A 72,089-nucleotide genomic window follows, 5' to 3' on the forward strand; every position below is an offset into this window, starting at 1 on the left:
TGTGCAATATGATTCAATAATTCTATACATTACTCCTCATGTGCGCATCATAAGTGTGCTCTTAATCCCCTTTATCCATTTCTTATCCCTCCTTACCCACCTCTCCTCTGGAAACCTGGAGTTCTTTTTTTTTTTTTTTTTTTTTAAGATTTTTATTTATTTATTTGACAGACAGATCACAAGTAGGCAGAGAGGCAGGCAGAGAGAGAGGAGGAAGCAGGCTCCCCACTGAGCAGAGAGCCCGATGCTGGGCTCGATCCCAGGACCCTCGGACCATGACCTGAGCCGAAGGCAGAGGCTTTAACCCACTGAGCCACCCAGGTGCCCCCCCCTGGAGTTCTTTTTAAGGGTGGGGTTTTTTGTTTGTCTTTTCTTTGTTCTGTTTCTCAAATTCCATGTGTAAGAGAGATTATGATATTTATCTTTCTCTAACTTATTTCACTTAATGTTATGTCTTCTAGGTCCATCCATGTTGTTACAAATGGCAAGATCTCATTTTTTATGGCTGAGTAATATCCCATTGAACATGTATATCACTTCTTTCCACATTTGTCTATGGATGAACACTCGGACTACTTCCACATCTTGCCTACTGTAAATAATGTTGCAGTAAACATAGGAATGCACGTATCTTTTCAAATTAGCATTTTCATTGTCTTTGGGTAAATACCCAGTGGAGGAATTACTGGATCATATGGTATTTCTACTTTTAATTTTTTGAGAAACCCCCATACTGATTTCCACGATGGCAGTACCCATTTACATTCCTACCAACAGTGCACAAGTGTTCCTTTGGCTCAACAGCCTTGCCAACAACTGTCATTTCTTTTCTCATTAACACTAGCTGTTCTGGCAGCTGTGGAGTGGTATCTCACTGAAGTTCTGATTTATTTCTCTGATTTTTAGTGATGTTGAGTATCTTTTCACGTATCTGTTAGCCATCGTATGTCTTTGTAAAAATATTTATTTGAGTCCTCTGCCGGAGTTATGTATGTTGCATATTAGCCCCTTATGGATATATCATTTGCAAAAGTTTTCCTCCATTCAGTAGTTGTCTTTTTTGTTGGTGGTTTCCAGCACTATGCAAAACCTTTTCATTTTGGTATAACCCTAATAGTTTAATTTTGCTTTTGTTTCCCTTGCCTGAGAAATATACCTAGAAAAATTGTTTCTATGCCAACGTCAAAGACATTAGTTCCTATGTCCTAAGAGTTTTAGGATTTCAGGTCTCACATTTGGGTCTTTAATACATTTTGAATTTATTTTTATATATGGTGTAAGAAAGTGCTCCAGTTTCATTCTTCTGCACGTAGCTGTCTAGTTGTCCCAGTACCATTTGTTGAAGATATGGTCTTTTCCCCCATTGTATATTCTCATGTTTTTTGTTGTAGATTAATTGGCGATATAAGTATGGGTTTATTTCTGTGCTCTCCATTCTGTTCTGTTGATCTATGAGTCTATTTTTGTGCCACTACTATACTATTCTGACTATTACAGATTTGTAGTATATCTTGAAATCTCAGATTGTGATACCATCAGCTTTGTTCTTTCACAAGTTGCTTTGGCTATCCAGGGGTTTTTCTGTTGTTTTTATTTTTGGGGTTTTTTTGGGGTTTTTGGTTCCATATAAATTTTGATATTGAGTTCTTTAAAACTTTTGGTATTTTGATAGAGATTGCATTGAATCTGTACATTGCTTGGGTAGTATGGACAGCTTAATAATTTTCTTCCAATTTACAAGTTTAGAATAACTTTGCATTTATGTGAGTCACATCCGCTTTCTTTCATCAGTGTTTTATAGTTTTTGGAGTATAGGTCTTTATCTCCTTGGTTAAGTTTATTCCTATGTATTTTCTGTTTTATGCAATTGTAAAGGGGATTTTCTTTTTTTTCTTTTTTAAATTTAAATTTTAGTTAACATATAGTGCAATATTAATATCTGGAATAGAATTCAATGATTCATCACTTATAATACCCAGTGTTCATTACAAGTACACTCTATAATACCTATTGCCCATCTAGCCCATCCCCCATCCACCCTTCTCCATTAACACTCTGCTTGTTCTCTGTTGTTGAGATGGAAACAAACAAGGGTCTCCTTTTTTCTTTTCCCTCTTCTCATGTGTTCGTCTGTTTTCCTAAATTTCACGTGAGTGAGATCATATAGTATTTGCCTTTCTCCAACTTATTTTCACTTAGCATAGTGCACTCTAGTTCCATCCATGTTGCTGCAAATGGCAAGATTTTATTCTTTTTGTTGGCTGAGTATTATTCCATTGTGTGTTTATAGGTGGATATATGTATTTATATCACATCTTCATTCATGCGATTGTTAATTTCTTCTACTTCATTATTTGTGTATAAAAATATAATAGATATCTATATATTTGGTATCCTGCCACTTCACTGAATTCCTATATCAGTTCTAGTTTTTTGGTGGTGTCTTTGGCATTTTCTATATATTGTGTCATGTCATTTGCAATGACACTTATACTTCTTTGCCAATTTCAGTGCTTTTCATTTCTTGTCTGATTGCTGTAGATAGAAATTCTAATGCTATACCTAACAGTGAGAGCAGACATCCTTGTCTTGTTCCTGATCTTAGAAAAGAAACTACTTTCGCCACTGAGTTAACAGCTATGAGTTTTTCTATCTGTGGTCTTTATTATGTGGAAGAATGTTCCTTCTAAGTTCACTTTATTGGGAGCTTTTTTTATGAATCTGTTGTACTTTATAAAATGTTTTTTTCTGCATCTATTCAGACGATTATATGGTTTTATTGTTAATGTGATGTATCACATTGACTTGTGAATATTGAACCAGCCCTGTATCCTGGAATAAATCTTACTTGATTGTGGTGAATGATTTTTTTTAAATATACTGTTGTATTTGGTTTGCTAATATTTTGAGTATTTTTGCAACTAAGTCCATTAGAGATATTAGCCTGTAGTGTTTACCCTTTTTTTGTAGTGCCTTTACATGGCTTTGGTATCAAGGTAATCCTAGCCTCATAGAATGAACTTGGAAGATTTATTCCTCTTTTACTTTTTTAGGAATGGTTTAAGAATAGGTATTAACCTTTTTTAAACATCCTCTGTGAGGACTGTGTACTTGGCAGAATTTCACCTAGGAAGTCATCTAGTCCTAGACTTTAAAAAAAAAGTGGTGTTATTAAAGTATAGTTGGTATACAATGATATATTAGTTTTAGGTGTGCAACCTAGTTGTTCAATAATTCTATACATTACTGTGCTCATCATGAGTATAGCTCCCTACCACCATACAATGTTATTATATTAACTTTTTCCCTATGCTGTACTTTGATCCCCATGACTTATTTCATAACAAAGTTTGTGCTTCTTAATCCCCTTCTATTTTGCTCATCCTCCAGCCCCTCTTTCATTTGGCAACCACCAGTTTGTTCTATGTATTTATGAGTCTGTTTCTGTTTCTTGTTTTTGTTTTGGGGATTCCATGTGTCAGTTAAATTATATATTTGTTTTTCTGACTTATTTCACTTGGCATATTACCCTATAGATCTGTTGCTGCAAATGACAAGAACTCACTCTAAGGCTGAATAATATTCCATTGTGTATTACACTATGTCTTTATTCATTCATCTATTGATGGACACTTATGTTGTTTCCACATCTTGGCTTTGGTAAATAATGCTGCAATAAACATAGGAGTAAATATATAACATTCTAAACACATAACAGTCTGTATTAAGTTGAGGTTGCTTAAGTTCAAGCACATTCTAAAAGCACTACATTTTTACTCTTCTCACCATGATTATGTATATCATGTCCTACTTTATACCTTCTTTATATTATGGGTCCCTTAACTATTAAGATATTTTCCCTATATTGGTCTTTTAACCTTCATACTACCTTTTATAGTGTTTGATCTACTTCCTTTGCTGTGTATTTGCTTTTACCAGTGAAATTTTTTTTCCTTCTATGGTTTTCTTCTAGTTATGGCCTTATCTTTTCTGGCTAAAGAATTCCGTTTAACATTTATTGTAAGGCTGGTTTAGTGGTGATGAACTCCTTTAACTTTTGTTTTTCTGGGAAACTTTACCTTTCAATTCTGAATGCTAACCTTGCTTGGTAAAGTATTCCTGGCTGTAGAGGTTTTGTTTGTTTGTTTGTTTTGTTTTTGGGTTTGTTTTTGTTTTTTGGTTCATTTGTTCGTTTGTTTGTTTCCTTTCAGAACTTTGAATATATCATGGCATGCTCTTGGCTTTCAGTGTTTCTGTAGAAAAATCAGCTGATTTATGTGGATTTTTTTTTAATGTGACTGCTTTTCTCTTCCTGCTTTTAAGATTCTCTATTTTTACTGTTTGACATTTAAAATATTATGTGTCTTGGTGTTGACCTCATTGGGTTCATCTTGTTAGGGACTCTGTACTTCCTGGATCTGATGTCTTTTTCTTTCCTCAGGTTAGGGAAGTTCTTCAAATAAATTATCTGCTTCTTTGTCTTTTCTGTCTTGGATCCCCAAAATATCAATATTAGTACTCTTGATATTGTCCCAAAGGTCCCTTAACCTATCTTGATTTTTCTTTTTGTTGTGAGGACTGTGTGCTTTGGCTGGTTGGCTGGAGCTGTAGTAGGTGTGAGCTGGGGTTTCTGAGGCATTCTGCACTGGGGCCACCCTGGTGGGACAGTTGGAGCTGAAGTTAATGCAAGCTGAGGGGTCCTTGGTTTGTCTGCTTGGGGGTGAGCATGGCAGGATGGCTGGAGCTGAAGTGAACATGAGCTGGGGAGTCCTAGGACATGACAGGATGGCTGGAGCCAAAATGAACATGAGTTGGGAAATCCTAGGGCTCTCCATGCAGTGGGCACCCTGGCCAGATAGCTGGAGCTGCAGTAGGGGCAGGCTGGAGAGTCTTGGTGTTCTTCATGTGGGGAGGAGGAGGTACTTTGGTAAGTGATCTACAGTTGATATGGAAATGTCCTGGGTGCTTTTCACTTGTGTTGCCTTGGAAACATGGCTGAAACTGTCCAGGAATGTTCCAGTGTGTGCCACACTGGGGCCACCTTGATGAAATGGCTAGTGCTTATGTGGGCATAGATGGGGGCACACTGCTTTGACATGCAGTGTGGGCTAGGGTCCCAGGGCTCACTGAGGTGGGTGTTCAGCTTTGATGTTTGGACCCTGCTTCTGCCTAAGCTATCAAGTGCTAAATAATAGCACTAGCTGGCACTTCTGACCCTAAAGAGCATTTCTGCATTTCCTCCACCATTTGGCAAATGCTCTAGGGGCTGGCTCCTTTCATTTCAGTTGCCCATATAAACATAACTTTTTTTTTTCTTTTGTGATCCAGACCAGATGACTCTGCTCCCAGTCCCTCTGTGCTATCCTCCTCCATTGCAGTTTGCAGCAGCATCAGGGTAGGGTTTTCAACCTTGCTGTGTCTCCATCTCTCCTTTTGTTCTCTATATAGTGTATCTGTCCTTTGCTGTGTAGAAGCTATTCCGTCAGCCCTCAGTTCTTCAGGAGGAATTGCTTTATATGTAGGATAGATTCAGTGTCTTTGTGGAGGAGGTCAGTTCAGGGTCTTTCTACATTGCCATCTTGGATTCTTTTACAATGCCAATGACTGATTTATTTTATAATGGAAGTTTGCCCCTTTTGATTCCCTTCACCAATCTCACCCATTTCTCCCCATTTCTGACAACTGACAATCTGTTCTCTGTATATATGAGCCTATTACTTTTGTTTTAGGATTGCACCTATAAATGAGATCCTATAGTATCCGTCTTTGTTTGACTTACTTCACTTAGCATGCCCCTCAGTGTTTCTCCATTTTGTTGCAAATGGCAGCATTTCCTTTTTCATTATTAAATATCCCATTGTACATTTATACTAGATTTTCTTTATCCATTGATGTTCATTGATGGTCACTTAAGTTACATCCATGTTTTGGCTATTGTAAATAAATAACACAGCAATGAACATGGTTGGCCACCTGTATGCCTTCTTTGGAAAAATGTCTACTCTGATCCTCTGCCTATTTTTAATCAAATTGTTGAATCTTTGCTATTGTAGGAGTTCTTTATGTATTTTGGATATTAACTCCTTAGCAGATATGATTTGCAAATATTTCTCCCATTCAGTAGGTTGGGAGGTTCTTTTTTTCCTCAAAGATTTTATTTATTTGACAGAGAGAGAGGGAGTACAAGCTAGGGAGCAGCAAAGAGAAAGGGAGAAGCAGGCTGTGCAAAAATTTTTTTAGTTTAATATAGTCCCTAAAATATAGTTTAGCTTTTGTTGCTTCTGCTTTTGATGTCAAATAAAAAAAAAATCATTGCCAAAGCTGATCCCAAGGAGCTTATTACCTAGGATTTTGTATAGACGTTTTATGGTTTCAAGTATATTATGTTCAAGTCTTTCATCCACTTGAAGTTTTGGGATATGGTGTAAGAAAGTGGTCCAATTTAATTAGTTTGTATGTGGCTCTCCAATCTTCCCAGCACCATTTATTGAAGAGGCTGTCCTTTCCCACTTTTATATATTCTTGGTTCCTTTGTCATTAATTAATTTACCTTGTTGAATGGGCTTATTTCTTGGCTCTCTATTCTGTTTTACTGATCTATGTGTCTTTTTTATAATATAATATATATAATATGTAATATAATTTAATATAGTATTTTTTAAAAAATTATTTTTATTAACATATAATGTATTTGTTTCATAGGTACAGATCTGTGAATCATCAGTCTTACACAATTCACAGCACTCACCATAGCACATAGCCTCTCCAATGTCTATAACCCAGCCACCCTATCCCTCCCACTCCATCCCCTAGCAACCTTCAGTTTGTTTCCTGAGATTAAGAGTCTCCTATGGTTTGCCTCCCTCCCTGGTTCCATCTTGTTTCATTTTTCCCTCCCTTCCACTCACAACCTCCTGCCCTGCCTCTCAAATTCCTCATATCAGAGAGATCATATGATAATTATCTTATTTTGCTTAGCATAATACCCTCTAGTTCCATCCATATTGTTGCAAATGGCAAGATTTCAGGCTTTTGGTGACTACATAGTATTCCATTATATATATATATATATACCACATCTTCTTTATCCATTCATAATATTTTATATACTATAATAATACAGTATTTTATATACTATAATATAGTAACTTTGATTACTATAGCTTTATAACATATTTTGAAATCAGGAAGTGTGATGTCTCCAGTTTTGTCATTCTGAAGATTTCTCTGGCTATTGAGTTTTTCATGATTCCATACAAATCATGGGATTCTTTGCTCTTTTGTCAGAAATGCCATTAGAGTTTTGATAGAGATTTCACTGAATATATAGATTGCTTGGATACTGTGGACATTTTAACAATATTCTTCCAATCCATGAGCGTGGAATATCTTTGCAATTAGTTGTGACTTAATTTTCATTCACTTTTGTTTCATTATTTTCAGAGTATATATCTTTCATCTCCTTGGTTAATTTTATTCCTGGGCATTTTATTCTTTTTTAAATGATTTAAGTTGGATTTTACTAATTTCTTTCTGATAAGTCACTATTAGTGTAGAGAAATACATATTTTTACTTGATTTTTATATCCAGAAATTTTATTTTCCAGAAACTTCAATGACTTCATTTATTAGAGCTCACAGTCTTTTGGTGGAATCTTCAGGGTGTTCTATATATAATGTCATCTCCAAATAGTGACAGTTTTACTTTCTGAATGTCTTTTGTTTCACCTAATTTCTCTGCCTAGGACTTTCCAATACTATATTGTATAAGTGGCATGAGTGGGCATGTTTGACTTTTTATGGATCTTAGAGGAAAAATCTAGTTTTTCACCATTATGTTAGCTGTGGGTTTGCCATATATGGCCTTTACTGCATTGAGGTCAGTTCCCTCTAAACCCACTTTGTTGAAAGTTTTTATTATAAATGAATGTCGAATTTTGTCAAATGTTTTTTCTGAATTTATTGAAATGATCATGGTTTTTATCTTTCATTTCATTGATGTGGTATATCCTATCAAATAATAAGAAAGCCCTTCAAAGATAAACATCAGAAAGCTCAATATCTGCCCTTTTTCATTGTGATTTGATGTGTAATAATGCAAGGCTAAAATTAAGGAAACTGGAAAAGATATCATAACCCTGACACAAAACATTGAACATGTTTCTTAGACAATTCCTTACAAATTCTAATGTGGCTAGTATTTGTGTTTTTGAAATGAAACCTAATACGAAAGGAAAAATAAAAATGTCAAGTATAGCTAAAGAAGAATAAAGATACATTTAAACAGTGAATTGTGAATTCTAACCAAATGGAATGTGTTAGGTCTTGCTAACTAGATTATGGCTGATTCCTCTTCTTTTTTTTTTTTTTGAAACCACTGTTTACCCAGAATTCATCATTTAAATTTAAATTTGGACATGGTCATGCTGTCTTAATTACCTACTCCCTCCCCAGCTTTAGTTACTTCTGCTTACTCCACCATCAACACATAGTTGCCTGTGGCAGTTCCCATACATTCTGATCTCTACTGGGTAATCTGATATGAACAAACATGAATAGCTCCTTTGACTCTTTAGAAATAGGTATACGTTATATGCTAAACACTTGATTTAATGTAGAACTCCTCCCTTCCCATCCTTACCCACTCCAGATAAAGCTATTTTTTAAAAATGTTGACATCTCCCCTTGACATCCAAAGTCACAATGTATTTGACAAGTAAATCCTTTTTCAAGGAGTAGGAAACTGTATGAGTCCGCATAGTACATATATATACATATACTATGCTAACAACCCCCCAAACCTCAGCAGCTTAAAGCAATAAATTTATTCTCATATTACTTCTTCAATGCAGATTTTCAAGGGGCTTTGTTCCACATGGTCTTCACTCTAGGGCTTAAGCTGACAGAGGCTCCTTTTAAATACATGCTTACGTGATTGTGGAAGGAAAAGTAAAAAATCACATGCTGGCTCTGCCAAGAAATATCACCCGTCACTTCCTCTCACAGATCACTGACTAAGTCATATGGCCACAACCAAGCTCAATAGTGGAGAATGCAGAAACTTCCCACAGGTAGGGACATGACATAACTTTGAGCAAGAAGACAGCTTCCATGCTAACAATCTAGTTCAGGAGATAATCTAATAAAGTATGACAGGTGACAACTTATGTCAATATAGCTCCTGATATGTACCATTAGTTGGAGTCTTTGAGCGGTTCCAGTGAATGACATGTGGTTCTCCATATGGGTGTTGAGTTGACTTAGAAAAAGGCAAGATTCAGCAGTTGAAACCAAAATGTCACCATTACTAATGATGGCTAGGTAGAAGACAGAGCTCAGAAAGCCCAGATGGGCTTGCTACTATTTCCTTCTCCTTTAATCGTATCTTAGGACACATGATATGTGTGCTTGAATCTACACATGGATTATACTATACTTAGGCCTCTGCTTCCTATTGTTCCAAAAAGAGCAGAACAAGCATACCTCACATGCTCAGGTTCTATGATATTTTCACTCTATCTAACTGAGTAATGTGGAACAATGACAAATGCTCACTAGCAGAATGCTCACTCTGCTTCTTTGCACAGAATAAACAAGAAGCCCCCTAGGCAGGAATAGTAAGCTCTTTTCTTATGGAAGAAAGAGAAAGAAAGGATTCCTGTCTACAATATATACTAACTTACATTATTAGGATTTTGGTTTTTGTTTTCCCCTTCATTGAATTGTAAACTCATCATAGGATGATCATCTTGCATAGTTTTATTAAAACTATAATAAAAGAAGTCAAATACTTGTTAAATGTCATACTATTGTATAACAAATAATCAGTTCAAGATCATAATCATAGAGATAATAGCTACGTTTACTAACAGAAGATTTTGTACAGACTTCTTAAAAACATTACCTGTCAAATGTGATCATTTACTTTATAATTTAGTAGAACTCCATCTTTAAAAGTAAGAGAATGAAATCTTTGTGATAATATCATACATCATTAAAAAGTTTCCAACAGCTAGATGGCCTTACATAATATAGAATTGAAAGTACGCTAAGGGGAAAAAAATGAGTAAAAAAATTTATCACCAACCCACTGCAAGCAGCAGAAGAAAAACAGGCATGTGTACATGTTTTCCAAGTTAGAAAGGAGACAAAAACATTTTTTATCCAAGATATGAGGGATGACACAGAATGCTATAAAATAGATTTATGGTAAGACACATTAAAATGGCAGCATTTAAATTATCAGACTGAAACTAGCATATTTTAATATTTCACTTTATGAAAAGGAAAATATTTTAGTACAATAAAACCAGGGCTCATGTATTCCAAGTCTGTGCTGGTAACTCACCAGACTGGAGCTCAAATAAAATTTACCTTCATTGTCTTTTCAGCAGAGACATATTTTTGTCATGTCCTAATCCATAACTTTAAACGTCAGTAAATTAGTAATTACTAGTGTTACTAATTACTAAACTACTACTACTACTAATATTAATATCTCACAATAACATTCAAACAACTAACAATATGAAGTGTTGCTGATATATAATTTCTAGAACTCCTGCATTGCCAATGGAATATGAAATGGATAGCTACTTTGGAAAACAATTTGGCAGTGTCTTACCTACTGCACCTTACATGTATACCCTACATACATCATACAACCCAGAAATTTCACTCCAAAGCTTTTATACCAGAGAGATGAAAAAAAAAGTCTGCAAAAATACTTTTATTATAATGTCCATCACAACATTATTCAAAATAGCCAACAACTGGGAATAAAAACCTCTAATGCCCATCGACTGATAAATGTATAAACAGAAGGTGGTATATCTATACCACTGGAATACTACCCCCACTAAAAATGGACAAAATACTAATAAATACAACACAAATAAGCCTCAACATTATGCTAAGTAAAAAATGTCAAATGCAAAAGACTACATTCTTTTTCACTTCATTTATGTGAAATTCCAGAAAAGGCAAACTATAGTGAAGAAAAGATGGCTTGAAAGCAGTGATGAAAATTTACTGTATCTTGATTATGGTAGTAGTTACACAAGTGTATATTATTACAAAAGTTCATCAGCCTGTACAAGTAATATGTGAATCTTCTTTTGTGTAGATTATATGAATAAATCTGGGAGAGCGTAACTTCACTAATCAAATATAAAACAATATAGTCTGCTGTAGAAATAATTAAAATAAATTAAAATTAAAATAATTAAAATAATTTTAAAATAATTTTAAAATTAAAATAATTAAAAATTAAAAAATTAAACTTTGACTTAGAGTATCATATTAAAAATTCAAAAAATTTCAATCATATTTTCAGGCGTATATCATCTGAAAAGCACTTTTTTTTATAGCTTTTTTTTTTTTTAGCATTTATTTATTTGAGAGAGAGAGATAGTGAGAGAGAGCATGAGTGAGGAGAAGGTCAGAGGGAGAAGCAGATTCCTTGTAGAGCTGGGAGCTGGATGCAGGACTCGATCCGGAGACTCCAGGATCATGACCTGAGCTGAAGGCAGTCGCTTAAACAACTGAGCCACCCAGGCGCCCCTGAAAAGCATTTAAGTAAATGATAAGAGTATAATGAATATTAGGGCCAAATAATGAAAATTAAGGCCATTAGAATTTATGGGTCTCTGTATATGGAGTGCTTTGAAAAAAATTGAAGTATTATATAAACATAAACACACCAGAAACCAAAACTACCTGAACTTCTAAAATGCTGTTCTGTAATGCTAAACCTAACACGTCCCTAAACTCTCCACCTTCATCCCCTAAACTACCCAAGGGAAACTTATCTAATGGCAATTAATTTAGTAGCACTATGTAAAAGTGTGGATGTGCAACACACTTGTATTTTGTAAACACAAAATATTTTATAATATAGAATAGAAATATTTTGAAAATCAAATATATAAAACTAAGGTATTATATAATCAGAGTGCCTACTAATAATAAACTGTTCACTGTGGAAACACTAAGCAGTACATCTTGAGTTTATACCCCTACCAGTTTCCTTTAAAAACAAATCTGTAATCCATTTAATCCTTAAATCCCACTATTAAAATCTCAGCATTGTTTTTGAAAAATATTTTTAAATATAACAATCACAAAAAAAATGCAATTCCACACCAAAGGAAATGACAAAAAATGTATAAGGCATCCTTTCTATAAAATTTCCAGACCATACTCTAAAGCCCTATAAAGTGGTTCAAAAGAACCTACATCAGTATCTTAGAATATGCATGAGAATTTTTATTTCTCACCTCTTAAAAAAAATCAGTACTAGTTGTTATCTTTTAAGTTATCAAAACCAAGCTAAACTATGAACATATCAACACAATAGCTGGAAGGATATTGAGCACTGTTGATTTCTAGGACTTCATTATGACTTACTTACTGATGATAGTAATTGACTCTCCAGCAGTCTACAAAATATCTTTTTGGTTCTCCCACAGGTAATTCACATTTACCATGTTTTGTTTTGTTTTTGTTTTTATCTTGCTGATCTTTTTTTTTTTTTAAATTGTGTTATGTTAGTCACCATACAGTACATCATTAGTTTTTGATGTACTGTTCCCATGATTCATTGTTTGAGTATAACACCCAGTGCTTCACGCAATCTAGGCCCTCCTTAATACCCATCACTGGGCTAACACATCCTTCCACCCCCATCCCTTCTAAAACCCTCCATTTGTTTTTCTGAGTCTATAATCTCTCATGGTTTGTCTCCCACTCTGATTTCCCCTCCCCCTTCTTTTTTCCCTTACTTATCCTAATGTCCTCCATGCTATTCCTTACATTCCACAAATAAGTGAAACCATACGATAATTGACTTTCTCTGCTTGACTTATTTCACTTAGCATAATTTCCTCCAGTCCTATCCATGTGTATGCAAAGGTTAGGTATTTATCCTTTCTGATGGCTAAGTAATATTCCACTGTGTATATGGACCACATCTTCTTTACCCATTCATCTGTTGAAGGATATCTCTACTCTTTCCACAATTTGGCTAGTGTGGACATTGCTACTATGAACATTGGGGTTCTTATGACCCTTCTTTTCACTATATCTGTATCTTTGGAGTAAATACCCAGTAGTGCAATTGCTGGATTATGGTAGATCTATTTTTAATTTTTAGAGGCCTCCACAGTGTTTTCCAAAGCAGATGCACCAATTTGCATTTCCACCAACAGTGTGAGAGGGTTCCCCTTTCTCCACAACTTCTCCAACTTGACTTATCAATTTTTGCCATTCTGACTGATATAAGGTGGTATCTCGATGTGGTTTTGATTTTAATTTCTCTGATGGCTAATGATGAAGACTTTTTCATTTGTCTGTTAGCCATTTGTATGTGTTTTTTGGAGAAGTGTCTGCTCATAACATCTGCCCATTTTTGACTGTATTACCTGGGTTTGGGGTGTTGAGTTTGAGAAGCTCTTTATAGATCTTGGATATCAAAGCTTTGTAGTGTCAGTTGCAAAAATCCTCTCCCATGCTGTGGGTTGCCTCTTTGTTTTGTTGACTGTTTCCTTTGCTGTGTTTTTTATCTTGATGAAGTCCCAAAAGTTCATTTTCAATTTTGTTTCCCTTGCCTTTGGAGATGTGTCTTGAAAGAAATTGCTGTGGCCAATGTCAAAGAGGTTACTGCCTATGTTCCCTCTAGGATTTTGATGGATTCCTGTCTCACATTGAGGTCTTTCATCCATTTAGAGTTTATCTTTGTGTATGGTGTGAGAGAATGGCCCAGTTTCATTCTTCTGTATATAGCAGTCCAATTTACCCAGCACCATTTATTGAAGAGACTATCTTTCTTCCATTGGATATTTTTTCCTGCTTTGTCAAAGATTAGTTGACTGTAGTGTTGGGAGCTCTCTATCTGGGAGAGATCTGGGCTCTCTATTCTGTTCCATTGGTCTATGTGTCTGTTTTTGTACCAGTACCATGCTGTCTTGGTGATCAGAGCTTTGTAATATAGCTTGAAATAAGGCAACATGATGGCCCCAGCTTTGTTTTTCTTTTTCAACATTTCAACATTATATCTGCTCTCTTTAATTGATCCAATTATCCACTCAGTTGCCCAAACCAGAAAACTGAGCATCATCCTCAACAACATCTCTCCTTCAGTCCTTCTATCCAAGCAACACTAGTGCAAATTGTACCTCCCATCTATTAAAATTGTATTTTCTTTACTTCCCTGTTCATATCACCATCATTTCTTGCCCAGATTACTATTTTGGCATTCTAAATGATCTTTCTGCCTCTACTCCCTTCTCACCAATCCACTCTTCAGTGTAGCTAGAGTAATTATATAAAGACTTAACTGCAAGCATCTTGCTTCCTCCAGAAAGTCTTCCCTGAATCCCCATGTTTCAGTGAGTTGCCTTCTTTGCATCTATGACATTCTGTAGTTCCTTGATCATGGTACTAATCACACTTTATTTTGTGGACTGCTAATTTGTATCTCCCAGTACATTGAGTTACATAGGGACAAAAACTCTGCCAGTCTTAATAACTTTTGCAGCCCTAGTGATTTGTGAAACTTTTTACTAATAGTAGGTGCACATTAAATAATGGATCAGTGAATGAATAGATGAATAATTTCCAATACAGCCATTGAATAAACATATTAAGAAGCAGTAAAACCTAGAACCTACCCCAAAAGAACCATGATTTTGGATGTGTAACGTGTTCAGGATTAAAATGAAGGCTTTCTTAGGCAGATCAAAGGGAGAATGCTGACCATTAAATGGGCAAGTTTGATACTATAGACTAATTTGGGAGAGACATGCCTGAATATTGAGCAGTAGTAGTGGCTTTGATTAATGGAATATGACCCTAGTAATTCTGGATAACTTGGCCACCAGTAACCCCATCTGGTCTTCAAGTCTGAAGCTATTATCTTTTATCTGGTTCACAAGTGTCAGCACTGGGTCGTCTACCAGTGAGCTCTCACTATACTCCAGATAAGCTTAGGTCTCATTAGGAAGGATTTAATCATCTATGAATTTGGTGTTACTTCCTTGCCTAGAATTTACTTTCTTATTTACTGGGACCCTATTTCTCCCCAACTTTAGAACTGAGGTTTTGACTGTATCTTTGTGTATTATGTGGTAATCCATCTACATTTTCCACCCCATAGTATGTTTCTCCTTACTTAGCAAAGCAATGTAAAGATGTCTTGAAAAATGTAAGTCTAGATGCTAGTGGAAAAAAACTTATCATCAATAACTATACAGACTAGTCCTAGCATATTACGTCTATAAACAGAGCATCCAAAATGAATGTATTAGGCAGTTTTTCCATAGGGTACCTGTGTTTCAGAAAACATGAAAAAAAGGTCACTCTATTCTTCCAAAAAAGTGCAATGTGATGTATGGAAGAAAAAAAGAAAGATACTGAAAAGGGATATTTTGTCTGATTATGAGGGCCTTTCTCATTTCATACTAGTGAATTTAGACTTCATTGAATAGACAAAGTTGAATTAGGGATATTTTTCTAGAAAAATGAAAAGAGATTACCCCAAATCTCAGGAGAATGTTAAGCACTGTGGATGTAAAACTAAGGAGGAAGTCTACCATACAGTAGTTTCCAGAATTATTTAGTTTGGGATTAAAAAACAAACAAAAACCTGTTCTAATGAACTGTCCTTCCTCAAAAAAATTCTTTTTAAGAGGACCTATTTTACCTTATTTTGTTTTTGTTGACTAGAAGAAGCCATTTAAAATGATAGAAATTAGTGAATTCCAATTCCCTAAGCTTGTATTATCAGTTGCTTAGCACTACAAAAGAAGTGGGAATTTAAAAGAATTATCCATATAAGGGCAGCTTTGTCACATACATTATCTCAGCTTATCAGATTTATCAGGATCATATTAAATACATAGTGATACTTAGAATATTTTGGTATTTCTTTCTCTACACTGGATAAGCAATGACACAGAAGTAGTTTGTGATGAGCCAGTTACTTGGTATAGATGGAAGCGTTGAGATGTTAAATCATAGGATTCCAGAGAATCTCTATGGAATACGGAAAGGATTCAAATTTGTAGTAATTCTATTGTCATCTGGTTAAATGGAATGAATTCACAGATATGCTCAAAGGACATGATAGCTTCTTCATAGTGTTCTCTCCTAAATACTGTTTTGTATTTAATTGCAATTTCCTGACAGCTAGGAATTATATAAAATATCACCATTCTAAAATTTTGCTGCAACTTTAAAATTATTAACTGGAGTCTTCCCATGTATACTAAGTTCTTAAATCAGAACTGGATGAGGTTTCATCATCAGTATTGTTGAGAAGTATGTATCTGATTCAGTGCTTTTTCTTCAGCACTTAGAAAAATGCCTGGTATTTAATTGATGCTTAATAAATATTTGTTTAATGAGATGCCTAAAAGTCCGTATGTATCCCAATAAATTAATTACACATATAAATCAAACTTTCCAGAATCTTCCTAACTTTTCTCCAGACTTAAAAGATGACTTTGGCACAACTCCATCTTCCTGAAGTGTCCTAACCCTTGAAGGTAGGCATTCACCACACAATAACCACTGTGATCTAAACCTAGAATAATAAATGTGAACTTTAGGGTCAGGAAAAAGCATTCAAACCCCAACTACAACATACAGATTTGAGATCTCAAACAAATTTTGTGAACTTTTGTGTCTTTATATTTACAATGGATAGAATATTGATCTCACATTATCAAAGAAGATTAATATAACATTCAAAAACTTCTTGGCAAATGTTAAAACACCAGTCACTCACACCACCATCCATCTCTCCCTGCCTTTCCAGTCCCTGTACTGCCTCATGGGCTCACTCACATCCCCACCAGGACCTTGCCCTTCTCTCCTAGGAATGTCAACTGAGGCAATCTATAGGGCTACTTAGTGCTGTAAGAAATATTTTCACCCTCTAAACATTATTGATGTAATTTTAGTGTAAAATATATACTTCAGATATATATTAAAATATATACTTTATATATATTATACTTATATATATTAAAATATATTATGTATTATATATATGTTATATATATAATATATACTTCAGATAGTTAGATCTGACCTAAAGTTACCTAATTTTTCTATGATAGTCTGAAGATGGTGAATAGGCTCATATACCCTAATACATAATTATTTATGAACAAATGTATTATATTGGCTTGGATTATAGAGCAGAACATGCAATGTTCCCTAACTTTTATCATTGTAGTTGAAAATTAAGCCATAATCTGTTCTCTTGTGTTTTCATAAGCAGTCATTATAGAAGTGGTATTTAAGAAGCAAAAATGCTAAAATCTGTGCTTCATCAGAGAAAATAGTTATTATAACAAGATAAAAATCATCTTTTATTTTTAACCAAAACAAATGGAAGAGTTACTGGACATTTCAGTTCAAAGTAATTAATCAGCCAATGATGACTTGAAAATGGTTTTGCTTTTATTGCCCTACCAGGTCGTTCTGACAGCTTGAACTCACCAATAATTACACAACTCCTCATGTCTTTTTGGCTATATGAATATAGCTGCAAATGCATCCAGGATAAATGGGAAGACTTTGTAGGACTCAATAAAGAAAATGAAATCTCCAAAGAAATGGCATTTAGAGTATAACATCCTTCTTCCATCTGACAGGATAATAGGAAGTGTTTTTATTTTTATAATTCATAAGTATAAATATATTAGTAATTCTTTAAACAGACTATCCTCATTATAAACACAACTTTAAAATTACTACACACACTCTTTGCATCTCGTTTATACTTAACACCAATAAAAAGGACCCATTTTAATGCTGTTGGCCAGTAAAAAATCTGTGACCTAAGCAAAATTACAACTCACTCCAAGAACAGGATGGCTCTGCTGTAAGTCTTTTGGCAAAGTCCAGGATTTTAATGACCTTAAACAAGCAGGGCGGGCAATCACATTGCCTGAGAACTCCAGAGCTTTTGCACAGTTTATTCTTGTTGAAGCAAGCTAAGGCAAAAGCTTTGGCAGCATTCTTAACATGGGGGCAAAGGGTTTCAAGTGGTTATTTTTCTGCATGTAACTCCTTATGGCTGGGTTAAAAAAGGAGGGTGTTTATAGAGTGCTTTGCCTGGGGTATTGTCAGATCTCTTTCCCTGGATATAGTACAAAGCAAGGAGTGCTCAGCTGGCATTTTTGTACCTAAGTCCTTATAAGAACATGAATAGCAAGTGCATGCTTGTTGGGGGGTAGATTATAACTTCCAAAAAACTGATTAATCTTTTTTCTTGGAGTCCTTCAGAAGCTAGAAGTGGGGACAGGAAGAGAATCATTGCCTACCTCCAGGGCCCTACTGTGAGAAGGTCCATGTTCAAAAGAGAATAATCACTTAGAACATTGTTGGTTTTCAAACTGTGGATTAAAGAAGCAAGAGTAAGATGGTATATAAATGATCAAATGCAAATAAGCTAGTGACATTAAGAAAGCCATCTGCAACATCAGAAACCATAGTGGGACTTGAGGCAAAGAAATCCCACATTAAGTGCTCCAGTGGTGCCCACTGAAAGTGTTACTGGAAGGAGGGAATAGCAGTATGTGATACTTCCCAACGTTATCTCCCACCCCTGCACGCTAGTACAACACATATAAATGCCAGGATCAGCTCTTTAATCTTGTGGAGGGAATCCTGGTGAAAATTTGTTTATTTAAAGTGCTAAAGAAATAACTATGCCACAACACAACCTAGAATTCATCAAAAATATTGATACTTCCAATAGAAACATAATTAAATTTTTTTTCAATTTCAAAGAGGAAAAAAATATGAAAGAAAACATGCAATAACTTTTTAATGGCTGTTTTTTACATATCAGTGAGCCAAATATTGTAGATAAAACCATTCACAGAAATATAATTGCTGCCTTCTCAGAATCCTAGGGACTATATCACCATGGCTGTCGTAAAAATTCTGCAAAAACTAATGAAAACTATATGTGACTAGTTGTGCAACTCTGATTAATGTCAGCAAACATCCTCATTCATGGTAAAGTTGCTGTCCTCTGGGAACATTCCAGATTATTAGAGATCTATGCCCAAGTAGAAAGGTAACCTGTTAAAAAGAACACATACGGTATATAAAATTACAGATGTATATCAAAATGAGAATGTATCTCCAATGCAAAGATGATTTTTATGACGATTCTTCTTTAACAGAACTTTGGAAAATAAATGGAATTCTGTCAAGGAACAGAATAAAGCATGCAGTGGAAGGCAGAAAAACTTTTAACTCATCAAGGTCAACCCTTATAGATAGAACCCTCAAGAGCAGATCCTTTTCAAATGTGCCCCAGGGCCACTCAGACTTGCTGTGTCCTAGAAATGCTTTTCCCTTCCTAAAATACTCCCTTCTGTTTTTCAACGCATCACTCTCTTCAAACTTTACTCTTAACCACTGGTGGCTCATTCTCTTATTACTGCCTGCTTTACCCTACCTCTTCGTTCATGTCCTAATGTTGATGGTCTTCAGAAGTCCATTCTAAGTTCTTCAGTCTTCTCACCCCACATACTCTCCCAAAGCAGTCTCCTCAATTTCCATGGCTTTCATTTCTTTCCATATAGTGATGACTCCCAGATTTATAACTTCAAAACCAGGTCTCCCCCACTAAACTCCAAACATATATTCCTTATGCTGTATTTTTATTTGGATATTTCAAATTCCTTCAAGCACATGTCCAAATGGGAATTCTTTCTCTGTCAAGGACTGTGCTTCTCTGGTGTTACCCCTCTTAATAAATAACATCTTGCCAAGCCTGAAATCTTGGTGTCATCACTGACTTCGTTTCTTGAATCCCCATTACCCTCAGGAAATACTCAAATGTGAAATTATTTACTTCTCTCCATTTCCACCTGCCCCATTCACACCAAAAGCACCATCGCATTTCACCTGAGCAGTTTTAAGAGCTGGCTTTCCCACTCTAGTTTCATACCTTTTAAGTCTTCCTCTGTCCTGCAGCCAGTAAAATAATAATAAAATCTAAACCTTGTTCATGTCATTCCCTGCTTAAAGCCCTTAAGTGGTTTTTTCCATTACATTTAGTGTTCATTAACACAGCACTTACAGCTTTCTGCAACTGGCCTCTGCCTAGCTCTCATTTCTCACCATTTCCCCCCTTTATGCTCTAAGATCAACCAGGCCAAATTTCCAATGATTATTTGATGACTCTACTTTCTTACTAGTCTATGATGCTTCACTTTGTATATGCTGTTCTCTCTATCCCTCCCCAATTCCCACCACACATCTTCTGGTTAATATCTTTTATTTCTTCAGGTCTCAGCTGAAACACCACTTTTACAAGAACCTCTATTCACAGTGTAATTACAATCCCTGTAATTTAACTTTTTTTTTGGTAATGCGTTTCACAATTTATTGCATTTATTGCAAATGTCAGTCATCCCCAAATACAAGTTTCTTTAAGTCAGGTCATAGGCTACTTTGTCAAAACTATATCCCCAGAATGAAGTGCAGGTTCTGGCACAAAGTAGTAGGAATTCCATGTGTTTATTGTTTAATGAATGAAGGATACTCTAGTTTTATGGTAAGAACATTGAGGGAGATACAGAGCTATGCTAGAAAAGTAGGTTGGAAACAAATTGCAAAGAGCAATTCATGCCATATTAGAAAGGTAGATCTTATCTGGAAATATGGGGACCCATTCACACAAGATTCCAATTTTCATGAGGCAGAAAAATGTGACAGATTTGAAGTGGCCTGCCTATAATAATCTAGAAGAGCTGGTGCAAATTTTAAAGTGATACTCATGAAAGCTCCTTAGAGTGCTATTTATATTTCCCTCAGACTCCAAGTTATAAAGTTAAAACCTGGCTTAAGGACAAAAATTCCCTGTTAAAACTGACTGCTTCTTCTGAAAATAAAATTGATTTTTGAGCAAGTAAAGTGGCCATTTTGACAAGGACCTTTTGTGTATGTATGCTTGTGTGTGAGCATTGTGTATCTTAATTCTTATTCCCCATCTACTATCCTACAAAATATTTGTTTGCCTATCTGTACCAGAAGAACTAAATTACATTTCCTCCCTTTCCAGTCTGTTCAGTGTGTATCCTAACTTCCAGCCACATGATTCTATGGAGTCCCATGAATTCCTACACCTATTCCTTCTGTCAAGAATATCTTCCATGCTTGCTACTATCCTTCACATCATCCTAGACCCTGTTTAAGTCTCCTGTGAAAACTTCTGAACTTCTACTCTTCACAAAATGTATCCCTCTCTCCTTTCTCTTCTCAATGAAATATGTATACCACTATGTTAAAATGGCTTTATATTTGCTCATCATGTACCCAGTGCCCCTATTATATTGAGTTAGTACAGAGTACATTAGTACAAAAGAGATTTTATTCAAAGTGTGGTCCTCCAGAAAGCACACTTGTGAGCCTGTTAAAGATGTAGAAATTCAGACCCCAATACATACCACAAAATCTGTGGTATAATGTATCCCCAGTTTATTTTTAATCTTGGTAAAGTTTGAAGAGTATCTGGTATGGCTAACACTTAAAAATGCTCAATACAGTCTTGCCTGATGGATGGATTAGGCATAGAAAACCTAGGAGGGACATTTGATGCACTCATATCAGTGTACAGATATGGCTTGGGAATTTATCTTGATATACAGTAAATAACCTAGACAACGTATCAAATTTACAGAGCACAAAACATCACTCAAAGCCATAAAATGACGAAAGACATTGATGCATACCTGGAGTTTTTGGCAGAGAATGTTAAAGTATTCTGCAAATTGAAGATCTTTTTTAAAAAAATCACTACAGCTTGACATATTTTGGATTAGAACTATTTCACTGTGTTCAAATAATTGTTTTCTTTCCTGAGTATTTTCTTTTTCTCCTTCCTGCATAAATTTATGTATGGAACTCAGTTAACTCAGACTGTCGGCTGGCAAAACTGTCTTCAGAGAAATATGTGAAAGTATACTGAATTCAAGGACAGGAATTCACAGGATTGGTAGATTATGAGGCACCACACAGTCTGAACAACATCAAGAGCTGTAACTCAAGCAGGGCTTGGAACAAGGTAAGGACTACAGAAAGGTAGAGTAGAAAATCGGTGAACTTTCCAGGTTCTTCCTCTAGAAGAAATAAAATGAAATTACTCCAATTATTTTCAGTTACTGAGGCCAAGAGAGTCTCTAAATTCCAAAATGGTGTTTCACCCCTCGTGAATATCAAAAGGCACTGAGATAGAGGCAACTGAGGACATCTCAAAGGACAAGACATGAACAAGCAAGGGGGGCGGACACAGAGATAAGGAAAGAAATGATGAGTTTGTTTTCTTTCTGTGAAAGTTTTAATTCCCACATTTCCATTACTTAATGTGTCATTATTTTACTTTTCAGCAGTTGGCAAACTCAGAGCATTCCAACATTTATTTTAAAATTGGTAGTCAACACACATCAGATTTTTATATTGCCTCAAAGGACAATTCTCAAAAGAAATCTAAAGCTTTACTATAAATTGACCTTGGAAAGTTGATCTGAAAGTTTTAGACATCAGTATATATACTCCTGACCAAAGGTTTAACTCCACAGGTTATGATGACGCAGACTCTAAATCTAACTACATAATCCAGACACAAATTATGTGTCAACACTGATGGGTAACTCTTTTCATTGCCTATTAAATAAAGGTCAAATACTAAACCTGGCATTGAAGTTCATTATGATAATATGATCCTAGTTTGAATTTGAATTTTCAATCTTTATTTCCTCCCTGCTGCTACACCCTAAACAACATAGAACAAATTGTGTTCTGAGTGCATACGGTCTTTGTGATTTTGCTTAAAGCTCTTTTCACTTGGGATTCCCTTTCTTCCCATATTTCGGAACCCAAAACCTTTATCATGTGCTTATGACCCAGAGCAAATGACACTTCCACTGACTCTCCAAAGATCCCCCAAAGCTGGATATGTACTCTTTCAAACCTCATACTCTGGAAGTTTTATCTTCTATTTATGTCCATGTTGAAAGCAATTGGACCGAAAGTTTCTTAGTAGTGGAAAGTATGTCATTTTGGTGTTCTTGTTTGTAACCGATAGAGTGATTTCTATTACATAGAATCATTCTAAGTATTCAGTCAAATAAGATGACTATAAGCTTTTGTTATTGTTCTCCTTTATACTCCCATTTCCATTTTTACCCTATTTCCTCTAAAATTCCAGAAGTTGTTATCATTGCAACTTCTTCCGATAGAATTCTTAGGGGAAATGGGCTAATTCATAGCATAATTAAATAAATAATAAAACTAGATTGTATTCCTGGCCCAATGCCTATACCTGAAACTTAGTTGGCCTTTATTTAGTACATATTTGTATTAATCAGTCCGTTGTCCTGCCAAAACAATGTCTAGCATGACTGGCATAAAGTTATGAAGCCACTCTGAGATTTTGCTAGCCATTTCTGCCTTGTGGCATATGCATTGTCTCCAGATGATACCAAATGTCCTTTTTATTTCTGTCCAGTTTTGAGATATAACTGACAAATAACAATGTGTAAGTTTAAGCTATACAATGTGGTGACTTGATTACAAAAATAAAATTAGCTAACACACCCATCACTTCGCATAACTATTTTCTCTGAGGAACAGTTAAAACTTACTCTTAGACAACTTCGATACCTAATATACTTTTTAACTACAGTGACCATGCTGTATATTAGGTCCTCTGAAATTTTTCATTTTGTAATTGGAAATCTGTAGCCTTTAACCAAAATCTTCCCATTTCCCTTAGGCCCCAGTGACCACAGGTCTGTTTTCCAGTTTGCACATATAAGTGAGATAATATACTATTGGTCTTTCTCTGTCTGATTTATTTTACAGAGAATAATACTCTCAAGATGCATCTGTGTTGTTGCAAATGGCAGGATTTCCTTTTTATGGCTGAATAATATCATGTGTGTATGCCTGCGTTTTTCCAGTTATTTGTCAATGGACGTTTATGTTTCCCTTTGTTGGCTATTCTAAATAATGCTGTAATGAAATAGGATTGCAGGTATCTTTTGAAGACTGTAATTTTGTTTCTTTTGGATAAATACCCAGACGTGAAATTGCTGGATCATATGGTAGTTCTATTTTTAACTTTTTGAGGGAACACTATACTATTCTCCATAGTGACAATACCCATTTAGATGCCCACTAACAGCGTACAACAGTTCCTGTTTCCCCATTCCTCACCAACATTTGTTCTTATCTTTTTTGATAATTGCCTTTTTAACAAGTGTGGGGTGTTACTATAGTTTTGATTTGCTATTCCTTGATTAGTGATACTGAACATCTTTTCAGATGTCTGTTAGAGACATTCCTCTTTGGAGAAAATACTGAGTTCTTATGTCATTTTTTAAATTGAGTTGTTTGGGGTTTTTTGCTATAGAGTTGTATGAGCTCTTGATATATTTTGGATATTAACCCCTTATTAGATGTGTGACTTACAAATATTTTCTTGAATTTTATAGGTTCTTTTTTTTTTACTTTTACTGTACAGAAGCTTTTTAATATAGTCCAATTTATTAACTTTTCCTTCTGTTGCTTGTGTTTGGTGCCCTATCCATAAAATGATTGCCAAGACATATGCTAAAAGGCTTTTTTCCCCATATTTTCTTCTAGGATATTTATGGTTCAGGCTTTTTGTTTAAACTTTTAATACATTTTGTTTTTGTAAAATTAAGTGTCCAGTTTTATTCTTTTTGTGCCTCCAGCTTTGTTTTTCATTCTGAAGATTGCCTTGGCTATTTAGGATCTTTTGTTTTTCCACAAAAATTTAGTATTCTCTTTATATCTCTGTGGAAAATTCCATTGGATTTTTTATAGGGATTGCATTGAATATAAAATTAGCTCTGGGTAGTATGGGCATTTCTTTTCTGTATACAAATCTTTCCCCTCCTCACTTAAATTTATACCTAAGTAATTTATCATTTTTGATGCTATTGTATATGGGATTGTTTTGTTTCTTTTTCAGATAATTCATTGTTGGTGTATAGAGATGCTACTGACTTTTTCATCTTATTTTGTATCCTATAACTTTACTGAATTCATTTATTCTAATAGTTTTTTGGGGGGGGGAATCTTTAGAGTTTTCCACATATAAGACCATGTCATCTGCAGGTAGAGATAATTTTACTTCTTTCTTCCCAATTTGGATGCATTTTGCTTTTTTCTTTTTAAATTACTGTCCTAATAACTAGGACTTCTCATACTATGTTGAGTCACAGTGATGAGAGTGGGCACCCTGATTTTGGTGAAAGATTTTCATTTTTCACCAAGTATGAGGTTAACTGTGGGATTTGTCATATGTAGTCTTTATTATGTTGAGGTATGTTTTTTCTATACTTAGTTTGTTAAGGGCTTTTATCAGAAAAGGGATTGAGTTTTATCTAAGCTTTTTCCACACCTATTGAGGTGATAGTATGATTTGTATTCATCTTCCTATTAATGTGGTGAATTCCGTTGATTTTCTTATGTTGAACCATCCTTGCATCTCAGGGGTAAATCTCATATGTCTTAGTGTGCGACACTTTAAAATGCTATTGAATTAGGTTAGTATTTTGTTGAATATGTGTATCTATATTCACCAGGGATATCAGCATATTGTTTTCTTGTAGTGTCCTCTGGCTTTGGTATCAGGGTGATGCTGGCCTTGTAAAATGAGTTTGGAAGTATTCCCTACTCTTTTAAATTTTGGAATAATTTAAGAAGTACTAGCATTAATGATTTCTAAATGTTTAGTAGAATTCACCAGATTGATTTCATCAGAAATCATCTGATCCTGGGGTTTTCTATGTTAGAGGGTTTTTTTTTTTAATTAATTTATTTTTTTTTAAATAAACATATAACGTATTTTTATCCCCAGGGGTACAGGTCTGTGAATCGCCAGGTTTACACATTTCACAGCACTCATCATAGCACGTACCCTCCCCAATGTCCATATCCCCACCACCCTCTCCCATCCCCCCTCCCCCCAGCAACCCTCAGTCTGTTTTTTGAGATTGAGTCTTTTATGATTTGTGTTAGAGGGTTTTTGATTATTGTTTTAGTCTCCTTAGTTGATCTATTCTGATTTTCTATTTTTTTTTTCATGATTCATTCTTGGTAGATTGTATGTTCCTAGGAATTTCCATTTCTTCTGTGTGATCCATTTCTGATAGAACATTATTCTCTTATCCTTTGAATTTACGTAGTGTCAGAAGTTTTTTTCTATTTATTATTTGATAGAGACACCGTGAGAGAGGGAACACAAGGAGGGAGAGTGAGAGAGGGAAAAGCAGGCTCCCCGTTGAGTAAGAAGCCTTATGAGGGGCTTGATCCCAACACCCTGGGATCATGACTGAGCTGAAGGCAGATGCTTAACAGCTGAGCCATGCAGGCATCCCTGCAGTGTCAGTTTGTCTTCTCTCTTCTAATTTTGTTTGAGTCCTCTTTTTTTTTCTTGGTTCCTAGCCAGAAGTTTCTCAGTTCGATTTATTCAAAAACCACCTCTGTTCCATTGATATTTTTGTTTTTCCAATCTGTTTATTTCTGCTTAATTTTCATTTTCTTTTTTGTTAACTATGCACTTTAAATTCTTTCCAATTTCTTGAGTTATAAAGTTGTTTATTTGATATCTTTGTTTTCTCTGAATGTAGATATCTGTCACTGCAAACTTGCCTCTTGAAACAGCTCTTTTTCCATTCCATAAGTTTTGGCTGTTAGATTTCCACTTTTTTTTTGTCTCAATACTTTATGAATTCTTCTTATACACACCAATTATTCAGGAGCATATGTTGTGTGTATACACACACAATATGCAGTATATTATATACTTCCCATACACTTGTGACTTTTTCCTTTTACTTATTTCTAGCTTCATACCATTACTGGAAAAGATACATGATTTCAATCCTCTTAAGTTTGTTAAGGTTTAATTTGTGCCGCAATATATCTAATCTGGAGAACTATCCATGTGCCCTTGAGAAAAACATCATCCTATGCTATTGGAGAAAATGTTCTATATTTGTCTTTTAGGTTCATTTGGTTTATAGCATTATTCAAATCCATTGTTTCCTTGTTGTTTTTCTGTCTAGATGGGCTATTCAATGTGAAAGTAAAGAATTAAAATCCCCTACTATTATTGTATTGGTATATATTTCTTCACTCAGTTCCATTAATATTTGCTTTAAATATATATGTGTTCCATCTAGGGTGCATATGTATTTACAATTGTTATATCCTCTCAATGAATGGACCTTTTTATCACTATAGAGTGACTTTCTAAGGCTCTTGTGGCCAATTTTAACTGAAAGTATATTTTTTCTGATTTAAGTATAGTGACTCTTAGTCTCTTTTGGTTTTTGGAATTGATCTTGCTTGTGGTCATTTAAACTTTTGGTACCTAACATATATCCCCTAAATTTGGAAAGTTTTCAGCTATTTAAGTTTTTCTGCTTCTTTCTCTCTTTATGGGATTCTCATGATGTGAATGTTCATTCACTCTGTGCTTTTGTTGTTGTTGTTCTATCTGGCTGTTTTCAAATGTTCTATCTTAGAGTTTGTGGATTATTTCTTCAGCATGATCAAGTCTTTTGTTGAAGTTTTCTATTGAATCTTACAGTTCTGTCATTTTCTTCTTCAGATCCTGGATTTCTTTTTGGTTCTTTTTTATGGCTTTTACTTACTTGAATAATGTGTTAGTTTGTTCATGCATCTTTTTCCAGATTTTTAGTTACTGTGTTCTCTTGCAGTTCATTGAGTTTCTGTAAGGTGATTGTTTTGAATTCTTTGTAAGGCAAGCCATAGATTTCCATTTCTTTTGGATCAGTCACTGGAGCTTTATTAGTTACCTTTGGTAGTGTCATGTTTGCCTGATTCTTCATGAGTCACCTAACCATGCATTGGTCTGTGCATTGGAAAGAGAAGATGCCTCTTCTGGTATTTACAAACTGGTTAGGTTTTGACAGGTAAGGATCAGTTCCCCAGGGTAATGGTATCAGCTCTGGAATTGTAGTCATGCTGAGTTTGAGCCAGTTTTGAAGCTCACTGGATCTGCAGTGGGGTACATAGCTGATAGGCTTGTTACCAGGAGTTTGGTAAGGTATATGTATCCTGTCTGATCTCTGGATGGATGGGATTTCTCCCAGTACCTTGTTAAATTTTGTAGGTGGAGGGACAAATGTCTGCTTCAGGGTCCATACTTAGGTCCTCAGTCACCAGGTCTGTTAACAAATGCATGCACCTCCACCAAGTCCCTGGGAGAGCTCCTGCCTGACCATCAGTCCCTTGGTGGAAAGGACTGGCACTGGAGCAGGGCTGAAAGGGGTTGGAACCTCTGGCTCTAGAGGCACAGGTGGTCATGTCTCCTACCAGCTATGTTGATTTTGAACTGTACCAGGGTTTCAAAATCTTTTACCTGGATCCCAAATCTCCCACAAAAGAACCTTTATCTATGGATGGATGCCAAATTATTGTTGTTCAATGGAAGTATGAGAGCGGGTGTCTTATTTAAACATCTTGCCACTGCCACTCCCCTAAGTGGTCTTACAAAGTAGATAAATGCAGTGTAGATAACATGATGTTGCTTCCTTAAAGAACATGCTGTACATCCACTTATGGCAGAAATATAGGTCTGACTAAGCCACATAAGTCTTGAGTAGAATTTAATCCCAAGATTAAGCACTGAGCAATTATTATAATTATTGATATCACTACTTGAAAATAATAGGACTTAATTTTTGAAGAAGAAAATATATTGAGATTATTTTCCAAGAGCTTAAATTGTTTAATTTTTTGTTTGTGCTTTTTGTCTTTTTGGGTTTTGTTTTGTTTTGTTTTCTGAAAGAGAGCACACATGAGCAGGGTTGGGGCAGAAGGAGAAAATATCCAAGCAGAAAACTCCTGAACAAGGAGACTGACACCAGACTCTATCCCACAAACCTGAGATCATGACCAGAACTGAAACCAAGAGTCAGTCACTTAACCAACTGAGCCACCCAGGTGTCCCAAAAGTCTCCAAATATTTTTGACAGACTATAAGCAAGAAGATAAGTTATAAGCTGTCAAATACTACATATTAGCAACAAGTTTCTCTTGTCTATGGCCCAACTGTGACTTTGTGCACGGGTGGTTGTATCTAAACTTCTGACTTGTTTTCTATCCCTAAATGAATATCTTACTGATAGCACTAGAAATCTAGGTCTTCAAATTCTAGGAATTGCCAGTTGTCATCCATCTTCCTCTCTACTTGAAATTGATGTTCCTTATCAGAACATAAGTCCCAAATATCACTGATTACTGAATTCTTCAATACTACTCCCTTTCTACCTTCTAGGAAACCTAAATTTGCAAAGTAAGCATGTCTTTCAGAAGTACTAGACCGTATAGTAAAGTGTCAGTCAAGGTTATCACATTTTAAAAAATGACTTACACACCTGCCTTCCTCATTAGATTTTTAGATTATTAAAGATAGGAACTGGCTGCTAATTATTTGCTTCCCCCTCTTTAAAGAGGTTTGGCATATTTCATGTGTTCTGATTGTTGAATGAATTAATGAATGGCTGCATTAACCAGCTTTTAAAGGTACAAAACATTCATAAGTTTGCAGAACATCATATCTCCACAATGTCCTTCATCCATTAAGCAGCCAAAGGCTCACACATTTCAATGTGATTTTTTTTTATGATCATGTGTATAGACCTATCAGGACCATTAGTAATAAAAGCCTAGAACTAAGTTGGTATCATCAGTGGGTTCAGCATTACATATGCAAACAGATGCCTAAGAAGATACAATAGGATTAACATACTCTGGACCTAGGAAACACCATGTTCCACAGAGTGTAATTCAGGCAAGTAACATGGCAATGTAGAAACTAATCCTCCTTAGCAACTTGAAGCGGCATTCTGAGGAGAAACCTTGTTAGTGAAATATGGAACTAAAGCAGAATGATAGCAGCAGCGGTAGCATAAACAGCAAAAACAGCTTATATATTTCTGGGATCAAAACATTCAATTTTTCTTACTTGTGCTTGACAAATCAGAATGCCTAAATAATACCGCCAATGATATCTCAGTGAATAACATACATAAGAAGGACCTGCTGTGAAATTTGGGGTATGGTATGCACAGTTGGAAGAGCATAAAGCCAAGGAAGAAAAAAAATACCAAAGGTGAGAATGAAGGTCAGATTGGACAGGTGAAGGGTGAAAAAGGGTGAAATCCAGGCATCCAGAACACTTAGGAGGAATTGGCTATATTGTAGAAGGGACACCATTATGAACATAGAGTGAGACAGGGGTATGATTCCTAAAAAGCTTGGATGCCATAATAAATTTGACCTCAGAGAAAAGAGCCATGAAGATTTCTTCCAGGTCCCATCATAATTATCTCATCCAGTGGGATGAGGACAGGAAAGTACAAGACATTCTAAGCATTTAGATTTTCATACAGAATATTACTAAAAGAATAACACTAAAGTCCTACCAGATGGCTGTCTGTCTAGATGCGTATGTTTTGCTTTATAAATGCACAGTAAATTGAAATTTTGGGAACTGATGATTAAAATGTTTGGATTTTCAGAATCAATATAACTTTTTCTCCTTAAGTTTTCTGTCCCTAAGTAAGGTAATAACAATATAACTTTTTCTTCTTAAGTTTTCTGTCCCCTAAGTAAGGTAACAACAGTCCCTGGCAACTCAGGATTTTAGAAATACACAAGCCAGTGAGAGGTCTACCATAATAGCCTTTCAGAGAGGTACAGAGGCATAGCAGGCCCTTCCTTAAAGTGCAGGGGACACTACAGGAGTGTAAACCCCAATCCCAAACCTGGGGTCTAGTGGTCACTATAACCCATTCTACTGGTGACCTCCTGAGATCAAATATGTTCCTCTTGATTTTACAGAAGTCTTGGAATAAACCTGTGCATCCATGCCATAGTGCAGGAGAAGACAGGTCTGAACCATTAAGTATAGACTGCTATGGAACTGCATGTGGGGGAAATAGCCTCATAGTGGTGCTGTAACACCTAATACATGGCATTCTCATCTTAAGTTTCTCTTATTGAGTGTGCTCAATATACTCCTGTATAGATTAAGGAAGGGTTTTGAGAAGTTATTTCTATCAGCCCAAATTCTTTCCATCAATTCAAAGGGGCCATTCATACCAACAGCTATTGAAGTATCTTAAGCAATTATGGAATTAAGCAATTAGATTATGATATGCTGAATCTTCTGTGTAAGAGAAGGTATAAGAATTTTAGGTATTTTCTTTTAACTTTTAAATATCTCCCCGATTTGTGACAAAAGAATTAAAAACTAGTAATTTTCAAAATAAAACTTTCGGGGGAAAAAAATGGAACTGACTACTTAAATATATAAAACATCATTTTCTCATCCATTCTTCTACCAAAAGTCACTGTAGCTCTAACTAGTAATGTTCTCCCAAAATTTGTTGGAAAACAAAGAGGCAGATGTATATTTGATTTTCCTTCTCTTCCAAAGGTGACTAAACAAACAGAAGGTTGGCTCACCAAGAACCTAAGGCCCATGTTTATTTTGAGAGTACCCTAACTAGAGCAGACCGTGAGTAGTGTACCTTATATGTTCATTGTGCTATCCTCAAATTACTCCAATATGAAAGCCACTTCATAACTAATCACAATTCAGGAAACTCTATTTCTGAAATCCTAGGTCTATGGGAAAAATGGAAAAGTATATTTTGCTTTAGGTACACTTAAATCCTTTTAAGTTGAAAGTTATAAATATATCAGGATGGTCAGTCTAAGGATTAAATGAGGGGGTAAATAAGTAAGAGCTCATTCAGTGGCTGACACGTAGGAGGCACCAAATGGTAAGTCCTTGACACTCTCCATTCTTTTTCTTTGTCAGTTGTTAGTGTAGCACAAAATACAGCAGATTGCTAAGAAGATGCAGATGCTATAATATGCCCTCTGGAGCTCACTGCCAGGAACTTACATCCAAAGTTTTCTCCTTCCATTTCCAGATGGTTTGTTTCTGAAAACTAAGTCGCATGTTTTCTCAAGTTATCTCTCCCTAGAGAATTTGTTATCATAAAAGACTTGTAAGCCGAAGTGCCTTTTTTTCCCTGAGAACTCTGTTTTGCACTTTTGTCCTTTGTCTAAGAGATTTCTTCCTCTTGAGAGAAAGGCTTGTCTGAGTTTCCTTCTTAACCATTTCCTCATGGTTCTTTCCCCTTCCCTGTGCCTGGACAGAAAGATGGAACTTTACAGTTATCCAGACAGTGACAGTAGGTCTGACTTTCCCCCACTTCCACCATCTAGATTTAGGAGCAACCTAATACCTGGAGGAAAAAGAGGAATTTGATTTTCAATAAGTTGACTAAATGTGTCAGATTTTCTCCTAAATATGGGTAGGGAGGAAGGAATTCTTGGGAACTTATCTCAAGTGTTTATTTTGAGCTGTAAAAAACTCTAATTTAAACCAAAAAAAGTAATATATCTAGCATGATCAGATGTGACCAGAACATTTCACCTGTTTATCATTCTGATCAAATCTGAACTGTCGCTTTAAATTCATTATCCTCGTTTATCCTTTACTTTTTCATATTAAAGTATTTCAATGAGAGTTGAAATACTCATATTCAATGCTCAATGCTCCACATTGAGCAACTCTTTTCTGCCTATAATGTAATTTCCTTCCTTCAGCTGGAGAAATCCTAGTACATTTATTCATTCAACAAACATTTATTCAAGGAAATGCCTAGCTGGATGTGTGGGTGTGGGTATCACCAAGACATCAGAAGGTGGTGATGAGTTGCAGATGAAAGTAGTAGACATTGCCCAGGGAGAAACGTTCATTGTGAGAGTGAGGCCAAGGATGTTTACTGAGAAATATCTACATTCAAGTGTCTTGAAAGAGGGATCGATATTTGATATGTCTAGTACTCATAGTTCAAGCACCCTGGTGGCTGACCAATGCCGTTTTGGTGCACCAACCAGACCAGACCTGGTGCACCTCTACCAGACCAGTGCACCATCCTGGGCTTTTGTGAGTGTTGGCTACTGAAAGCTCACAGGTGCCCCCCTTCTCCAAAAACTGCCATCTGTTGACAGGAGACAGTTTGTTCTCAGAAAAGGCCCGGAGCCTGTGAGTGACACTACAGTGGAACACAAGACTGGTTCCCTTGCTATTTCACATTTACTCTCCCATCCTCCTGGACCAATTCCTTTGCGCCACCCTCCCCCCCGCACCTGGGCATCACCTATTATAGAAAACCTTACTGAAAATCTCCCTAGTCAGGCCGAGGGCTCTCCGATATACTTCTTGCCTATCTCTGCTTTCTTCCATGATGTCACTATGTTGCAGTTGTCTGTTTATCCGTTAATTCTAAGGTTGTCACCTTAGAATTCTTACTATCCAAAGCACTTCCTGGCTCATAACATTTGTTGAATAAAAATTTTCTTTGTCAAGAAATGAAGACACATGTGTTGCTGCTAAAGAGCTGTGCTTAATAGTTTACCTCGACCTAAAAGAGTCGTTGTCATCAGATAAGTTCCTTGCCATATCTTTAATTTTTAAAAAATGTTTATGTGATATTTAAATGAAAGAGAATGCTGGAGCAGTAAATTCATTTAATGAGAAAATATGTAATCAAGGCTGATGGCAGGAGAACTTAGTGTTAGTTCAATAAATCAGTAAACTGGAGGGGGTTCCCCTGAAACCTTTCAGATTTTTTTTTCAGACTATCAGGAAATCATGTAGCCCCTTACTATATTGTCAACCAAGATACCACTTTTTTTTTCCCTTCTTTCCCACCAATTCTCTGTTTCCTGGGCCATCAGAGTCTACTCAGTACTTAATTGAGAACATTTTCAGAGAAAACCCATCACCAAAGATCCCATCAGACTTACAAAATATCACCTTCCATTGAATTGTGCCTTCTATTTCTCTAAATATAGCTCTATTAATTACCTTCTTATCCCACCACTGAACTTCTAGAAAGTAAACATCAATTTTCTTAGAGTTAATAATTCTTAATCATCACCAAAGATTCAAAAGAACTTCTAAGCAATTTGGAGCCTGAATTGTGGAGATCCGGACCAATGAGAAGTCTCCCACTAAATGCCCATTTTCTGGTTTGCCAATACCAAAAACACATTAAGATATACCCACAAAAGTAGAAATCACAGGTTTTCCCCTAAGTTCTGCCTTCACTGACTCAAACAGTACACAGCTAGATTGATGAGGAACCCACACACCATCTCAACCTTCTATATCTGCTAGCTTCTGATAAAACATTTTTCAATTTCAACTTTTATCTGAGTCACATGAACATACCTTCATATTTTTAATCTTAGTTAAAGATTGGTATTTTCTCTTCCTCATTTCTCCAGGTAATGTTTTATTGCTGTGGACCACCCAAGCCCTTAAACAGGTGCTTAGTTTCAGCTTTCATACAAAGGTCTTTGTCAAAAGAGTCCCTAAGTTCTCTGGATGCCTTATTCCCTTTGGTTTTATGCTTCCCTCATCTCTCCAAAGCCCCAAGGCCAAATCTTTTGTAATGGATATTTGTTCTAATTTGTTCTGGTCCTTAATTGAAACATGAGTTACTCTCTTTCTCCTGACTGTCAACAATGATAATAAACAGAGCAAGGCAATCAGAAGGCATCATTCCCACTTTCACCAAGAGCCATATAAATCCCATCACTAATGGAAAGGGAGGGAATTATCCTTATCACACTATTGAAACATGAGCCAGCAATCAACCCAAACTTAAAAGTTACATAGCTATTAAGCTTGATAGATCTGAATTTAAAGGCTTTTTAGATCTTCTACATCCCTGATTACAATCTTTGCTAACATGTAAACAGATCATTTAAGAAGTAGAGATTTAACAGTTTTACTAAGTATTCTAACTTTTAAAATGCTTAGGTCATATTTTAATTATATTCAGATGCTATGGTAGATTTCCAATGTTCTCAGGCATTCATAAACCCAACACACAAATATACAGTCACATAGACACCTGCTATGTTAAATAGATAATGGACCCAATATTTCAGTTAATACAGAACAAAGTCACTTTTTTAAAAATTGAACTATAGTTAACATGTGGTGTTATATTAGTCTTAGGTGTACAATATGATTCAACAATTCTATACATCATTCAGTGCTCATCAAGATAAATGTACTCTTAATCCTCTTTACCTATTTCACCCATCCCCCACCCAACTCCCCTCTGGCAACTGCCAGTTTATTCTCTGTATTTAAGAGTCTGGTTTGGGTTGTTTCTTTCTTTGCTCATTTCCTTTGTCTAGTAAATTCTACATGAGTGAAATCATATGGTATTTGTCTTTCTCTGACTTATTTCACTTACCATTACATCCTTTAGGTCTATCTATTTTGCAAATAGCAAGATCTCACTCTTTTTTTTTTTTAAAGATTTATTTATTTATTTGACAGAGAGAGGTCACAAGTAGGCAGAGAGGCAGGCACAGAGAGAGGGGGAAGCAGGCTCCCTGCTGAGCAGAGAGCCCGATGTGGGGCTTGATCCCAGGACCCTGGGATCATGACCCGAGCCGAAGGCAGAGGCTTTAACCCACTGAGCCACCTAGGCGCCCCAAGATCTCACTCTTTTTTATGTCTGAGTAATATTCCATTGTGTATGTGTATATATACCACTTCTTTATCCATTCATGTATGAATGGACACTTAGACTGCTTCCATATCTTTGCTACTGTAAATAATTCTGCAATAAATAAACGGGTGCATGTATCTTTTAGAATAGTGTTATTTTCTTTGGGTAAATGCCCAGGAGCAGAATCACTGATCATGTAGTAATTCTATCCTTAATTTTTTGAGGAACATCTGTACTGTTTTCCAGAAGGACTGTACCATTTGCATTCCCCCCAACAGTGCACAAGAGTTCCTTTTTTTCCTCATCCTTGCCAGTACTTTTTTTTATTATTTTTTTCATTTTAACCATCTGACAGGTGTGAGGTAATATCGTGTTATGATTTAATTTGAATTTCCCTGATAATTAGGGATGTTGAACATCTTTTCATGTGTTGGTCATCCATATGCCTTCTTTGGAAAAATGTCTATTCAGGTGTTCTCCCCCATTTTTTATTAGATTATTTGTTCTTTGTGTTGAGTTGCATAAGCTTTCTATATATTTTGGCTATTAACCCTTTGTTGAATATGTCGTTTGCAAATATCTTCTTCCATTCTGTAGATTGTCTTTTGCTTTGTTGATGGTTCACTGTGCAAACCCTTTTTATTTTAGTGTATTTCTGAATAGTTTAATTTTGCTTTTAGTTCTCTTGCCTGAGGAAACACATCTAGAAAAATGTTTAAATGCCAATGTCAAATTACTCCCTACATTTTCTTTTAAGAGTTTTATAAATTAAGCTCTCACACTCAAGTATTTAATCCATTTTGAGTTTATCTCTGCACATCATCTGAGAAAGTGGTCCAGTTTCATTCTTTTGCATGCTGCTGTCCAGTTTTCCTAACATCATTTGCCAAAGAGTTTTTCCTGATTTTATATTCTTGTCTCTGTTGTAGATTAATTGATCATATAAGCAAGGATTTATTTCCTAGCTCTTTATTCTATTCCATTGATCTATGTGTCTATTTTTGTGCCAGTACCAGTCTGCTTTGATTAATACAGCTTTGTACTATACCCTAAAATCTGGGATTATGATACCTCTAGTTGTGTTCTTTTTCTAGATTGCTTGGGCTATTTGGGATCTTTGGGTTCCATACAAATTTCAGGATTATTCTAGTTTTGTGAAAATTTTGGTTGGTATTGAGATAAGGGATTGCATTAAATCTGTAAATTGTTTTGGATAGGATGGACATTTTAACAGTATTCGTTTTTCCAATTCATGAACATGGAATATATTTTCACTTGTGTCCTCTTCAATTTCTTTCACCAGTGTTTTATGGTTTTTGAAGTACAGGTCTTTCACCATCTTGATTAAACTTACTCCTAGGTATTCTTTCTGGTGCAATTGTGAAAGGGATTGCTAATCTTTTATTCTGCTATGTCATTATTGTATAAAAATGCAACCAATTTCTGTATATTTAGGATCCTGCCACTTAGTTCATTTATCTGTTTTTTGGTAGTCTTTAGGATTTCCTATGCATAGTCCTATGTTATGTGAAAATAATGAAAATTTAACTTCTTCCATACCAGCTTGGATGCCTTCTACTTCTAGGACCTCCAATACTGTGTTGAATAGAAATGGGAAAACGGACATTCTTGTCTTGTTCCTGATCTTAAAAGAGAAACTGTTTTTTTGTCATTAAGTATGATGTTAGTTGTGGGTAGTTTATATATGGCCTTTAGTATGTTGAGTTATGTTCCCTCTAATCCTACTTTGTTGATAGTTTTTATGATGAATAGATATTATACTTTAATGTTTTTTCTGCATCTATCAAGATGATATGGTTTTTATTTCTCTTCTTAATATGATGTATCATGTTGATTGACTTGTGAATATTGAACCTTTCTTGCATCCCTGGAATAAATCCCATGTGACTATGGTGAATGATTTTTTTTTTAATTGTATTATTGGATTTGGTTAGCTAATATTTTGAGGATTTTCAAATCTATGTTCATCAGAGATAGTGGCCTGCAGTCCCCACCTCCCCCCTTTTTTGGTTGTCTTAATCTGGTTGTGGTATCAGGATAATGCTAGCCTCATAGAATGAATTTGAAAATTTTCCTTTGGGTTTTGATTATTTTTTCTTTTCTTTATTTTTTCTTTTGAATACAGAAACATAGGTATTCTTCTTTAAATGTTTGGTAGAATTCACCTGTGCATCTATCTGGTCTTGGATTTCTTTGTTGTTGGGAGGTTCTATTTTATTATTAATATTACTGATTTATTTTCATTGCTAGTAATCAGTATCTCAAATTTTCTGTCTTCCAAATTCAGTTTTGGAAGCTTTTAAATGTCTAGAAATTTATCCATTTCTTCTAGGTTGTCCAATATTTTGGCATATAATTTTTCATACTATTCTTAAAATTGCTTGCATTTCTATGGTGTTATTTCTCCATTTCTGTTGCTGAGTTCTAGCTCCATTTTTTTTTCTTGATGAGTTTAAAGTTCTATCAATTTTGTTGATCTTTTCAAAGAACCAGTTCCTGGTTTCACTGATCTGTTTTATTGATTTTGTTTTGTTTTGCTTTGTTTGTTTAGTCTCTATTTCGTTTGTTTCCTTTCCTCTACTGGTTTTGGGCTTCGTTCTTCTAGTTCCTGTAGCTGTAAAATTAGGTTGTTTGTGATTTTCCTTGGTTGAGGTAGGCCTATATTGCTATACTCTTCCCTCTTATAACAGCTTTTGCTGCATTCCAAAAACTTTGGGGCATTCTGTTTTCATTTTCATTTGTCTCATGTGGCTTTTAAATTTCTTCTTTGTTTAGTAACATGTTATTCAACCTCTTATTTGTATTTGTATTCTTTCCAGATTTTTTTCTTGTGACTGATTTCTAATTTGATACGGTTATAGTCAGAAAAGATGCCTGATATAATTTCAATTTTGAATTTTTTGAGACTTGTTTAGTGGTCTAACATGTGATCTATTCTGGAGAATGTTCCATGTGTACTTGAAAAGAATGTGTATTCTCTTGTTTTGGGATGGATTGTGCTGAATATTTGGTTGATTTGGTCCAATGTGTTCTTTAAACCAACTGTTTCCTTGTTGATTTTTCTGCTTGGATGTCCTATCCATTGATGTAAGTGGATGTTAAACTCCCTTAATATTATTGTATTACTGTAAATTTCTTCCTTAATGTATGTTAATAATTTCTTTTTCCTGTATTCAGGTGCTCCCATGTTGGGTATATAAATATTTATAATTGTTATATCCTCCTATTGGATTGATCCCTTTATTATTATGTACTGTCTTCTTTGTTTCTTGCTACAGTCTTTATTTAGTGTCTATTTTATCCAATATAAGTATTGCTACCCCAGCTTTGTTTTTCTTCTATTTGCATGATAAATGTTTTTCCATGTCTTTTCTTTCAATCTGCATGTTTCTTTAGGTCTGAAGTGAGTATTTCATAAGTGGCATATAGTTGGATAATGCTTTTTTTTTATTGCTTTTTTTAATCCATTCAGTCACCCTGTGTTTTGATTAGAGCATTTAGTCCGTTTACATTTAATTATTGATAGGTATATACTTATTGACCTTTTGTTAGTTGTTTTGTGGTTGTCTTTGTAGTTCTGTTCCTTCCTTCTTTCATTCTTTATGGTTTAATGGTTTTCTTTAGTGATATGCTTAGATTCCTTTCTCTATTTGTTGTATACTTATGATAGGTTTTTAATTTCTAGTTAGCATTAGGTTTATATATAAAATCTTATGTGTATAGCAGTCTATATTTAAGTTGATAGTCCTTTAAGTTTGAACCCATTCTAAAAGCACTAAATTTTTACCCCCACACACACCTCCTTTTTATGTACATGATGTCATCTTCTTTGATTCATGAATCCTTTGACTTACTTTTTGTAGATCTAATTGACATTACTGCTTTTGCGCTTTAATGTCAATATTGGTCTTACAAATGATCTATTTTTTTAAAGATTTTATTTATTTATTTGACAGAGAGATCACAAGTAGGCAGACAGGCAGGCAGAGAGAGAGGGGGAAGCAGGCTCCCTGCTGAGCAGAGAGCCCTATGTGGGGCTCGATCCCAGGACCCTGGGACCATGACCTGAGCTGAAGGCAGAGGCTTAACCCACTGAGCCACCCAGTCACCCTACAAATGATCTATTTTTATTATATTTGCATTTACATGTGAAATGTGTTCCTTTTTTAATTTTCTTATTCCTAATTATGACCTTTTTTTTTTTCCCTACTCAAAGAATTCCCTTTAACACTTCTTATAAAGCTGGTTTAGTGGTAATAAATTCATTCAACTTTTGTTTGGGGTACTTGCTCTCCTATTGTGAGGGATAGCCTTACTGGGCATAGTATTCTTGGTTGTAAGTATTTTCCTTTCAGTACTTTGAATATATCATGACACTCTTTCCTGGCCTGAAAAGTTTCTGCTCAAAAAAAAAAACAAAAACAAAAACAAAAACTGGATCTTTTGGGTTTTCCTTGTATGTAACAATTTTCTTCTCCCTTCACACTTTAAAAATTTTTTTTATCACTAGTTTTTGCCATTTTAATTATTATTGTATGTCGTGAGAGCCTGCTTCTCCCTCTGCCTGCCACTCCCCTGCTTGTGCATGCATGTGCTCTCTCTCTGATAAATAAATAAAATTTAAAAAAAAAAAGAATTACAAATATCCATCCATCACCTGGGTGGCTTAGTTGGTTGAGCACTTGCCTCCAGCTCAGGTCATGATCCTGGAGTCCAGGGATAGAGTCCTGCATCAGGTTCCCTTCTCAGCAGGGAGTCTGCTTCTCCCTCTGCCTCTGCTCTTACCTTGTTCCCTCGTGCTCACTCTCTCAAATAAATAAATAAAAATCTTAATTATTATGTCTTGGTGTGGACCCCTTTTGGTTAATTTTGTTAAAGGTCTCTGCTTCCTGGATCTGGATATCTATTTCCCCACATTATGAAAATCTTTATCTTTGAATAAATTCTCTGCCCCCCATCCATCTTCTGGGATCCCTATAATGTGAATGTTATTATGCCTGCTATTGCTGAATTCCCTTAACCTATTCTTTTTTTTTTTTCTTTTTGCAATTCAACTTGGTTGGGTCTCTGAGATCCTCCATTCTTAAGTCAAGTGAGTATCTTTATGACCAGTACTTTGAATTTTTTATCATACATATTACTTATCTCCACTCTGCTCTTTGGCTGTAGTTTTGTCCTATTCTTTCATTTGAAACTTATTCCTCTGTCTTATTTGTATTTGTTTCTATGTATTGGAAAAGGCTGTTTTATTTCCTGATCTTGAATAGTGACCTCAGGAAGAAGAGGCCCTGTAGTGTAATTTCCCATGTTTATCAGAACCAGGTGCTTCAAGGGTTTATTCCATTTGTGTTGCATGTGCCCCACTTCTGGCTGCACCACTTTTGCTTTTAGTCAAGTCAGCTATAATGGTCCATTTTTGTCTCATGGGTAGGGTTTTGTCCCTGTATTGTTAATGGGCCAGCCTAGGGCTGTCATGAACTTGTATTTGGGTTGTGTCAGCAGTCAGATCAGGGCACTCGTCCTACATTGTTCTCTAAGAGGCTTTCAATAGTGGGTGGGACCTCAGACATAATGCCTGTCCCCCATCCATCTGCCAGGTCTGCAGTCACACTGAACTGCAGAGTAATCTCCCTGTGCTGGCCCCTGAAGGGGTTTTGTTGGTGAGCAGGGTGGTAGTCAGAGCAGTTGTTTGTCTCTAGCCCATCTGCTGGGGCTGTAGTCAGACTACATTGCAGACACTCTGCATCACAAGCTATAAGGTTTGGCTGCTGGAACTGTAGGCACACTGGTGTGTGTGGTACCTCCCCACACCTGCAAGAGTCACTTTGGAATGGTGTCTGTCCCTGCTGGGGGAGCTTACAGGGTATGTTGTGTCAGGAGCTACTTTGGAGAGATACCTCCTCTGGTTCCTGCAAGTGTCTGGGTATCTAGGCTGTGTGGGGGTGGAGGGGAAAGTGACACTTGCCAGCTCTTTTGTTCTTACAGAAGTCTCCTAAAGATCCCTGCCCCTCCAGAACACATTCTGAGATTAGTAAATTCATCTCCTTCCCATATACCCTAGGCACTTTTCAAACCATTGTTTCTATGCTATATCTCAGTGGGGTTATTTGTTTTGCTGGATCTTTAAGGGCAAGGACTCAGTTTCCTCTTGCTCTCCAGCTCTCCTGGAGCTATGTCTGCTGACTTTTAAAGTACTTGGAATTAAGCCTCACTGATGGTAAAAACTCAAGAAGTTAAGCCCAGCTGGTTTTCAGAGACAAATGTAATGGGGACTTGTCTTCCCAGTGCAAGTTTCCAGTATTTGGGAGTTGGAGTGCCTGGTGTGGGGTGTGATCATCTCACTTCTTTGCTTGTGGTGTCCCTCCCATTTGTGGTTAGTCTTGCCAGGATTTTGTTCTCAACTGCATCTCTGCCCCTCCTACCCTTTTCAGTGTAGCCTCTTCTCTGATTAGCTGGAAAGTCTGTTCTTCCAATCTTCAGGTCCTTTTCTGAGTTAGTTGCACTGATGTGGTTGTTACTTCAGTGTATTTATGGGACAAGGTGAGTTACGATCCTTCTATTCAACCATTTTGCCAGAAATTTGAGAACAAATTCACTTTTGCTTCTCCTTGTCATTACCTATCACATGTACAAGTGAAATTTTTTTTAATTTATGTTATGAATTGCCTAGGTGATAACTTTAGTTCTGCTTTTACAAAAATCTAGATCAAAAATTAAAAAAGTATTAAAGTTTTCAAATAGGCATTAAATACTGTTTTCCACCACAGACTTTTTAAAGATTTTATTTATTTATTTGACAGACAGAGATCACAAGTAGGCAGAGAAGCAGGCAGAGAGAGAGGAGGAAGCAGTCTCCCTGCTTAGCAGAGAGCCCAATGCGGGGCTTGATCCCAGGACCCTGAGATTATGACCTAAGCCAAACACAGAGGCTTTAACCTACTGAGCCACCCAGGCACCCCACTGACTCTTTTTTTTTTTTCCAGAGAGCTTCCATAATATCCAAATTATTCATATAATAATTCAGCTTGGAATTTTTATGAACCCCTATTTTCAGTCATTCAACAACATTGATCAGCTATTGGTCAGGTGCTTGTTAAATGCTAGTTCTAGAGATAGAATGATGAGCAAAAGAAGAAATTTCTTTGTTTTCATGAAGCTTACATTAGATAATTGGAGATAGTAACAAATGATCACACCAGTGAATCAATACTTAACCACTGTAAGGTTCCCTAAAGGAAAGGCATACAATTTCTTGAAAATATAGAACAGGAATCTGATTAGGCTGGGGAGTTTTCTAAGATGGCATTTGCTCTGAACTCTTAAAGGTGAATGTGCATCAAGGAGACTGAGTGGAGTGAAAGGCAAAATAGAATCAAGATGGCTCCAGAGCAATGATTAAGAAGGAGATTGGAATATTCAAAGGCTAGAGAGTTAAGTAGAAGCTAAAACAGAGGTCTTAAAGCCACATCAAAGATTTTTGTTCTTTTTTCCTAAGAAAAATTATAAGATGTTAAAGATTTTAAGCAGGCTGTGTCAAAAACCAGTAGGCATGGGGCGCCTGGGTGGCTCAGTTGGTTAAGCGACTGCCTGCAGCTCAGGTCATGATCCCAGGATCCTGGGATCGAGCCCCACATCGGGCTCCCTGCTCGGTGGGAAGCCTGCTTCTCCCTCTCCCTCTGCTGCTCTACCTGCTTGTGTTCTCTTGCTCTGCCTGTCAAGTAAATAAATAAAATCTTTAAAAAACAAAACAAAAAAGCCAGTAGCATTTGTAAAAGATCAGTCTGGAGAATTAATTGGGGTGTAGGGCAGTATGCAGAATAAGGTGTCCAGGTGTGAAATGATGGTGACTTTGACCTTATAAGCAGGACCTGAAATTATTGAATGACTCAAAATATGGAAGGAGATGCATCCAAATGATAAGTCCTTTTCTATCACTGCTAGACAATGGTAGTATTAGTAATATATAAAAGGTAGAACACCTTGTTGCTTAAAGCCCTGAGGTTTAAATTTATATCATGGACCTTTGTAACAGATCTGACTCAAGCAAGACTCAAAATATTTAAGTGTCAGGAATATATAATGCAAATGTAATCAAAATGCAAAGGTGCCATGATGCTTGCCAAAGAAGCATTAAGAGAAAATACCTTATAAATATGAATCTAAAAATATAGATATCAACAGGTCAACCATTTGCATTTATAAGTATTTTTTAGTGAATGTGTAAATAGTAGTGTTTATTCAATATATGTCAAATACACAAATTCTTAGAAAATCCCTCACCCTTGCAAAAGGTCAGGTAGAAAATAGTTGAGAATCTGAACTTTAAAAAGTAAGTGAAGAGCCAGTTGTGTATTTAATAGTATGAGAACCTGACTAGAAGCAAATGCTTCATTTCAATAAAAGGTTTGGGTTCCCCAAAAATTCTCCAGCATATTTACACTGAGCCAATCTAATCATACCACACAAGCTACCCAAAAGAAAGATCAAGAACACACTTGAAGTGAAAGCAATCCCCTTTGGAACTGTGGGCAAAGTGACATAAGCCCAGAAATTTGGCTGTGGCAACAATGGTGTTGAAGAGAATGATATGCTTTCAATTTGAGGAGAATCAGTTGGCCATTGGGTGGTACCCTAGAAACTATACAACATATTTGTATTTAATTGTTCCCAGAACAAAATGGAAAATCAGTTGGACCAAAATGTCCATAATTTGCATCTTTATCAAAGTTCAAATATATATTAATTCTTTTCAAAACCTTGCCAATTACTCAGAAGTTGGCTCTTTTTGGTAGTTCTGTAAATAGTTTTTGGAAAAATACTACAGTTGGGATGCCAAATATAATGGGGAGTATAACCAGAGCAAGTGATGTTTGGCTCCAGTAACTTGGAGATGGGCAAAAGGAATTACCTTTCTAAATTTATGATTAAAAATTTTGCCAACTAATTCTGATAACTTAAGCAATCTTAACCAATATTTCTTTAACTGGACTGATATATGTTCATACAGATTACCAAGCAGTTCATTTAGCAGTTGAGATAAAGTCCTAATATATAGATTCTATTCTGAGACTCAGGAGAAATGAGTTCATTTCTTTTTCACATTATTTGTGATATTGAATAAATCCCTAAACTTCCCAAGTCTTTGACTACTTGATGTGTTTAGAATAGGTTGACCACAGTCTTAGATAAGTCTTATGTTGATACCTACCTTCATGAAGGATGTGGAGTTTTAAAAGTCTTCAAGGATGAGGAAGATTCTGATAGACAGAAATGTAGAGGAAAGCTATTGTTTAAAGGGATAAACTCTAAAACGTGTCAGACTGTGAAAACAGAACCAGTAGTCTTGGTTCTGTTAAACCTGAAAATAAGGCTTTGCAAGGCCAAAATTAAGAAGGGAGACTGGAAAAATAGGTAACACTATACTGGAATAGGCTCTGAAATCACCAGAAATTACTAAAGAATTTGAGCCTCATTCTATAGGCCATGACAGTCCATCAGTGTTTTGCTGTAAGAAAATAAAAACAGTAAAACCATGTTTTAAGAAGTTGATCAGACAAATATGTAAGGTAGACAACAGGATAAACTAAAAGCAAAAAATAAGTTGTGTTCTGAAGAAAAATACTGATGTGACACAATGAAAGGCTAAATTAGAGCAAATTAGGCAAACAGTGAATGCAAGAGATTTGAAGTGAGAGAATCAGAATGTATCAACAAATTAGATAAGATGAAGGTATAAAGAAGAAAGCATGATAGGTCTTCAGCCAAAATGGCTGAGCAGTTGGTGCAACAATACAACAAAGAAAATCTGGTTTGGGGAATAATGGCTCTCTCTGAGATGAAGTTAAATGTATTAACGTCAAATGGAGATACTTAATAAATAGAAGTTCACATCTTATAACTCAGGAAAAAAGAGTCTGCTGTGTTAAGGATGGCAGCTGTGCAAAGGTGAGGTGCAAGTGTTTCACAACCTTGAAACACATTTGGATCAGGAAAAAAAAACAGACCTATAGAACATGAGAGAAGGTAAAGTCAGAGAAGTCAGAAGCCAAATTAAGTGTAGCAACATCTCTAAATTCAAGGTAGGAGGCAATGCCTTGGAAATGGGAAAGCCAGACTGCATGGAGCTAAACTTAGGTGTGTATCAGAGAGTAGAAATCTCAAATATGGGCTTATTCTTCCAAAATTTTAGGAAAGGGAAAAATAGGGATGGGGCAAAGCCTGAGGATATGTCAAGTTTGTGGAAAGTTTTGAAGGGATTTTGGGTGGAGAAGAAAGGAGATTGGGAAAGATCTTATTTACATATCCCCCCAAAAGGAAAGAATATCCTAAATTAAATTCACGGATAATTCTCCCTATCATTTTTAAGCTTAGCCTTTTTGTGTAATTTCTTATCTCAGTAAAAGGCAAGCCAGAAACTTAGGAGTTGTCTTTGTTGTTTCTGTCATTCCATAGATCTAAATCTTTACTGTCAAGTTTATCTCTTAAATAACTCTCAAATCTATCCATTTCTCTTCTCCATGACACATCAGTCTATATAATAATTCTTCTCCTAGACTATCTCAATAACCACTCAAACAGTTGTCCTATGTTCATTTCTATCATCTCTAGTCTGCTCTATGTACTCCAGCCAGAATGCTGATGAAATCTAATCTGAATCATGGCACCCCACTGCTTAAAATATTTAAATGTCTTCACATTTCCCTTAGAACAAATTCTAAGATTAAAACAAATTTTCGTATGATCTACAAAGTTGTAAGTAGTTTGTTCCTGCCTCTCTGTTCAACTTCATCTTGTAATTTTCTGCTTCACACTCTAGTGTGACCCAGTTACATGATCTTCTTTTCTGTTATTTATATTGATCATTCTTCTAGTTGCCACAGGGCCTTTGCAATCTACCTCCTCTGTATAAAATATCCCAGATTTGCCTGATGATTGCCTACTTCAGTGTAATTGTCACCTTGTCAGGGAAATTTCACTGACCTTTCTGAGTCAAATACACTCTTATTATACCATAAACTCTTCCTTTCTAACCCACATTAATATTCATTTGTCAGATACTTACACAGTGCCCTCTATGTGCCAAGTACAATTCTGGAAACTTGGAATTAAATGCAAACAAAGTCCCTGTCTTCATGAAGATTTTGTTCTAAGGAGGAGAAAAACAGTAAATATGCAAACTGATGTGTCAGAACAGATAGTGTTAAATGCTTGTGAAAAAATAGAGCAAGAGGACAGAGAATGATGAACAGATATGATTTTGGATAGAGTAGTCAAGGAATACTTATAATTGAGAAGAAAGCTCTGAAGGAAACTTCTAGATGTATTTAGAGCTATGGTACTATGTGATATCACCTGAGGAAGAATCAGAGAACAGAGAAAGCCCCTAGTTCTTGAAAGCATGGCACTCCACTGCTTAGAGCTTGAGAAATGAGTTTTGAGCAGCAAATAAGATAAGAAAGAGAAAGGTAGAAAAATCAAGAAAATTGTATCCCAGGGGTGATGAAGAAAGGAAGCGTTAAATAAGACAGGATAATCAACTTTGTAAAATGAGGCTTTTGAAATATAAACTATAAAGGCAGGGATTTTTTTTTTCTGTTTCAGAGTCTAGAGGCTATGAAAGTAAAAGAGCTGGCATGTGGTTTATGCTCTAACATTTGTTAAATAATAACCGGTCAATTGGGTGAGGACCAAGACTTGGGCATTGATTTTAATAGCATTGAGGTCACCTCACTGGTGACCAGGTCATGAGCAGTTTGGGTGGTATAGTGTGGTCAAAAGTATGAGTGCAACAGGTTGAAGACACAGTGGGAGAGGAGAAAGCAGAGAAACCAAGTCTTTATCTGTGTTCTTTATTATGTGTTTCCTACCTTAATTAGGAGGGCTTGCCATATACCCACCGTGCCTGGTACATGGTAGATGTTGGATTATACTTTTATATGAATGAAATCCAAAAATTATATGAATGAAATACAAAAACTACAAACAGGAAACAAAGTAGGACAATTCTGTTGCTTCATGGGCATAAAGTACGTAGTACAGAGGAAGTGATTCTTAAAAAGAGAAGACACTAAGATGTGGTATAAGCATATAATCTAACAGACATGACAATTATGTATATGAAAGATAAAAGAATCAAAGTCTTAGAACATAATAATGAAGATAACAACATGCGAAAGCTGAAATGAGGAGCTAGATATTAGGAAAAATACAAATATTATTTTGAACTGCAGGGTTTACGGACTGGATGCAGTATAATACAATTTTTAAAAAGCATGAGACTGAGCAAAGAGGCCTGGAGAGTATGCCCGACTCTATCAGTAAATAGCTGTGTGACTTTAGGGCAGATATTCTGCCAGATCTCAGTTTTTCTCATCTGAAATATGGGTGAGGCACAGTGGACTCAGCTTCTTCTGGCTGCAATAATCTTTGATTCTAGGAGAGGAACTTGTTTACAAAGATGACCTGCTCTAAGGGTAAATTTGGTGCTAGAGTTGCAAATATGGGTACAATTAGCAGGAAGGTAATAGTTGGAGTTCAAAGATTATTTGAGTTTGGATGGTGGAGAGAGTTCCATGTGTCATTAACTGGCTCCACATGGAGATTTAACCACACCCCTGGCCTCCTTCCCACTGTTCTCTGACCTATTCACTTGGCCAGTGCTGATGGCGAAGAAGCCCACAGTTAGCAGCTGTTCTCAGGAGGGGTGGGGAAACCACAACAACTGACAGGAGAAAAATAAGGAACTAGGAAAATGGACACTACACCTAAGGAGAAGTAAGATTGAAAATGGCTCTCACTTGAATGCTTTGAGCTATAGAGGAATTTTTAACCTCTTCAGTTCATAAGATTTGGCCTCATGGCAAAAATTGTATTCAATCTGTTAAAAAAGGAAAATGTCTTTTCTGTACCTGTGTCATTGAGAAATCCACATAATTCTCTACTGATCTGTGGAGGTGGGCTTTATTTTCATTTCTGTGACTGAGTGTTATTTGTTGAGTACAGACATAGATTAGAAATATTTTCAAGGGTGTAGCAACCTGGTTTGCCATCAGTAATTAAAATCTAGCTGCTGAATAAAGAAAACAGCAAAATGACCAAAAGAAATGAGCGCAGTAACAAGGAGAGAGAAGGGAGGTGTGCAATATACCAAACAAGTCTAGAGCAACTGGGAATTGCCAGAATTACATGATTCCTCAGAGTTTCAAACATGGGTTTGAATACCTGCAGGCTTTGCCTGAAAAGTTTCCTGTCCTCCAGTTCACTATGTCTCACCAGTAACAATGTTTCAAAAGTAACAATATAGTGAGATGATAAATAATTGTCACTATTCATTATATGTAATTGTCTTCTAGTTGACTCATTAAAAAATCTTCCAAAATTTACCATATATATGTGTATATATATATATGTGTGTGTGTGTGTATATATATGTGTGTGTGTGTGTGTGTGTGTGTGTGTGTGTGTGTGTATGTATGTATGTGTATCTATATATGATAGGGAAGTAGATCTTTTATGTTCCATTTTCAGAGAAACATAAAAGAAAAGGAACAGGAAGTTTCTCTGGGAACCATGTCATACCACTGATTCTGTGGGGGTAGGGGAGACTATCAGCAGTGTGAAAAGCCTGGGAGAGATGCTATGGAAGCACATATAACATACTCCACCCCAACACCTTATTTTCACATATACATAACTAGAAATGGTCACTTGCAATGGTATTACTGTACAACTTGGGAAGATAGGAGCTTGCCCTGTTATCACAACCTTTATGTCAGCATAATAGCTTATGGCTACAAAAAATATTGTAATGGTACAATGATTAAAGTTTAGATGATAATTAAGACTAAAGAGAAAAATACAGAAACACAATTAGAGAGAGCCCAGAGAGATAAATGTATTCATGAAAAACAAAGTAATAGGATAAAAGAGAACAATGGAAGATTATAATTCACTTCAACTTCTCTTTCTATTCAGCAAACATTTAAGGGTATATTAAATTCTAGCCTCTGTGTAGGTCCTGGAATACAAATAAAAACAAGATACAAGTTCTACACTAAAGAAATTAAGGTTTGGTAATTGAGCAGACCCTCAAAAAATATTGCTGAAATAGAAGGGAGAAGCCATAGAGGAAGAAAGGGAAGCACTGTGTAGCTGTTGTCAATGTTTTTGAACCCGGAAGGAAAGTCTGGATCATATAGACTCCTCTAAAAACTCAAGACAAACTGAATAAAAATGGCAGTGAATCCAGGTCCCAGAGACCCCTCCTTCTCCCAAGAGATAATGGGGGGAGGGGAAGATATCAAAATTCATAAATGAGAGAAAGCCCATAGCATTTGAAGAGAGATGAAAGGGTGTCTGTCCTTTACCCAATCTCTATCACTTTGAAGAAATATTGAGGAAAGAGAATAGATGCAATCATGAGAATTTTTACTAACACCCTAAATTTGAAAGGAAGAAGACTAATAGTTTGAGCAAGCAACAGAAGTGTTGAGAAAAACAGCATGAAGATAGAAAGGTCTATAAACCACTCTGGAATCTCAGTAGAGGGAGAGGAAACATACCAATGCCTGGGTTTCATTTTTCAGGGCACTGTACTAGGCCAAGAGAATTTATCAAAGTCAATGGGAGTGAATTATACACTCCTAGATGGTCTAAACTATAAGATATTTAAAGGTATCATGAATGAGCAGATAAGGGGTGTTTACTGTGGCTTCATTCCATACCCCTAGAGATGATGGCATTCATAGTATAGTAACAACAAGCTTCAATTTTTTTTTAAAGATTTTATTTATTTATTTGACAGAGAGAGATCACAAGTAGGCAGAGAGGCCGGCAGATAGAGGAGGAAGCAGGCTTCCTGCCGAGCAGAGAGCCCGATGTGGGGCTTGATCCCAGGACCCTGAGATCATGACCCGAGCTGAAGGCAGAGGCCTTAACCCACTGAGCCACCCAGGCACCCCAACAAGCTTCAATTTCTATTCCTTGCTATGCCTCTTGGTACACTTTGATTTCCTTGGGGGTAGATCTTTTGTCTGTACCCCTCAATGTACTTGTGTTCAGCTTAATCTGAGTATCATCCCTAGTGGTGACAGTGTCAAGAAACAGTCATGCATACTCTATCAGACCAAATAGTTGGTCTGGAGAATTCTCACTATTAAAATATGCCATATTTTAAAAAGTTGCATACATTTTTAAATAGAGAAGAAAGGGAAGGAAAGAAAAGAAGGAATCAGAATAGGAATTTTAAAAAATATATAATAGAATGCAATCTGAAGAAAAATCACCCTTGAGAAGGTCAAGCTATAAATAACCTAAGAATAGTATTCCATTGTATATATATACCACATCTTCTTTATCACAATGGAATACTATGCAGGCATCAAAAGAAATGAAATCTTGCCATTTGCGATGATGTGGATGGAACTAGAGGGTGTCATGCTTAGCGAAATAAGTCAATTGGAGAAAGACAACTATCATATGATCTCCCTGATATGAGGGAGAGGAGATGCAACATGGGGGGTTAAGGGGGTAGGAGAAGAGTAAATGAAACAAGATGGGAGGGAGACAAACCATAAGTGACTCTCAATCTCGCAAAACAAACTGAGGGTTGATGGGGGGAGAGGGGTTGGGAGAGGGAGGTGGGGTTATGGACATTGGGGAGGGTATGTGCTATGGTGAGTGCTGTGAAGTGTGTAAACCTGGCGATTCACAGACCTGTACCCCTGGGGATAAAAATATATGTTTATAAAAAATAAAATTAAAAAAAATAACCTGAGAATATGAAGTCAAAGCTAGAACTCAAAAATATTTTTAAAAAGGTGAGATAATAAGCATTTAAAAGTGTTATTGTAGACCCAAAAAGTCCATGAGAAAAGCAAAGAACAAGATAGCCAGTCAAAATTCAAATTACTACCTTGGAGAGTAAGTGTAAGATATAATAATTGTGGATGTGGAGAAAAGACAAAAATAGCAGAGTAATTGGAAAATGATAGATATAAAAGGCAACAAAGATGATCTGAGAGTGTAATTATTACTATGGCTCAGAAACCAGTAGATTAGAGAAAAAGGATTCAATATAAAATACATAGTTTTTATAAGTTATTGCATGCCAGTTTCAAAGCAAAAGGAGAGAAAGCAGTACAAATAATTTTAAATTAGGTAACTTAGTAGAAGCACATTTTATCTGAACAACTGTTTCAATCCTCTGTTTTATTTTCTGAGAAAGATGTGAAATTATCAGGATTTCTCAAATTAGAGGAAAAAAAGTCCCTGGTAAAGATTCAGAGGAATAATTATCTAAAACTATGTCTCCATCAACTAAATTCCTATAAGTATCTAAAATTCAATGAATAACCAATACATTCCTAATTCATAGCCTGCAATTTTCTGACTGGATTTGACAGACCTAAAAAAAAAAAAAAAAAAAAAAAACAAACTTCAAGACCAGAACAAATCCTATTTAATGGCTTAAAAATCAAATCCCCACTGTCAAGTCTTATAAGCTCTTTTTTTTATTCAGTTTTTAAATTTTAATTCAGTTATGGTTAACATAAAGTCTTATATTAGTTTCAGGTGTACAATATAGTGATTCAAGAATTCTATATATTATTCAGTGTTTATCTTGATAATTGTGCTTTTTTTAAATGTATATTTTTAAGTTTTATATATTTATTTGAGAGAGAAAGAGAGAGAGAGGAGGGTCAGAGAGAGCAGCAGACTCCCTACCATGCAGGGAGCCCGATGTGGGACTCAATCCCAGGACTCCAGGATCATGACCTGAGTCAAAGGCAGTAGCTTAACCAACTGAACCACCCAGCCTCCTGATAATTGTGCTTTTTAATCCTTATCACCTATTACATCCATCCCCTTCTGGTAAACACCAGTTCTCCATAGTTAAAAGTCTGTTTTCCGGTTTGTCCTTTTTGTCCCCCCCTATGTCCATCTGTTTTGTTAAATTCTCTTCTCTCTTTCCTACCCAGTTTAGTGTTTCCTACAGATGAGAGAAATCAGTCATGGCTACTGGCTTAAACACAAGTGTTTTCTCTTTACAAATTGTATGTAGCTATTCAGAGTTTAAAATAATATCAGAAACATAATCATGATTTTATTCCCACTGATCTCGAATGCTAAACTGAGCTTAATCATTCTCTACAATATTGTGTGGTATTCATATAGTACCAGAGATGTTTAAGCATATTTTGAGAACCAGGAGAAACATGATTGGTGTATTTGTGATTGTCAGTCTCATCTTCCAAATCTCAAGCCAGAGATTTCAATCTCAACTTTTATAGCCCTCTGAACTAAACTTTTACCCATGAAACTGGTCATGGTTATAGTCTTTTTTCATCAACAATGATCTCCCTTTGCTTCCTCTTTTTCCGAGGTTTCACTGTATGATTCAAATAGCTATTTGTCCATTATGAGATTTGTCTTCCCACACAGCACAGCTGCATTCCCAGATCTTTCCAACCTTCTGCCCTAGCTCTGAATCTTTCTCTTGGCTCCACTTGCTCCAAAGTCTGCACCTGTGTATTTGGACCCCAGGATCTCACAGGAACTGGAAAGAAACATTTTATTTTTCATAGATACATCTTAGATTATTTTCTTGCTTTTACTCCATCACATGAAAAAGAACTAAAATATTAAAAGAAGTGAATTTTACACCATAAAATGACTTTTTTTAAATCATTTTTTAATTTATTTTCAGCATAACAGTATTCATTGTTTTTGTACCACACCCAGTGCTCCATGCAATCCGTGCCCTCTCTAATACCCACCACCTGGTTCCCCCAACCTCCCACCCCCCCCACCTCTTCAAACCCTTCAGATTGTTTTTCAGAGTCCATAGTCTCTCATTGTTCACCTCCCCTTCCAATTTCCCCCAACTCCCTTCTCCTAACTCCCCATGTCCTCCATGCTATTTGTTATGCTCCACAAATAAGTGAAACCATATGATAATCGACTCTCTCTGCTTGACTTATTTCACTCAGCATAATCTCTTCCAGTCCCGTCCATGTTGCTACAAAAGTTGGGTATTCAACCTTTCTGATGGAGGCATAATACTCCATAGTGTATATGGACCACATCTTCCTTATCCATTCGTCCGTTGAAGGGCATCTTGTTTCTTTCCACAGTTTGGCAACTGTAAAATGACTTTTAAGACTTAGGTAGAAGTAGTAAATAAGTTATTAAGACAAATGGTCCATTCTCTGAACTTTATAAAGAGCAAGCAGTTAAAAGAAATACTGTCCTTCTATGACTAGTCAGAGCAAAATTTACACCTACATGAAATGTAAATCATGGTTGGTTTTTCCAGATTATATATACAAACTACCTAGTAGTGAGCATGGCCTCCAAGAAGAAAGCACCCAGGGTAGAGCACTCACACTCATCTATCAACTATAGCTATTCTCTCAGCCCAAGCTGAAGTACACCGACTCTCCATTAAAACCCTTGCTCTTCTATCTCTGAGTGAGCTTGGATAGAAATCATTGAGCTACACACACTAAAATATAATATGACAAGTGCTGAAATAGATACCTCAAAATATTTCCCCTACTAACATTTCAAAATAAAGCCTAATAAACCATTTCCTAAATTTTAATCTTAATTTCTGATCACTGAATCAAGAGAGCATTGTGAGAATATAAATAAAATTCTGAATTTTACTGATTTGAGAAACCCAAATCTGGTGAATATGTGCACTGAAATTTTAGCAGGCATCAGAATTACCTGCAAGGATTACAACAAAAAGAAATAAAATGCATCCAAATTGGCAAAGAAGTCAAACTCTCACTCTTTGCAAGTGATGTGATACTTTATGTGGAAAACCCAAAAGCCTCTACCCCAAAATGGCTAGAAGTCACACTGGAATTCAGTAAAGTGACAGAATATAAAATCAATGCACAGAAATCAGTTGCATTTCTATACACCAACAATGACAGAAAAAAGAGAAATTAAGGAGTTAATCCCATTTTAATTACACCCAAAACCATAAGACACCTAGGAATAAATCTAACCAAAGAGACAAAGGATCTCTACTCAGAAAATTATAGAATTCTCAGGAAAGAAATTAAGGAAGAAACAAAGAAGTGGAAAAACATTCTACACTCATGGATTGGAAGAACAAATATTGTGAAAATGTCTATGATACCTAGAACAATCTATACATTCAATGTGATCCCTATCAAAATACCATCAACTTTTTTCACAGAACTGGAACAAATAGCCCTAAAATTTGTATGGAATGAGAAAAGACCCCAAATAGCCCAAGGAATATTGAAAAAGAAAACCAAAGCTGGTGACATCACAATTCTGGACCTCAAGTTCTGTTACAAAACTGATCAAGACAGTATGGTACTAGCACAAAAACAGACACATAGATCAGTGGAACAGAACAGAGAATTCAGAAATGGACCCTCAACTCTAAGGTCAGTTAATCTTTGACAAAGCAGGGAAGAATATCCAAAGGAAAAAAGACAGTCTCTTCAACAATTGGTCTTGGGAAAATTGGACAGCCACATGCCAAAGAAGGAAACTGGATGATTTTCTTACACCATACACAAAAATAGACTCAAAATAGATAAAAGACCTAAACTGAGACAGGAGTCCATCCAAATCCTTGAGGAGAACAGAGGCAGCAACTTTTTGACCTCAGCCACAACAATCTCTTGCTAGACACATCTCCAAAGGCAAGAGAAACAAAGGCAAAATGAATTATTCAGACTTCATCAAGAATCTATAAAGAATTTATCAAACTCAACACCCAAAGAACAAACAATCCAATCAAGAAATGGGCAGAAGACATGAAAAGATGTTTCTGCAAAGACATCCAAATGGCCAACAGACACATGAAAAAGTGCCCCACATCACTCGGCATCAGGGAAATACAAATCAAAACCACAGTGAGATACCACCTCACATCAGTCAGAATGGCTAAAATTAACAAGTTGGGAAATGACAGATGTTGGTGAGGATGTGGAGAAAGGGGAACCTTCCTGCACTGTTGGTGGGAATGCAAGCTGGTGCAGCCACTCTGGAAAACAGTATGAAGTTTCTCAAAGTTGAAAATAGAGCTACCCTATGACCCAGCAATTGTGTTACTGGGTATTTACTCCAAAGATACAAATATACTGATCCAAAGGGGCACCTGCTCCCCAATATTAATAGCTGCAATGTCCACAATAGCTAAACGACGGAAAGAACCCAGATGTCCACTGAGAGATGAATGGATAAAGAAGTTGTGGTATATATGTATATACAATGGACTACTATGCATCCATCAAAAAATGAAATCTTGCCATTTGCACCGACGTGGATGGAACTAGAGGGTATTGTGCTAAGTGAAATAAGTCAATCAGAGAAAGACAAGTATCATAAGATCTCACTGATATGTGGAATTTAAGAAGCAAGGCAGAAGATCATGGGGAAGAGATGAAAATGAAACAAGACAAACGAAACAAGACAAAACCAGAGGGGGAGACGAACTACAAAATAACTTTTTTTTAAAGATTTTACTTATTTGAGAGAGAGAAAATGAGAAGGGGGAAGGGGTAGAGGGAGAAGTAGACTCCCCACTGAGCAGGGAGCCTGACATGGGGCTTGATCCCAGGACCCTGAGATCATGACCTGAGCTGAAGGCAGACATATGCCAAACCAACTGAGCCACCAAGGTGCTCCCAATACGAGACTCTTAATCTCAGGAAACAAACCGAGGGTAGCTGGTTGGGAGGGGGTGATGGGATGGGGAGGCTGGGTGATTGACACTGGAGAGGGTATGTGTTGTGGTGAGCACTGTGTGTTGTGTAAGACTGATGAATTACAGACCTGTACCCCTGAAACAAATAATATGTTATATGTTAATAATGAAGCTCTTTGTTAAGGCATAATTGTCAAATAATAAATTGCAAGTATGAAGTATACAATTATGTATGCACACACACACACACACACACACACACACACACACACACGAACTCATAATCAAGGTAATGAAAATATCACTCAACCCCAAGAGTTTCTTAGTGCTCTTATATAATCTCTCCTTCCTGCCCCTTTCTGCCCAGCCCTTTTTCCTTTGCCACTGCCTTCCCAGGCAACCACTAATCTGGTTTACATTTTCTAGAGTTTTATGTAAATGTAATCATACAGCATATATTCTTTCCTTGGTCTGGCTTCCTTCTCTCAACATGATAATTTTCAGATTGATCCATGCTCTTGCATACATTAATAGTTCATTTCTTTTCATTTCTGAGGAGCATTCCATTATATAAACAACATGTGTTTTGCAATTCACCAGTTAATGGCATTTGTTTCTAGTTTTTGGCTATTAAAGGTAAAGTTGTTATGAACATCCATGTACAATCCTTTTAAAGACCATAGTGTTCTCATGAGTAAATAAAAAGGTAGAATGTATATATCATATGGTATATTTAAGTTTAATTCAAAAAAAAACTGACAAGTTTGTTTTCAAAGTCGTTGTGCTTTTCTACATTTCCACCAACATTGTAAGAAAGTTCCAGTTTCTCCAATACTTGACATGGTCATTCTTAATATTACACATTTGTTGTAGGTGTAGTGTATCTCACTGTTCATATTTTACATTTTCCTAGTGAATATTGATATTTAGTATTTTAGTGTATTTATTTGCCTTCAGTATATCTTCTTTGAAGTATATGCTGAGATTTTTGCCCATTTGAGGTTTTGTGGGGGTTTTTTTGTTTTTTGTTTTTTAGTTTTGAAAGTTGTTTTATATTGTCTAGATACAGATTCTTTCATGAGATATGTATGAAGTATACAATTTGCAAATTGTATATTTTTTGCAAATACTTTCTCCCAGTCTGGTTTGTCTTTTCATTCTCTAAATAGTTTCTTTCTAAAAGCTGTCATTCTTCATTCTGTTTAAGTTCAGTTTATCAATGATGTCTTAATAGATCATGGTTTTAGTGTTATATCTTCACCTAACTTCACCTAAGCCAATGTGGGATCTTAACCAATTATGAGAATATGAATATATAATTTTGAATTTTATTGATTTGAAAATCTGAGTCTGATGAGTTAGATTTTGATGCAAATCTTAACAGGCATGAAAATAAACTAATAGGATTTTTTTTTTAGAATTTTATGGTATAATTGATAAAACAATTAACTACATGTTTAAAGTATAAAATAATATATGTGTGCACACCTATATATTCATGAAACTATTACCATAATCAAGGTAATAAATATTCAATCAAGATAACAAACCTATTGCTCACCCCAAAAGTTTCTTCATGCCCTTTTAAAATTCTCCTTTCCATGTTTTCTTTTAGATGTTAGATGCTTAGATCTATCTTCCATTTTTACTTAATTTTTATGCATGGTGGGAGTTAGACACTGAAGTACATTTATTGCATAGGGATAGCCCAACTGCTAGGCAACATTTATTGAGAAGACTATCTGTTCATTGAATTGCCTTTGAGTCTTTGTCAAAAATCAATTAACTATACATGAATCTATTTCTAGATTCATTTTTTTATCCTAAAGCCAATATCTCACTGTTTTGATTCTTATAGCTTTATAAAAATTATTCGTCATGTAGTGTAAGTTCTCCACCTTTGCTCCTCTTTTTCAGTCATCGTGGTTATTCCAGGTTTTTTGGTATTTCTATATGAATCTTATAGCTTGTCAATTTTTATTAAAAACCTGATGAGATTTTGATAGTGATCACATTAAATATATAGATCAATTTAGAGAGATTTGACATCTGAATATTGTTTTCCAAACCATTAACATGCAATCTCCAGTTCTTTCCATATTTCTTAAAATTTCTTTCAGCAATATTTTATAGTTTTTATTATAAAGTTCTTCCATCTCTTTTGAAAATTATTCTAAAAATACTTCATATTTGGGGATGTTACTATAGAATTATGGAGTTTTTGTTTTAATTTACAGTTGTGAGCATATAAAAATGCACTTAAATTCTGTTTATTAATCTTATATCCTACAACCTTGCTAAACTCACTTATTCTAGTATTTGTAGAACTGGTAGAATTTTTTTTTTGTAGATGATTTTTCTCTGCAAATATGGTCTGCTACTTCCTTTCCAATCTCAACACCTATTACCCTTTTCTTGTTGTAGTGCACTAAAAGTTTGAGCATGTTGTTAAATACAAATGGTGACAGTGAATATCCTTAGCTTTTTCCTGATCTTATGGGGAAATAATTCAGTATTTCACCATTAAGTATCATGTACCAGTAGGTCTTTTATAGATGTCCATAGTAGGTTGATGATACTTCTTTCTAGTCCGTTGGCTGAGAATTTTTTTTATCAGTACTAGGTATTGGATCTGTTAATGACTTTTTACATCTAATGAGATGGTCACATTTATTCTTTTGTTAGTTTGATAACTTAATAAATTAGATTATCAAATTTTTAAACAACCTTGTTTTCTTAGGATCAATCCTATATAATTTTGATGTATTATCATTATTATATATTGTTGAATTTGACTAAAATTTGATTAGGAATTTTTGCATCCATGCTCTTGGATATTGGAGGGCAATATTCTTATGAAATCTTAGACTAGTTTCAATGTCAGAGTAATGCTGTCACTATAGAATTTATGGGAACATACTCTTTTCTAATTTTCTGGAAGAGCATATACAGTATTGGTATTTCTTGATTAAATGTTTGATATAATTTCCTAGTCAAGCTATCTGGGTCTGCAAGTCCTGTATGGGAAGAATTTTAACTACAAATTCAATTACTTTATTCAATATGGGGCTATTTGAGTTACCTATTTCTTCTTGGGTAAGTTTTAGTCATTTCAGTCTTTGTCCAACTTACTTGTCCACTTCCTGTAAGTTGTCAAATTTATTGACCTTCTTTTAAAATAATCCTTCTTTTTTAAAAAATTTTACTTGACAGACAGAGATCACAAGTAGGCAGAGAGGTCGGCAGAGAGAGAGGGGGAAGCAGGCTCCCCGCCGAACAGAGAGCCTGATGTGGGGCTTGATCCCAGGACCCCGAGATCATGACCCGAGCCGACAGCAGAGGCCCAACCTACTGAGCCACCCAGGCACCCCTAAAATAATCCTTTTTTATTGTCCTTTTAGTATTTGTGAATTCTGAAATGATGTCACCTCTCTCAATCCTTATACTGGTAATTTATATCTTCAGTCTGATATTCCTGATCATGCTGGCTGAAAGTTTAATTTTATTCATCTCAAATAATCAGCCTTTGGTTTTATTAATTTTCACCATTTTTTATTTGCTTCATAACAAAATACTTTGAGTGTTATTTGCTCTTATTCTAGTTTCATAAAATGAAAGTAGAAGTAATTTCAGTTTTTTCTAATATATAGTGCCACAAATTTCCCATTAAATATTATTTTAACTGTACTTCAAAAATTTGATGTGCTGTACTTTTATTTTCATTTAGTTATTTTTTGACCCACAGATTCCTGGGAACTACATTTATAATTTCAAAATATTCAAGGATTTTACAGAGATTTTTCTGTTGTGGTCTCACAACACATACTTGTATGACTTGAATACTTTTAAAATTAAGTCTTGACTTTTGACTTGGAACATGGTCTATTTGGGTAAATATATAGTGTACCCTTAAAGGATGCATATTCTGATTTTTTTCGCATGCGCTTTTTGAAAGTTGATTAGATTAACCTGATTATTAGTGTTACTAACACTTTAATATTCTTGGTTTTTTAAATCTCTTTATCCTGTGAAGTATTAAGAAAAAGAAGTTGAATCCCTGAATAAGATTATAGATCTGCCTGTATCACTTTGCTATTCTGTCAGTTTGGTCTTGTATATTTTGAAGCTCTATTATTAGGTGAATAAATGTTTAGGATTGTTATGTTGTCCTGAAGAAGTCATTCCCTTTATCATAGTGAAATAGTCCTCTTAAACCCGGTATTATTTTTATGCTCTGAAATAGTTTGCCTAATATTAATAGAGCCACTCCAGTTCTTTTCATTAGTGTCTGCCAGGTAAGCCTTGTCCCATTTTTTCAATTTTAACCTATTTGGGTCATGATATTTAAAGTGGGTTTCAGGGCACCTGGGTGGTTCAGTGGGTTAAAGCCTCTGCTTTCGGCTCAGGTCATGATCCCAGGATCCTGGGATCAAACCCCGCATCGGGCTCTCTGCTCAGCGGGGAGCCTGCTTACTCCTCTCTCTCTGCCTGTTTCTCTGCCTACTTGTGATCTCTGTCTCTCAAATAAATAAATAAAATCTTAAAAAAAAATAAAGTGGGTTTCTTACAGAGTGTACATAATTGGATGTTGTTTTTTACCCAATCTGTCCATTTTTTTGGCTTTTAATTGGGGAGTTTAAAATCTTTACATTTAAAATGATTATTGATTTGGTTGGATTTAAATCTACCATGTCACTATTCATTTTCTAATTGTCCTTTTTATTGTTCAGTTTGCCCTATTTTTTTTTGCCACTTTTAGGATTGAGGGTTTTTATTTTATTTTCTCTTTTTCTCCTAGTTACATTCTTTGTTTTTGTAATTTTAATGGTCACTTTAAGATTTATGGTACATTTTTTTAACCCACCATCTACTTCAGGTGATATTATACTAGTTCACATATCACAAAAGAACCTTATAATTACATTCTCTTCCCTTCCTTTCCTGGCCTCTCTGATTTTGTTGTCACACATTCTACTTCTGTATGTTAAAAACCTTACAATAGGGGTGCCTGGTGACTCAGTGGGTTAAGCCTCTGCCTTTTGCTCAGGTCATGATTCCAGGGTCCTGGAATGGAGCCCTGCATTGGGCTCTCTGCTCAGCAAGGAGCCCGCTTCTCTCTCTGCCTGCCTTCTACCTACTTGTGATCTCTGTCTGTCAAATAAATAAAATTTTTTAAAATTTTAAAAAAACTTATAATCTTTTGGTAAATTTAAACAGTTTATTATCTTTTACAGGGATATAAATAATTTAAAAAACTTTTATATCTACCCCTGTCATTACCATTTCTAGTGCTCTTTATTTCTGTGTGAGTGAGTCCAGTTTGTGATTCGTTCAAATCTGAGTTTTTGATATCAAAATACTTTTTTCTTTGTTGGAACTCTCTTTCACTACAAATTACTTAATTATTTAAAAGCACTAAAATGTCCTTGCAGTCATATTGCAGCTTTTTTCCTCATCATGGCTCCCCAAAACACAGACAAAGTGACTTATTTCCAAGTCTTCTCCTGTCAACTAGCCCTCCTTTAGATTTCCTTATAAAATTAATGAGGGAACCCATAACTCATAAAATTAGAGGGTAGTATTTAAATAGAGAAATCACAAGCCTATTTCTAGTTTTCTTCTAAATGTCACAAGACTATAATGAGTGGGAAATTTCTCAATGATTCATTGTGAAATGCCCTTAGGAATCAAATCAGAGAGCAGTGATGTTACACGTTCCCCTGTTTAGCTCCAGGTTGACTCCCATCTTCCTCTAGGGTCTGTACTTTGTCCATGTTTGTGAATTTCTTGTGTCAGATTGCAAGATTTCTGCCTGGTTAGACTTTATTGTGTCTGCATTTAATCATAGCTAATTAAAATTAAAATTCTGATTGTTTATTACCCCATTATGTAAAAATGGCATATAAATCATAGTATCCTAAAATATAGACTATGTAACTTTGGAGGGAAGGAAGGTAAGAACCCTAAAGAATCTAAAATAAGCTGTCTTCTAGAGCAATAAATTAGGATGCAACAAGAGGTCTCTGTGACTGATGATTAGGAATGGCAGAATGCATTGACATAGTGACAAAAAATAGTCATTTCAAATGTGAACACTGATTAAAAGTTACTAGAGCAGAAGTTCCAAAATATGCAGTCATTGATTTGTGATTAATCTGCTTTTCACATAGTCAGTGAAGTATGCTTCCTGGTGAGAAAATGCAGTGATTTATTCATTTAAATGTAATTAATAATGCTCCTGAGTAATGTAAGAGAATCCTGTCAGAATCTGATAAGAGCAAGTGTAGCCAGCTAATGGCAGGTAGCCACCAAATCAAGCATTAAAAGCTTGCTTTCCTGGGTATTTTGCTTTATCCATCCCAAGGCATCCAAAAATTATTAATACTCAGTTCCTATCCTAAAATATGCTATAACTTAACAGTAGAGAACATATAGTAGGAATTAAATATTTGTCAAAACATTAACCAATTTTAGTACAATATAAAATTTGAAATTATATCGGAAGATTCATGGAGAAAAAGATGAAATTTATTCCAATTGAAAGCACTGAAACTTCCCGAAGAACTGGATCTTGAGATGCAGGATGATTTCAACAAGTACAGATGAGGCAATAGGACAGTTTCTTTAGGAGAAAAGGAAGTATCTACCATTCGTAGACTATTTATTTTGTTGTGGTCACTGTCTCTTATACAAAATAGCAAGAACAAAGACACAGAAATGAGAACTGGGAGAACAATTTCCAGAAAGGGGAAAATCTACCTGAAGTGCTTTGAGATATAACAAAATTGATAAACTCAAATGATTGTAACCATACAGTAGTGGACTATGAATTTAAGATTAAAATAATTAGACTATATTGTAGAGAAGCTCCTATAAATACAAATAAATTGGGAGTACATTGAAAAAAGAATAAATTGGCTTTGTTAGAGGAATCCTAGAGATCTTCATTCAGGGCCAGGAATAGCACTTGTTCTCTTCAGACAGGAAAAAAATCATAATTCCTGGAAAATTGGTTTGAGTACTCAAGATTCCTGCCTCCCTAGTAGAAAACAATCAGTCCTAGACTAAATGTTGCTCTTACTTTTGTTAACCAATTTTAAGATTTTATTTATTTATTTGACAGGCAGAGATCACAAGTAGGCAGAGAAGCAGGCAGAGAGAGAGGAGGAAGTAGGCTCCCTGCTGAGCAGAGAGCCGGACACGGGGCTCGATCCCAGACACGGGGCTCGATCCCAGCACCCTGGGATCACGACCTGAGCTGAAGGCAGAGGCTTTAACCCACTGAGCCACCCAGGTGCCCCTTGTTAACCAATTTTAAAAGGAAAACCCAAAAGGACCAAGCTCTTTCTGTGTAGCTTAACTACATCCTAAAACAAAACTCAAAATGTATATGACTACAAAAGATAACTAGCAACTGAAATAAAATTTACCGTATTAATATAACTAAAAATTATAGGCAAGTAAAGAAGAAAATATGACCCATAATAAAGAAAAATCCATTGAAACCAAATCAGAATGGACATAGATGTCAAAATTATCAGACAAGGACAAGAAAACAATTGTTTTTTTTTTATTCCTTTTTTAACAGGCCATTTTGTCATTTGATACAGATATAATAGCAAGATATTTACCAAAGCCAATGTAAAGCAAAACAGATTTTCAAATCAAAGAAAAATCATGTATTTAAAAAATTTGAATGTTGTTACTCTACTTGACAATTACTATTCATATAGAATTTTATTTCATTATGACTTAAAAAAATTAGCCTTAACTTTTCCTGGAATTAGTGGCAGTTCTTATCAGTAATTGTCATTCTTCCTTTGCTTTATAATGTCTTTCTTGCTGTAATAATTTTGTCCAAAATGTCGTCTTTAGTATATCCCATTACTTCTCAAGTAAGGTGAGGTTTTAGAAAAATTTTCCCTGTCAATAATACTGCCTGTACTACTAACTTCCTATGGTAACTTGTCATTACTTAATTGTCTCACAGAATGGTATAGTGGAAGTTGTAATCGTCTCGTGCTCAGGGGCAGTGTTCAAATCCCAGATGTCAGACACAAATCCATTCTTAGAGCAATTAACACAGTGGTTTCCAAACTGGGCTGAATCACTAGAATCACCTGGAGAACTTTTTACAACAGGCAGATAACCAGGCTCTACACCAGATCAATCAAATCAGCATCTTTAGGAGTGGGGACTGACCATTATATTTTTTAAAAGCTCCAAAGTGAGGGGCGCCTGGGTGGCTCAGTCTGTTAAGCATCTGCCTTTGGTTCAGGTCATGATCCCGGGGTCCTGGGATTGAGCCCCACATCGGGCTCCCTGGTCAGCAGGGAGTCTGCTTCTCTTTCTCTCTCTCTCTCCCTCTGTTGCTGCCCCCCTACTGCTCATTCTTTCTCTCTCTCTCTCTCAAATAAATAAATAAAATATTAAAAAAAAAAAACCTCCAAAGTGATAAGTAGTCAAGGTTAAGAAGCCTTGAGCCCTAACTTCTCTAGTCTTTAATTCAGGATACTAGTTGTGATAATACATGTTCATTTGTTCCTTAAGCATTAAAAGAGAAAGATAAAAATATATGATGCCTCAAAACATTTGAAAGCCTTTCTCATATGCAGTCCTAAAACTAACTTCTGGGAATAAGTCAATCTTCTTTTTCATAAAGATACATTCATCTTTCTTTTATTTTCTCAAAACATTAAAGTATATCCAGGAATGGGTGAACCAGTAGTTCTTTTTTTTTTTTTAATTGAAGTATAGTCGACACACACTGTTACATTTGTTTCAGGTGTACAACATAGAATTCAACAATTCTATAGGTTATGTTTACCACAACTATAGTTACTTGTCACCATACAATGTTGTTACAATACCATTAACTATATTCTCTTTGCTGTACCTTTCATCCCTGTTATTTATTCTATAACTGGAGTCTATACTTCCCACTTTCTTTCTCCAATTTTGCCCATTCTCCTACATCCTCCCCTCTGGAAATCACCAGTTCCTTATTTTTATGGTTCTGTTTCTGTTTTTTTGTTTGTTGTGTTTGACTTGCTTTTTAGATTCCACATATCAGTGAAATTAGATAGTATTTGTCTTTCTCTATCTGACTTATTTCACTCAGTTTAATGCCATCCAGGTCCATACATGTTGCAAGTGGCAAGATCACTTTTTTATGACTGTGTAGTATTCAATATTTTTATTGAATACTACTTTTTTATGACTGTGTAGTATTCAATATACACGTACACACTTCCTTATCCATTCGCCTCTGGATAGACACTTGGATTGCTTCCAATATCTTAGCTATTGTAAATAATACTAGAATAAACATAAGGGTACATATATCTTTTTGAATTAGTGTTTTTATTTTCTTTGCTTAAATACCCAATATTGGAATTGTTGGATCATACATTACGTGTATTTTTAATTGTTTGAGGAATCTCCATATTCTTTTCCACAGTGGCTGCACCCAGTAGTCTCAAGGAAAACCACTGTGATTCTTTTTTTTTTTTTTTAAGATTTTATTTATTTATTTGACAGAGATCACAAGTAGGCAGAGAGGCAAGCAGAGAGAGAGGAGGAAGCAGGCTCCCTGCTGAGGAGAGAGCCCGATGTATGGCTCGATCCCAGGACCCTGGGATCATGACCTGAGCCGAAGGCAGAGGCTTTAACCCACTGAGCCACGAGGCACCCTAACCACTGTGATTCCTTTTAAGTTTTTATTCAATGTCCAGTTATTTAATATGGTAATATTAGTTTCAGGTATACAATATAGTGATTCAACACTTCCATAGAACACGAAGTGCTCATCATAAGTGCACTCCTTAATCTCCATCACCTATGTAACCCATCCACTATCCACCTCCCCTCTGGAAACCACCAGTTTATTTTCTACAGTTAAGAGTCTGTATCTTGGTTTTCCTCTTTCCCCCCCTATTCATTTGTTTCATTTCTAAAATTCCATATGAGTGAAGTCATATGGTATATTTTCTCTGACTGACTTGTTTCACTTAGCAGTATACCCTCTAACTCCACCCATGTCATTACAAATGGCAAGATTTCACTTTTCGATGGCTGAAAAATATTCCTCTGTGTGTATGTGTGTGTGTCTGTGTGTACACACATACCACATCTTCTTCACCCATTCTACTATTCATAGACACTTGGGCTGTTTCCATAATTTGACTATTGTAGATAATGCTGCTACAAATATCAGGCTGCCTATATCTCTTTGAATTAGTACTTCTGTATTCTGTAGGTAAATTCCTAGTATTGCAATTGCTGGATCATAGAGTAGTTCTATTTTTAACTTTTTCAGGAATCTCCATACTGTTTTTCAGAGTAGCTGTGCCAGTTGGCATTCCTACCAACAGTGTAAGAAGGTTCCTTTTTCTCCACATCCTCACCAACACCTGTTACTTCCATTGTTGATTTTAGACATTCTGATAGGTGTAAAGTGATATCCCATTGTAGTTTTGATCTGCATTTCCCTGGTAAGTGCTGATAAGCAACTTTTCATGGGTCTTGATGGCCATCTATATGTCGTGTTTAGAGAAATGTCCATGTTTTCTGCCCATTTTTTTACTGAATTATGTTTTTTGAGTGTTGAGTTTTAGAAGTTTTTATATATTTTATATATTTTTATATATTTTATATATTTTGTATACTAATTCTTTATCAGATACAGCAAATATCTTCTCCCATTCTGTACGTTGTCTTTTAGTTTTGGTGATTGTTTCCTTTGCTGAGTAGGAGCTTTTTATCTTGATGAATTCCCAAAGGTTTATTTTTGTTTTTGCTTTCCCTGCCTCAAGAGATCTATCTAGAAAAAAAGTTGCTATAGGCAATGTCAAAGAGGTTACTGCCTATGCTCTTTTCTAAGATTTTTATGGTTTCAGGTCTCACACTTAGGTCTTCAATCCATTTTAAATTAATTTTTGCATATGGTGTAAGAAAGTGGTCTAGTTTCATTCTTCTGCATATTGCTGTCCTGTTTTCCCAACACCATCTTGTTGAGGATACTGTCTTTTTTGCATTGGCTATTTTCTGCTTAATCAAAGGTTAATTGGTCATATAATTTTGGGTTCATTTCTGGGTTTTCTATTGTGTTCTACTGACCTATGGGTCTATTTTTGTGCCGGTACTATACTTTTTTGATCACTACAGTTTTGTAATATCATGAAGTCTGGAATTGTAATGTCTTCAGCTTTGTTTTTCTTTTTCAAGATTGCTTTGGCTATTTCATGTCTTCTTGTGATTCCAGTTTAGGATTGTTTGTTCTAACTCTATGAAAAATGCTATTAGTACTTTGATGGGGATAGCATTAAATGTGTAGATTGTTTTGTATTACAGATATTTTGACAATATTCTTCCAACCCATAAGAGTGGAATGTCTTTCCATTTCATGTGTCCTCTTCAATTTCTTTCATCAGTGTTTTCATAGTTTTTAGTATACAGGTCTGTTGCCTCTTTGGTTAAGTGTCTTATTGGTTCTGGTGCAATTGTAAATGGAAACAATTCCTCAATTTCTCTTTCTGCTGCTTCATTATTGGTGTATAGAAATGCAACAGATTTCCCCATGTTGATTTTGTATCCTACAGCTCACTCCCCCCACAGGCGCCTCCTGTCTTGTCTGCTCCTCGCCCGCCCGCCTTGTGTAAGTGTCCCCACCCTGCCCCCACCGCCCACCCACACCTGACTATCCACACCACTTCCAGCCTCACAGGAGCCAATGTATTTATTTTCCTCGAGTTTTTACTTATGATGTAAAATGTACCGAGCAATGGGAAAAGGGGATGTCAGACCCAGTAGTGTGATGTTAGTAGATGCTTTTTAAAAAACATTGTTATTCACAACCCCACCCCACCCCCAGATTCCCCTTTCTGCCCTCAACCCCCTCCGCCTCAATTTTCCTCCGGAAAAACCAGAGCGTGTCTGCACGGGTCTAGAGCCAGGGCCCTGCTGTAGCCTGGCAGCATGGGTGGGAGCACTTCTCCTTGCTCTTACTGTCCAGTCCTGGCCTTGAAGACTCAGCTGGGACCTATCCCGTGCCCAGGCTTTGCTCTGAAATGTGTGCCAGGGGGAGAAGTCGGCATTTCCGGATCTTTCTCTTAAGTCATTTTATCATGGACTAGTGCGCGCTCCGTGTCACCCCAATAAAAGGATATTTCCTACTCGAAAAAAAAATGTTCATCAGTTCTAGAAGTTTTTTGGTGGAGTCTTTTGGGTTTTCTGTATAATAATCATGCCATATGCAAGTAGTGAAAGTTTGACTTCTTTCTTGCTAATTGGGATGCCTTTTATTTCTTTTTGTTGTCCAACTGCTGAGGCTAGGACTTCCAGTACTATGTTAAATAATAGTGGTGAGAGTAGACATCCATATCTTGTTCCTAACTGTAGAGGAAAACACCTGTTGTTCCTCATTAAGGATGATATTAGCTGTGGGTTTTTCATAGATGGCTTTTATTATGTTGAGGGATATCCCTCTAAATCTATCTTTTTGAGGGTTTTCATCATGAATGGATGTTTTATGCTTTTTCTACATATATTGAAATAATTGGATGGTTTTTAACCTTTCTTTCATCAATGTGGTGTATGACATTGGTTTTGTAAATATTGAGCCCCCCCACCCCCACAAGGCAGGAATAAATCCCACTTGATTGTGGTGGATGATTTTTTTTTTAATGTATTGCTAGATTAAGTTTGCTAGTGTTATGATGATTTTTGCATCCATGTTCATCAGGGATATTTGCCTGTTTTTTTTTGTTTTTTTTTTTTTTTTTTTAGTGGAGTCTTTATCTGGTTTTGATATCAGGGTAATTCTGGCCTCTTAGAATGAGTTTAGAAGTTTTCCTTCCATTTCTAAATATTTAGTGGAATTCCCCTAGAAGCCATCTGGTCCTGGGCTCTTGTTTTTGGGGAGACTTTTGATCACTGGTTCAATTTAGTAATTGCTAGTAAGTGCTCTGTTCCAGGGATTCCTTTAAGCTCTAGTGTTGTGAAGAGCCTTGTTGTACATCGAGTTCTAATCAGTGAGGAGAGAGGGGAATATGTCATGCAGAAGCTTCCACCTTCCCCAGTCATTAGGGAATAAGTACACCATGCAGGTACCTCTCTTCGTCATTATTAAGATGAAACCACTAACAGTAGCTCCTTCCCTCTCCTCCAGGACTAGCAGTGATGTGAACTATGTGTTGTCAAACCAGTGGGCTTTTACAATGAACTGTTCACTTACTGCAATAACTAATGCTCTTTGCTTTTTGTTAAAACTTGTCATATTTATATATGTTAGATTCTTCAATCACTTCAATGAGTCCTACATCACCAATCATCTTTTCTTCTGTCTTGGAACTATTTAATGTGATAGATGACTTTATGGCTTTTATCTCCCATAATAAAATGTTCCTGTTTTCAGGAAACTTTCTTATATTTACCTCTTCCTTATACCTAACCATTTTCTTTTCCAAAATATCTTCTTCAAAGTAATAAAACTTATATCAAAACCCAGTATTATAAAATGAATTATATTGAGAATCAGCCATTCAAGCCCAGATGGATCTAGTGGTATGCCAGTTAATGTTTAACAGACTTTCCAAATATAAGAAGTCCCAGCCCTGATTTGTAGCATTTAACAATTTCCATGTGTAAATACTCCTACTATCAGGGCTAATTTTATGTTACGAAAATGCTGTCAGCTATCTAACAAAATTCTTGAAAATTTAACAGCTCTCAAAGGCTAGCTCTAGCACACCATGGTATTGATCTAATCAAACTTCCAGCCTTACCTTTTTCCCATGTTTGCTTGAACTACTTGTTCATTTTTTCTCCCATGGAATCCCACCCCTTTGCTCATTCTGCTTAACCAGAAAGCTTTGCTTCATCACCAGTCACAACCGTACCTACCCTTCAAAAATGTGCTTATAGGTGGTATCTTCTAAGGGCACATTTTTATGCTTCCAGGAGAGTTGAAATTCTCTCTGTTCTGTTATCACCCTATATTTTGTAGCACATTTCGATATCTACTTTGTACTAATTTTACTTATGCAATTCTTATTTTCCTTAAGATACTGTATACACTTTAAGAGGAGGATCCATTCTAGTTTATCTTTATAATTCTTAAAATACTTAGAAAGGTATTCATAGTAAATGCAACACATCTATGTGTTAATTAAGCATAATTACACATGAAAATTTTCATCTGCTTAAGTATGTAAGAATATACAATAATTTTAAACTGCAAATATAAACTAAACCTTTGAAATTAATTACAAAGGATGAATTAAAAGGCTGTGATTTAAACCAAATGAATTCTAGATAATACACTGGGAATTTTACTAATTGACAAACCTAAAGCTGTTATACTATGTAACAAAAAAATGCTAAAATATACTCAAGTAATTTAACAAATATAGAACTTTGCAATAAAGAATATTATGTAAAAACTGAGAAACAAAGCCCACACATACAAAATAAATATACCGAGGAACTCTTTTCTTTTTTCTTTTTTTTTTTTTTTTAATTTATTTGACAGGTAGAGATCACAAGTAGACAGAGAGACAGGCAGAGAGAGGAGGAAGCAGGCTCCCCGCTGAGTAGAGACCCTGGGATCATGACCTGAGCTGAAGGCAGAGGCTTTAACCCATTGAGCCACCCAAGTGCCCCTATACTGAGGAACTCTTAAAGAATAGGTATTTTCCATTTTCTTCTATTATGTATAAATAATGAACAATACATAAATATATAAATTACATATTTCTTGCAAATTTCTGTTTCAACAATTAAGATGCCTAATATACTTGGTGGAGAGGATCTATAATTTTACTGAAAATTTCAAATCTAATTCAACCAAATTTTAGACAGTCAACTGAAGTAGAAAACTCATTTTCAGGAATATGTTACTATGGGTATAAAAGTTAACCTGTTCTCTTCTCCTTTTATTTCTTCTGTCCTTCCTTTGACCAAATTATTTTTTTCATTTGTATTGTTTGCTGAGGTCAAAGTCAAAATTTTACCAAAGTCAAATCAATTTTACTTCCTCATTTCCCTGTGATAACAAGGAGTTAGATTTATGGCACTATTTAAAATGAAAAATAATTTCCATCATAACAAAAATTGATACTTCAGAATAAAAAACAAAATTTACAAAGAAATGAATACTTTCACCCAAAAGGAATGTTGCTTTGGCCAATAATTAAAACATTTTGAACTTATACAGGTTGCTATTGAACCCCAGGCTGCTGCCTTGTCAGTAAATGGTTCAATTCTAAGGTAATGATCCCACTTAGGACTCAAAGTTGAAGCATATCAGAAGAGATTTATCATGTTTAAAATAATCTTTCTGAAAAACATCTCATGTACACTTTCAGCATTTCCAAGAACCCCCTTGCTAGTTTATTATAAGGGCATTTCAAGAATGAATGAATGAATGAATGAATGAATGAATGAATTTATTTATTTATTTTAAAGATTTTATTTATTTATTTGACAGAAACAGCCAGAGAGGGAACACAAGCAGGGGGAGTGGGAGAGGGAGAAGCAGGCTCCTTGAGGAACCTGATGTGGGACTCGATCCCAGACCCCTGGATCATGACCTGAGCTGAAGGCAGATGCTTAATGACTGAGCTGCCCAGGCGCCCTGTATTTCAACAATTTAGTAGATATTTGGACAACCAGATTTTTTTGTTTGCTTTTATCTAGTAAAATAATTTTATTTATGGTTT

The sequence above is a fragment of the Enhydra lutris genome, unplaced genomic scaffold, assembly GCF_002288905.1.
Source record: "Enhydra lutris kenyoni isolate GAN:26980312 unplaced genomic scaffold, ASM228890v2 scaffoldscaffold49, whole genome shotgun sequence".
NCBI lineage: Eukaryota > Metazoa > Chordata > Mammalia > Carnivora > Mustelidae > Enhydra > Enhydra lutris.